Below are 72,089 nucleotides of genomic sequence, written 5' to 3' on the forward strand. Positions count from 1 at the left end.
CGGAGGGATTATAGGAATGGTCTTGCGTCCGTCCTTCCGTCTGTCCTTCCGTCCGTAACACAAGGTCAAGGTCACAACTGAAGGTCAAAGGTTTCAGCTCCATATCTTCTAAACCCCTTGAAGGATTTTCATCAAACTTGGGTCAAATGGTCACCTCATCAAGACAATGTGCCGAACTTATGAGTCAGCCATGCCAGCTCAAGGTCAAGGTCACAACTCAGGGTCAAAGGTTTGAGCCTTCCATTTTGTGTCCGCTCTATATCTCTTAAACCCCTTGAAGGAATTTTATAAAACTTGGGTCAAATGATCACTTCATCAAGACGATGTGCAGAACCCATGAGTCAGTCATGCCGGCTCAAGGTCAAGGTCACAACTTAGGGTCAAAGGTTTGAGCCTTCCATTTTGTGTCCGCTCTATATCTCCTAAACCCCTTGAAAGATTTTCATAAAACTTGGGTCAAACGATCACCTCATCAAGGCGATGTGCAGAACTTATGAGTCAGCCATGTTTGCTCAAGGTCAAGGTCACAACTGAAGGTCAAAGGTTTGAGCCTTCCATTTCGTGTCCGCTCTATATCTCCTAAACCCCTTGAAGGAATTTTATAAAACTTGGGTCAAATGATTACCTCATCAGAACGATGTGCAGAAATTATGAGTCAACCATGCCAGCTCAAGGTCAAGGTCACAACTAAGGGTCGAAGGTTTGAGCCTTCCATTTGGTGTCCACTCTGTATCTCCTAAACCCCTTGAAGGATTTTCATCAAACTTGGGTCAAATGATCACCTCATCAAGAACTCATGAGTCAGCCATGTCAACTCAAGGTCAAGGTCACAACTGAAGGTCAAAGGTTTCAGCTCTGTATCTCCTAAACCCCTTGAAGGATTTTCATGAAACTTGGGTCAAATGATGACCTCATCAAGACGTTGTGCAGAATTCATGAGTCAGCCATGTCAGTTCAAGGTCAAGGTCACAGCTAAAATCAAAGGTTTACCCTTTCACTATCCATAGCAGTGGCGGGGGATTTAGCTGTCGTTCAGACTGCCTTGTTTAGAATGTTTTGGTTTACGTTTTTGATAAATTCAAATATCTGTGTTACTATCAAAGCGTTTGACTTGAATCTTATTTATTTACTATAATCATAGTCTACATCAGGAAAAAGCAATGCCAATAACTCTGAATGAATTTTGACAGATTTGTGCCACTTTTTAATTTAGATTTTTTTTATTAAAGATTTTGATGAAGGCGAAAGCTCTGTTACCATCGAAGCTTTGGATTTGAAACTTAAAGTAATAATTTACTATCAAATTTTACACCAGAAGTAGCAATCTTCGTAACTCTGATTATATATTTGATCGAGTTCAGTCCCTTTTAATGGCAAAGTTCTAATTCAGAGTCAAGCACTGAGAAAGTCGAGCGACAGCTCTTGCCTTTATTGAGCTTTAATGTATTTTTTTTAAATCTTTGGTCGTAACGTTGTAATTACCTGTTCTTGTAGCGATAGACATAGTGTAGTATATAGACTAGCCACTAGACTAATAATAATATATTTCTACATTTTTCCTTTTTTGACGAGTTTAATTTTATAGAGACAAAAGCCAGTCTATTTTAGAGATTTTCACAGGGGAATGATGTTGAAATTATCATATTATGATATTAGACATAGAATATAGACTAGCTCAGTTCACTACATTTAAATCATAAAAATGTAAAAAAAAAGATATTTCATAGTCTAGGAGCTAGTCTATGTAGTATACAGAAGTCTCTTATAATTCTGCTGTATTGTATGGAATACGTGTGTACTGATGATTTAAACATGTTAATAATTTTATGTAGGCCTACCTGTATTGTATGTACACAGATGAGACTATAACAATGACTAAATATACTAGGCGTAAAAAAATTGTTTGATTCCGGTATCCCGACCTACCCTAAATTCTTTAGCCCGACCCTAAATATTTTTATTGCCTTGGAGAATATTATTTTCAACTTTTTTAACAAGAGGTTGCAAAACTGTACTTTTTATGCTTTAAACATAGCCAGTGATGTTAGAAATCAACTTACTGGTATTCTAAAGTCATAACCCCCTTATTTGTATTTATTTTTGACACATTCAAATTATGTTAATATATTTCTGTGTCCATGGTAACGGCTAAAATCGACGATAATGTCACAAATTAGTGACTTATTTACGGAAGCCTATTAGGGACATTTTATCTTAGTTTTTATGCATAACCTCTTACGTATGACATATTATATGTTACGTGCTATCAGTTACCTCTTACATGTTACATATTACCTCTTAAGTGTTATATCTTATGTGTTACTTATCAAAACTTGGATTTGCCTAGTTCTCAATAGGGAAACCGAATTGGCGGACGTTAACGATTACTGCTTGTGGCATTTTACCCTTTTGTGTGACCACTAGAGCTAAAACTAAAAAAAAAACCAGCTTTAAATGATTTCTGCTATGAACAGCATGATGGATCTTGATCAAACCTGGTCTGTACCACCATTATAATGTCATTTCCAAATTTGTTTCAAAACGCGCAAAGGTCTCCTTGTAGGGTCCTCTAGAGCTAAACCCAGAAATACCTTTAAACAAAGTATTTTGCTGAATTTTCATCAAACTTTGTCTGTAGTTTAAACACGTTTTTTTTTATCCTTTTCTGAAGCTCTTAGAGACAGAAATAAAAATACCTTAAGTTTAAACAACTTTTTCTGATGACCAATTAGTTGCGTTTGGCATATAATTCCATATTTTGTCTAAAATGTTTGATACATAACTTCGAAACTTTGAACACTTGCTTACCATCATGGCCACATATTGTCATATAGTGCAAGATATATCCAGATCTACAAATAGAGGTAGATTGTTTTTCTTATCTATTTTTTTTTTTTTTTTGATTTTGTTAGAAAATCTTAATATTTTGAACCCATACTTCCATCAATTCTTCGAATAGTCGAGTGCACTGTCAACAGACAGCTTTTGTTTCTTGTTGTTTTATGAGAGTCCTAAACATGTTCTTGTCCGTACGTCTGTCCGAATATATGTCATGTATATTTCATAAAGTATTAAACTAGAGTCATTAGATTTAGGATTGTTATTAAACATGTTACATTGTACATCTGCATGGTATTGTGGTTTGAGTTTACCAAACCAGACCATGACTTAGTTAAAATATACTTATTGTAAAAGGAAGTCGGGGTTTGGCTGGTGCAAAAGGACATATGCAGCATTATGTATTTCATTACTGTCCACAAACAGACTCGATAAAACCCATTTGTTTTTTCCTAGTGATTTTTTTCAGTTTGCTGTCTTGAAGCATATATATTTCATTAATGCCCATAAATATTTATTTATGTCTAAGGACTTATATACCCTCTATTGTGGCTATCGTACTTTATAATAGATAAAGTATATAGTTTGTATAAATATAGTGTTCAGTTACAGACATAAGTTAGTTCAGAGATTACTAACTGCGCAGTCAACAAAAGACGACGAACAAGATCTGTAATGAAATATATAATACAGCAAGATAATAAACCGAGAAAAAAACAACAGAAAATAAGAAATAGGTTTATTTAGCCTGTTCATGAGCAGTAATGAAAGATATAATCCTGCAAGACAACAAACTAAAATGAATTACTAGGAAATAAGAAATGGGTTTTATCGAGTCTGTATATGGGCAGTAATGAAATACTTAATACCACATATGCCCATTTGCGCCAGTTTAAGCCATTCTTTATTTTTAGGAACAGCCCAACCCCGGCTTCCTTTTACAATTAGTATATTTTAAATAAGTCATTGCCATGTTCTGGCTTTGTAAACTCAAACCACAACTTCAGAGGTACAACGTAACATGTTTAATAACAATCCTAGGTCTGGCGACTCTAGGTGAAATACTTTTTGAGATATTCCTGACATATATTCGGACATACGTACTGGCAGGAACAATTTTAGGTCTCATTTCTATTTGACATTGTCTTCCGTAATTTTGTTAATGGTTTGTCTCTTACTAAATAGTGAAACATTGAATGTCTTATGTTCAAAAGGTTAGTATTAGTATTTTCTTACCAGAAATGAAATAAATATCGAGATGTTTTGTTACATATAAGAAAAAAATAATATGTTTTGAAAAACAATACCCTCTAAAATTTTCCCATGAAAATTTGTTATTTAGCAATTATGCGTTTGCATAAAATTTTCTCAATGAATAAAACTAAAACCTGGAAATTCACAATGGAATGTAACACTGAGTATTCACTTACTGTTTGGTGTAAACCGACCTTAAACTTAAGGCCTCACAGGAGGTGCTCTTGATTATTTATATTTACCCTGAAGTGCTATTCGAAATAGTCGAGCGCGCTGTCTCCTGGCAACTCTTGCTTATTACCTCCCTTTATGATTCTAACAGTTTAAGTTCGTGTACGATATCAAAGTAAAACTGTCTCTACCTTATTGTCATGCATTTTTATACCCCCACCAAACATGTTTGAGGGGGGTATATAGGAGTCAGTTTGGTCGCGTCGCGTCCCGGCGTCGCGTCCCGTCCCGTCCCGTCGCGACCCAAAATCTATTATCTCAGTTAGTAACCAAATGAATTTGATTCAAACTTAAGACACATGTTCCACCTCATCACCCACATCATGTGACACAAGGCGCTTAACTCTGACACCAATTTTTTATGAATTATGCCCCTTTTTACTTAGAATTTAAGGTTGATTTTGATGTATTTTCACTATATCTCAGTTACTACTGAATGGATTTGATTCAAACTGAAAAAAGATGTTCCACCTCATCACCCACACCCACATCATGTGACACAAGGCGCATAACTCTGACACCAAGTTTTCATGAATTATGTCCCCTTTTACTTAGAATTTAAGGTCAAATTTGTTGTATTTTCACTATATCTCAGTTATTACCAAATGAATTTGATTCAAACTTAAGATACATGTTCCACCTCATCACCCACATCATGTGACACAAGGTGCTTAACTCTGACACCAATTTTTTATGAATTATGCCCCTTTTTACTTAGAATTTAAGGTTGATTTTGATGTATTTTCACTATATCTCAGTTACTACTGAATGGATTTGATTCAAACTGAAAAAAGATGTTCCACCTCATCACCCACATGATGTGCCCCACATCATGTGACACAAGGCGCATAACTATGACACCAAGTTTTCATGAATTATGTCCCCTTTTACTTAGAATTTAAGGTCAAATTGTTGTATTTTCACTTTATCTCAGTTATTACTAAATGGATTTGATTCAAACTTAAAATAGTTGTTCCACCTCATCACCCAGATCATTTGACATAAGTTGCTTAACTCTGACATAAATTGTTTATAAATTATGTCTCCTTTTACTTTAAATTTAAGGTTGACTTTTAACTATTTTCACTATATCTCAGTTATTACAAAATGGATTTGATTCAAACTTAATATAGTCGTACACCTCATCACCCACATCATGTGACACAAGGTGCATAACTCTGACACCAATTTTTCATGAATCATGTCCCCTTTTTACTTAGAATTTAAGGTTAATTTTGATGTATTTTCACCATTTGTCAGTTGAGTAATGTAGCTTGCATTTGTTTAGTGTAACAAAAATAAAACAATAGATATGAACAAGATAAAGTAGATAGATTTGTATTTTTAGACTGAAGAAAATTATATCATACGGATTTTAATTTATTAGTTACAAAATGTCCCCAATTGAAGATGGATCGCTTGAGGGCAAAATGAATTAATTCACCCCCTGCTTTCAAGCTATGATTGTCTAGTATTTTTGTTTGATGATAAATAAATGTCTTTCATAAGAGTGTTAATACCAGAATTGTTTGCTCGCGAATAGATTTTTGTTTTATGGAATTATTTCCTCCAAATGCAGCCATTTCACTTTATTTCTTCATTTCAAGAAGAAAGTATTTAGAAAACAGGCTTTTAGATTGTTTTCTTTTTTCAAGATCATAATCTGAAATTATTACATGACTACTTATCTGAATTGCCGGTCCATTGTTTGTGTTATTTAAGTGTTTCTAAGTTTGCTTAGAGAATTGGACCATCCATTTTTTTGTTTCTAATATTTTTTTTACCAGTTTTACTTACCTAAGTTAGGTACGAGTGTAACTCTGTAAAAAAAAAATGAACAGTTCGTTATATCTGGGTCATAGTGTACACTTATTGAATGACATGCCGGTCAATAGTCAAAATTGTTGCCCGAAAAGTTCGATGGAAAGAGGCTCAGTAGTTGTTTTTTTTTTCTATAGACCGGTAAGCCTATCAGAATTTAATATTCACTGCTTTGTTTCCAAAATTATAACTTAATAATCCAGTAAACATGTGTTGAATATAGACCGGTCATGTTGCACAAATTAAGGCCCGGCCATCTGTATGTCATGTAAGAAGTGGGCTTATGACAAACTTTTGATAGATGATAGTGATTTGTATTTTAATGAAGGCATGAACAGACAAATCAAACAGAGCTTTTGCTATCATTTTTGCTTGGTTATGTTCTATGCTTCCAAAGGATCTTCTTAAGATGTTATTGATTCACTTTCATTTTTTCCTAAATAGGCCCTTCAGTGTATTTTACCTATAGACTTACTTTAGCAGAGAGTTAGACATTTGTTTTTGGCGTTTTACATTGTACACGCTTTCGTAGATATTTAGCGCTGCAATTTAGCCTCATAGCTAAAAGCCTCGCAGCAGAAATAGGCACCGTTGTACAAAACCAACGTTTGGGCTTTGCTTTACCAGCAATGATCCAGATCTGTGCACATCCGTACTGCTCGTTTATCCCTACATCCATTTTGTTCGTTTATCCCTTCGTCGGTACTGTTCGTTTATCCCTACATCCGTAGTGGTCGTTTATCCCTACATCCGTACTGTTCGTTTATCCCTACATCCGTACTGTTCGATTATCCCTACATCCGTGCTGCTCGTTTATCCCTACATCCGTGCTGCTCGTTTATCCCCACATTCGTACTGTTCGTTTATCCCCACATCCGTGCTGTTCGTTTATCCCTACATCCGTACTGTTCGTTTATCCCTACACCCGTACTGTTCGTTTATCCCTTCATCCGAACTGTTCGTTTATCCCTACATCCGTACTGCTCGTTTATCCCCACATCCGTACTGTTCGTTTATCCCCACATCCGTACTGTTCGTTTATCCCCACATCCGAACTGTTCGTTTATCCCCACATCCGTGCTACTCGTTTATCCCCACATCCGTGCTGCTCGTTTATCCCCACATCCGTACTGTTAGTTTATCCCACATCCGTGCTGCTCGTTTATCCCCACATCCGTACTGTTCGTTTATCCCCACATCCGTGCTGGTCGTTTATCTCTACATCCGTAGTGGTCGTTTATCACTACATCCGTGCTGGTCGTTTATCCCTACATCCGTGCTGGTCGTTTATCCCTACATCCGTACTGTTCGTTTATCCCTACATCCGTACTGTTCGTTTATCCCTACATACCTACTGTTCGTTTATCCCTACATCCGTACTGTTCGTTTATTCCTACATACATACTCTTCGTTTATCCCTACATACGTGCTGTTCGTTTATCTCTACATACATACTGTTCGTTTATCCCTACATCCGTGCTGTTCGTTTATCCCTACATCCGTACTGTTCGTTTATCCCTACATCCGTACTGTGCGTTTACTTTTATTGATGCGCAGGCTGATCTGGATCCATACTGGTCGCAAAGACATAATGTTGATTTTCTCACAGCGGCGCTCAGATATACAAATGTACTTTATTTAATTCATGTAACCTATGTAGGTTAAAAGCCATATATTTCTTTTTGAAAAGTAAAATAATCCAGTTTTAGGTCAGTTTAATTTTTTTCTCTGAATTACAGCAACTGTGATATTATTAAGTCAGACTCAATATATACTGAACAGCAAAAGAAACTATCCAGATGTATAACTGGTATATTTTGAAATGAAAAATTAATTTTTCAAATTTGAATTGTGTTTTCATACAAAAATTACACTTGAAGATCTTCACGTGGTAATATCTTAAAAATCAATCAACCGTGAAGTCAGTAGTCCCACAAAAGCCGTTTGAAAGGCTATATCTTCTTTGCGTCAGTTGAATCGTAACATCCCAATTGGGCGCTTGCGCTAAATTTGATTCAGTCGTGCGATGCAACCAACAAAATTTTAAAAACTTTATGCTGTTTTTCGAGTTAGCTATTCATCCATATTTCCAATGATAACAAAATTTCACAAAGAAAATTGTTAATTATAGGCCCACGTGAATTTCGTGCAAAACGGCTATTGTGGGACTACTGACTTCACGGTTGATTGATTTTTAAAATATTATCACGTGAAGTTCTACAAGAGTAATGTGATATGAAAAACACAAGTGATTTATAAATTAAAGTTTTTAAATAAAAATTACCCCAGTTATAAAACTGGATAGTTTCTTTTGCTGTTCAGTATAGTTTACATATGGTAATATATATCTGAAACAGATACATCTAGATATACCTGTTTACATACTAAAAGTTTTGACCTATACAGTGATTATTTGCAAAACTTATTTAATAATTCTATAGACCTAAATTAAACCACTTAAATAGATATAGGATATGAAAGTATCTTATCACTGTATTTTATATTGCAGAATTGGGTAATTCAAAATGAAATAAAGACAATCGACAATTTTCGTACGATAACGTATCACGTATCTTCCGTACGCGATTTCGGCATCTTTCGGCTATAATAGAAAATCATTTTTTCATGAAAACCGGAGAATGCCGAAAGCACCACCGTAGAATACGTAAATGAACGGAAGTTGCCGATTGTCTTTACGGATTCATTTTTTTGAAACTTGTAATTCAAAGAATTTTCAAATTGTTTATAGTGAAGGGTGTCGTTATTCCCCTCCGCATCCACTGGAGTACGAGGCCTTGCACAACAAACATCCAGCCATCGAATATACAGTTCTCTTTCCGGACCAGTCCACTCAAGTAAGTCTTCTTTAATATACATAGTTTGGTAGTTGATTTTATAAACTTTCGGACAAGGGCGAAACATTTTTATGAAATGAAGTAGCTGCAGTGGTATTTCCAATGAGTTTCAAAGACTATTTTTTAGGGCTGTCATCGATAGAAACGATATCGATGTATCAACGATATTTTTTGGTCGATCGATTATCGATTCCCATTTTCAAAAATCGATATTTTACAGAGAGAAAAAACAACTGTCTAGATAAACACTCAGACCCTCTAAAACAACTTTTTCTGCCTGCAAAAATGTGCCGAAAGTAACGGAAGTTGTCAAAAAAGGTCATGTCTAAACTTGTACCGTAGCAGTCTTTTCCCACTAGCCGGCACTACCTATATGGGTAGAAGTAAAAAGGGCTCAACTTCAGAATCTATTTGCAAAAAGTTACGTTGTCCTGTCTTGAAAGGTCGCTTCGTTGTTTGTGCATGTAAAAACATAGAGTATATATACTGTTTCTACGTCAATCTCGGCTTTTTACTTGTTCGCGTATAGCTGATCACTCAGTAAAAGGTACAGAATTTAGCTTGTGCCCGTAACAATAACAATCAAAGATGGCCGAAGAGGAAGCCGTCGCCGGCTTAAACAGTCAAAAGACGGAAGGAAAAGCTTTGTTTTGGTTCGTAGAAACACAGGGTGTTGCTTAAACATGCCTTTCAGTACAACAAACAAACAGTCAAACACTACAAATTTGAGGCCCATTGAAAACTTGGGCAGAGGTTAAAAAAGAAAACAAAAAAAAACAACAACAAAAACAAACAACAAAACACGCGGTGCCAGTACCTAATCCGAATGTAAACTTGTGCAAGGTAAAAATTAAGACAGGGTATGAAACAGGCTAAAAATAAATAAAAACATTGTAAATAAATAAATTAATTAATTTAATAAATAAATAAATAGTATCTGTGGAAGAGAAATGCAGAATTTTAGCTGTTTGAAACCCAACTCCAGTGCCTGGTATTATAGTTTACTAGGTTGTAAAGTAGGATAAATGCAAAAGAGGAGTGAAGGCACAATGAAGATCTATAAAAGATTTCATTAATTTTCATTTATTTTATTTATTTCATAGATACAAATACAACATAATCAAACAGTAATATAATAAGTAGGCAAAAAAAAAAGACATAACATTAACAAGAAGGTATATAGCATGCCCATAAACAAAGAGATTGTTAATCTAACTTAATAATCGATATATCGATGTATCGTCGATATTTGTCTTCCGATATATCGGTATCGTCGATATGCAAAAGACCCAATCAATGACAGCCCTACTATTTTTCTCTTATATTATAATATTTCAATTAATTATCTAGTTAAACTAAGGAATTATCTAAAACGAATTCCAATAGAGCTAAATTCATGTAAATATTATAAATGCGAAAAGACATCAAAAAAGAGAGCGACCTCGAATAATTGGCGGTTTCTTGCAGACGATAGAAGTTGACGCTAACACGAGAATGTGTGACATACATCACAACATTGTGAAAAGGCTTCAGTTAAAGCACAGTCAGGAGTATGGTTTATTCTTTGGTTTGAAAGACAAAGGTAAGATATTTCTATTTCCTAAAAAGATAAATTTTTTTTGCGGTAGAAGAGTAAGACATTGCTAACTATTGATATTTTCGTATAAAGTACTTGAAACATATGATCATAATTCTATAGAAGTAGCAAATTATTCATATGCAATTCATGAAGGGCCTCGACGATACCAAACGTCTGCCAAACCATTTTTGTCAGAGTAAATTTCTCTAGACCAGGGTCCGTATTCATCAGTAGTGAACTCGTAGCGACTGTCGGTAATTTCCGCCTGATTACGTATTCTCGTTAAGTCAGTCGGTTATCTTCGGACGGAAATGTTTCCGTAAAAACCGGAAAATGCAGAAATAGTATACAGAGGGTACGTATTTTGCCGATTGTCATTAAGTTGAAAGCTGGAATAAGTCAGAAACACGGATTTTGAAGTGCTAAAATTACTTCCTGTCCTATATTCTTTATTCGTGTACGGATTTTATTAAAACTTGCCGCATGGATAGTATTTACTACAATAAAGAGCTGTGGAAAAGTTCGGCAGTATAGTAAGTTATGGCAAATGTATTTTTAGTGTTTCAAAGTCAGTTCTAAATTAAAAACTAGAAATGGTGATGTGTTTTTATGTTTTAAAGTCAGTTCTAAATTGAAGACTTGGACTGTTGATGAATACGAGCCCTGGTAAACAATGTGTCATTATGTGCACAGAATCGTAAGAAAACTTCCATTTCCTAGAACAACAACATTTCTTGTTCGCATACTGCAGTAGTATGATAATTCTTAATCTAAATGCTTAAAGTTATAATTCCCTGCAAATAATGCATAACTAATTTTTCTTAATAGCTGAATGTTGTAAGCGCATTCTCTTAACATTTTACAGTGTAGAGCGCTCTATAATGTAACAATTATAATAATAATAACAAAATACATCTTTACACCCAACACATTTCATCTTTCCAATATCACATTAGATCTATACTAAGACAATTAAATAAATATTGTAGAAAATAAAGCTATACGTAAGTAATCTAAACTGCATAACTCAGTTTCACATGCAGAACACATGTAAATGATTAGCTTTGTTTAGTGTTGATAGATCTACATGCCTAAATGTGTAATACAAAACAAATATAACCTTTAATGCCTATTGTACACGTTTCTGTATGTGAACCATGCTTTGCTAGGACATTAACATGTTTTTGTTGCTTTCATAGTCATGCTATGCATATATATATATAAACTGTCTTTGCAGGGAATATTCATTTTCAGGTTATTTGTACATCCTTCATCTGGCCGAGACACTCTCTTCTGTTTCCAGCTTTGCATTTCTTTATTACTGACGTCACTTCCTCCGATAATTTCGTATTATTTTTAAATCTATATTTATAGTCCTTCCCATTGGTCTAGGCGTAGTCACATGATTAATGATAAAAAGTCATAGGCGAAGCCAAAAACACTTATTAACCTCAAGCTGTGACGTCATGGCATTTTGACGTCAAAACAGTGTGACGGCGTGCATTTACTGTGAAAACTTACCAACCACCGCAAAATACTGGATTTATTGACCTGGAAAAGTATCCTCGGTTGATATCACTTTTTCCAGGTCGATAAATCGTCATATTGACCGAACCTTAAAGGCAATTAATGTATATGATAAGGCGATATCGAATACCGTCAATCCATGACCGTTCCAGACATATCAAATGGAAAGACAGTTGTCAAATCATATCCTCTGGTATGATACTGTCAAAAAATGAATAAAACGTGGCTTAAGCGTTCTTTTAATTTTTTTTATCTTTTATTATGGGGTCCATTCGATGCCTTGTATATTTAGACTAGTCGTAGAATACCGCTTACGTCGGAGCTAGGGAATGTGTTGCACATTTCATTTTCTATGATAAAGCCATTTCTGCTGTATTAGTTTGCTAGCTTGCGCTGTTTGCTTTGAAACGATCTTTTTATAGACTTTATTAAACAAACTAAGTCATATTTAACCTACTATTATTTTGCTTGACCGCTTTCTGTGCTTAAAATGGGTCTTCTTATGATTTTATTTACTTCGGAGGACATCAGAGGACCTTAAAAATTGCCCCTTACTTTGACTCAGTGGTGTTATTACTTCTGGTAATGACTCCATTCGAATTTACTATATACATTTTTTTTGTATACTAATTGCATATTTTTACTTACGCCGATGTTAGTGGCGTAAGAGATGTTTCACATTTTACAACCTCTGATAGAAAACCAGTCTGTGTCCTGAGCTTCAAAAGGTGCTTTTTCATATTTAAGATGCAAAAGGGGACCTCTGTTGCCTTTTGGTTACGATCACTGACTTCGAACCACTTGCCCCTCTCCGATCTGGGTTCGAAACCTCGCTTCGGGGAGGTGTAGAATTCTTCATGTGAGGAAGCCATTAAGATGGCTTACGGAAGGTCGGTAGTTTTACCAAGGTGCTCGCACGTGTCTGAAACAATGCCGGAGGGTCGGAGGAGTCTTCCCCCACCAAAAGTTGCCATATGACCTAAATTGTGTCGGTGTGACTCTAAACTCAACATAAAAACCATAAAACCCAAATGATTCAGTATATAAAGTCTTAAGTCTTTAAGATCATAATTGATAATATATAGCCATTTCATTTTAGAAAAGATGTCCACTGTTTAAAGGATTTTGTGTGTGTGTGTCCAATGCTATCAAGTTTTGCACTAAATATTCTAGCTTTGTAAAAGTCTACAGAAAGTATACGGGTTTAATACTGTAAGAAAATTGAAATACAAATGTCTAGGCTTGTGATTACATGAATAAAACAGATATCGGCTATTGATGCATTTTTAATTGAAATATTTACGTTTTAGATGTAAGAATAAAAATTTCTCTCTGATAAATATGCACAGTGAAAAATAGGTTTGTTATTGATATGCAACGGAATGCAAGTAAATGGCTTACTAACATATCTACTAATTTAGATGAAATAAGTCGATAAAGCAGGGAACACCAATATAAAACATTTCATATTTGTTTTGAAGAATTTTCGGCTGATACGGGTAAGGCTAAATAATTTACTAATGGAACTTTTGTTTCTATTGTTATGATCTATTGCTATGCTTCGGTTAAAATTATGCTAATTCGTTTATTCGGTTGAATTATAAAACCATTTATCAGGAATTTGTCTTGACTGGATTGTTATACATTAACTTACTAACAAGGGCTTTGGATACTCATATTTAAACATTGGATTTCAAAGCTAACAGAGCAGATTTCAGTGGTGAAAATCCATTGATAGTTGCATGCGAGGTAAAAACTAAAACTGATTTGGGTGTTGTAAGCTAGACTGGGCTCAAAATATAGTGGTTTTTCTCATTAAATTGGGAGGAGAAAAGAAACATCGCTGTCCCTTAAACTTGGCTGTCATAAGTTTGGGTCTTTCTTCCACGGCATTTTTGTACATGTACTTGTGCGTTGGTATGGATAAATGATTAGACCAGCCTTCCTCCCCGGTTGTACTCGTAAACTGCTTCTTGCAAATGTATATTGATAAACGGGGAAGTGTTCTCAAGTAGAAATGTACTATAGCTTTTTACAAAAGCGACCTCTGGCGTAATTTGCAGATTACTAGGAAACAGACGCATATTAAGCATATATGAGCCGTGCCATGGGAAAACCAACATAGTGGCTTTGCGACCAGCATGGATCCAGACCAGCCTGCGCATCCGCGCAGTCTGGTCAGGATCCATGCTGTTCGCTTTCAAAGCCTATAGCATTCAGAGAAACTGTTAGCGAACAGCATGGATCCTGACCAGACTGCGCAGATGCGCAGACTGGTCTGGATCCATGCTGGTCGCAAAACCACTGTGTTGGTTTTCTCATGGCACGGCTCATATAATATCCTGGTTTTCGGTGCATGATAAAGAAATAATATTTTGCATGTGGTAAAAGAGAAGTTGGATTAATACTGATTCTTTTTCTGATCTTGTTTTTAGCTCACCTGAGCACAAAGTGCTCAAGGTGAGCTTTTGTGATCGCCCTGTGTCCGTCGTCCGTCGTCGTCCGTCCGTCCGTCGTCAACAATTTGACTGTTAACACTCTAGATGTCACAATTTTGACCTAATCTTAATGAAACTTGGTCAGAATGTTACCCTCAATAAAATCTTGGACGAGTTTGATATTGGGTCATCTGGAGTCAAAAACTAGGTCACCCGGTCAAATCAAAGGAAAAGCTGGTTAACACTCTAGAGGTCACAATTTTAACTCAGTCTTAATGAAACTTGGTCAGAATGTTACCCTCAGTAAAATCTTGGACGAGTTTGATATTGGGTTATCTGGGTTCAAAAACTAGGTCACCAGGTCAGATCAAAGGGAAAGCTTGTTAACACTCTAGAGGTCACAATTTTGGTGCAATCTTAATGAATCTTGGTCAGAATGTTACCCTCAATAAAATCTTGGATGAGTTTGATATTGGGTCATCTGGGATCAAAAACAAGGTCACCAGATCAAGTCAAAGGAAAAGCTTGTTAACACTGTAGAGGTCACATTTATGACTATATCTTCATGATACTTTGTCAGAATGTTAATTTTGATGATCTCAAGGTCCAGTTTGAATCTGGGTTATGTAGGGTCAAAAACTAGGTCACTAGGTCAAATCAAAGGAAAAGCTAGTTAACACTCTAGAGGCCACATGTATGACCATATCTTAATGAAACTTGGTCGGAATGTTAATCTTGATGATCCATAGGTCAAGTTTAAATCTGGGTCAGGTGAGGTCAAAAACTAGGTCACCAGGTTAAATCAAAGGAAAAGCTTGTTAACACTCTAGAGGTCACAATTTTGGCCCAATCTTAATGGAACTTGGTCAGAATGTTGCCCTCAATAAAGTCTTGGACGAGGTTGATATTGGGTCATCTGAGGCCAAAAAACTAGGCCATCAGGTCAAATCAAAGGAAAAGCATGTTAACACTGTAGAGGTCACATTTATGACTATGTCTTCATGAAACTTGGTCAGAATGTTAATCTTGATGATCTCAAGGTCCAGTTTGAATCTGGGTCATGTAGGGTCAGAAACTAGGTCACTAGGTCAAATCAAAGGAAAAGCTGGTTAACACTGTAGAGGCCACATTTATGACCATATCTTAATGAAACTTGGTCAGAATGTTAATTTTGATGATCCATAGGTCAGATTCAGATCTGGGTCAGGTGGGATCAGAAACTAGGTCACCAGGTTAAATCAAAGGGAAAGCTTGTTAACACTCTAGAGGTCACAATTTTGGCCCAATCTTAATGAAACTTGGTCAGAATGTTACCCTCAATAAAATCTTGGATGAGTCTGATATTGGGTCATCCGGGCTCAAAAACAAGGTCACCAGGTCAAATCAAAAGAAAAGCTTGTTAACACTGTAGTGGCCACATATATGACCATATCTTAATGAAACTTGGTCAGAATGTTGATCTTGGTGATCTTTAGGTCAATAGGTCAGGTGTGCGATACAGGGCCTTCATGGCCCTTTCGTTTTCTAATACGATCCTTTTATGTTCTCTTTTCAAAACTAAGTGCATTGTATGAAGACAATAAGCAAATATTTATACGTAAAATTCTCGATTAACGATTTTGTTTTATTAATCGTATGTATTAATAGCCAGAAAATTTAAGCTAGCACATATAACTTTGCTTCTTTGAATGGTAGTTGACGTTATTCAGATAGTACTAGCATGTGACATATTATAATATGAAATAAAACATATTCTTGCAGTTGCTCAGATCAGATATTGTCTGATTACGGACTGCCCAAATGAGCATTTAAGACACACACTTATTATAATTGTTCCGAACATATTGGTATGCATACACTTTACATTGACTAAAATGGCCAATAAGAGAAAATTTCAAAATGAAAATTAACAGTAGGGGAGATAAAACAACACCTTGTGTCATTCCGAAACTACATTTTATTAAGAGTCATGGACAGCACCATGTAAAATGATCATATTTGTAATAAATTATTTTCAGTGATAAATGTGGCCTACTGGGATTATTTCTTTGACGACTTGTCACATATACAAAAATATTACACAAGACAGCACCGAAAACACGCTACTGACGACAGTAAGTATAGTTGACCCAGGAGGATATATTTCAAACCAAGTATGGTTTTAAAGTGCTATGAAATCATTTTATCTCTTTGAAATAAAATTTCATGGTTTCATTAAAAAATGCAGGCCCTTTGGGACTTGATTTTGCGTTTTTCAAGAGTAAAAATAAAATAAAGGGGGAATTTACATGTTCGTTTTGGCCATCCTTATCACATACTGTTCCAAATTACAGTATGTCCGAAAATATTTGTGTTCGCTTGACTGGCTTGTGTTAATTTAGAAAAGTCAGTATTTCTAAAACTGCATAAATTACAGAATAGTTCCTTTCAAAAAGGCATTTCATTATACTTGATATTTATATCATCTTTCGTTACATAGAGATTTACTTTTAAGCTGATTGATAAACATATTATTTTTCCAGTAAGTCTTTGAACACTGATATTTAACGCCTAATAAGCATGTTGGTGTAAAACGTTACTGCGATAGCTGTAATTATAAACACTTGATGGAGAATCATTTTAATTCTGACAGAAACAGTTTTGTTCCATAAGGTCGGGGGTAACCATTTTACACTGGTGTACATTTTACAAGGGTATTTACGGTATTTACTCGGTCTAAGCTCCCAAGATTAAGTTTCAAACTTCAAAATTTAATGCTCTGTCATTTTATTAGCCCCAGTCCCTCCACCGCAACCACCACCAATGTTGATATTTATGAAGAAAATCTGGATGAATGCAATACCTGGTCAGGACAAACTGGCGGACATAAAATTTCATTTTCCGCAGGTAATTATAGATTAGACTACATTTTTCTAAACGATTGATTTATGTCGACGTTTGTGCTGCATTCGTGCATGTTTCACCGATTGCAATCCAGATTTGAAATGATGTTTGCCAGAACAAATAAAGAACGATTTTCGGAATGATTTCGTTATTCTTAATAACGGTGTAATTTGCCACATAAATTTGATCAAAACAAATCGAACTGTTTTTTAAATTAAATATTGTAATTTGATGTAAAAAAAATATCCTTATGTTTTAAAGCACTTAGGCCAACCATTTATCATTATGCAGGAAATGCCCAATTATTTGCGAGGATATCACAAGTGCTCTGCCGAGGAAGCTGTCAATCTCTCCTCGTTGTTGTTCAAAGCCAAATATGGAGAGGATAAGCAACCACTTGACAACCTGGGGTAAGTTTTATAGTCATTGTGGTAATTATTGCTGGTATTTTGAGATCATTGGATTAATTTAATGTTCTTTTGTACATATCCATGGAGTGTGTGCGAGTTTTATATTTTTATATCATAAAATTATCTGTTATTTTTCTAGATTGCTTTCTTTGCTTCCAAAACATATTCTTCCGTAACTGATAACTTTATATAGACATAAGCATATTATATTATTTCTTTAAAAAATCTTCTCTTTTTGATGCAAATGCGTCATGTCGACATACTTTATTATACTTATATTTTTTTTTTGTAATTTTCTGTCTCTTGCTCAACAAGATAAGTCTTTCTCAGTGTACAACGTTTCCTTTATCAGGGACCTCCTCACTCACTTAATACCAAAGTCAGTTTTCAAAGAAAAGACTCCTGACAAATGGAAAGAGGTAAGAAGAAAATAATCATAATGTGGGATAAATGAAATAAGGAAAATATTATTATTACATACAAAATTGACAGAAAACCAAATTTAAGGTAGGTTATGATCTACATGCCGTTCATCTAAAAAAAGCTACTTCATTTCTACGCGGATTCAAAAGAATACACATCGGCAATGTTTTTTGTACATTTTTTGCGAAAGTATACATCTTTATTGTTTAAGCGTTTTATGAAATGTATACCTATTTTATTGATTCACAAACAGGAGCTGCATGCTAGTATATCCAAGTTAAAGTTCCCTACAAAGGAGGACGGAAAAGTGGCATTTTTGAAATCCCTGCATAAATGGCCAACATACGGGTCGGTGTTTTTCGAAGTAAAGGTATGTATCTCCTCATTATATACCTTACTAAACTGAATTGAACAGAATCCTGTAACCCGGGCTAAATAACCAAGATTTAAGATTCAAGATTAATTTTCAATCAGGGCCAGCTATGGGCATCTGGTCATAACATAACACTAAATGTACTTACAAAACAAGCAACCAGTGTGATATGCATTAGTTACACTGAATGGGACGCAGCTGTGTGATGTGCAAGACACCATAAGTTTAATACATATCAAATAGCTGAGAATAGAAGTACGTGTTAGTATTATGCCGTTCACAATGTATTTTTGTATCTTAAAAGTTTTTTGTTCATTAGATTGACAAATTTATGTATATTAGAGCGTGTGTGATAGTAACGAGGGAGATATTTTGATAAACGGAAATGATTACGTTGACAAAGATAGTGGTACTCATCTCCTAAGAGATTAGAGGTGCACGTAAACCTCCATCTAATGACATAAAGCGAGCTGTTCAATGGTTATACACCTAATTTACATAAAGTGATAGCTAAACTGGAGAGAAACAAACTAAAAGACTATTTAAAACAAAACTGTTTTTATATACATGTACGATAATTCAAATACTTGGACATATTTTGTAGGTTGCTATTTCTTGTAAAAACTGATCCGTCAGTCTTGCTTTAACAATTGCTTTGAAACTATTGGTGGAAACAACATACTGATTCAACCAATAATAAGATAATCAATAACTTTTAACTGATGTTTAACAAATGTAATCCACATGTGTTATTTTCATTATTGTTTTCACTAAGACTATATCGTATAATACCTAACACATTTTCTCATTCTTGACCTACAACACTCTGCGCCAATATGAAATTATACACTTTATCTTCATTCAATTTGATAATGGGGTAACGCCAAGTTCAGCGAAAACCATACAGTTTGGCGTGATTTTCTTAAGTTTAAGAACAACTTTACAAATTTTTAACTGAAACTGATTACAAATAGTACAATCCTTTATATCCCAGACTTCCGACCCAAATAATAGAATACGGGCTATCATAGCACCAACAAGTGTTTTTTGATAACTAAAAATATAGCTTCCACGGCTTGTTCACCAAGTTTCTTCTTTGTTTTAGAAGAAATGCCATTTTAGTTAAACTGTACACCAAAATAAGAAAAGTCTTCAACAACCTCAAGGTTAAGTAAAAATTTGGGATATTTTTCAGGCCTCTTGTGCTGCCACTAAAAACTTGGCAGCTTTTACCTGTAAACACAATAATGATAACACCAAGGTAACACTCCGACGTAAACTATAATAGATCAATCAAAAATAGAAGAAAATAGACTAGGAGATAAATTTTCACCTTGTATTACACCAGAGTGATCATGACTAGAAAAAATAAGACATATTATTATCTGATTTAATACAAGATTTTGCTTTAGAATACATGTCAAGGATAATCTTTAATCATTCCCATCTATATTATGTCTGTGTAATGTACGCCATAAGGCTACTCTACACACAGAATCAAACGCTTTCTTATAATCTACAAAAGAGCAATGCAGTTTCGTTTTCTTACAAATACATATCAGTAAGAAAATTTAGCGAACAATATGGTCTTCTGTACTATAAGAGTTTCGGAATCCTTCTTGCTCTTCACCTAACAAACCATTGAAGAGCTATTGCATACAATGCTATATAATATGGTTAAAGAAGGACGACAACTCAAGTTTGAATGAAGGAAGACAACTCAAGTTTGCATAATTATTATTTTTGTACTAAGATACTTAAATATTTAAGCTGATGATTTTAATTCATGTTTATAGCAAAGAAGTACAAAGTCAATGCCAAAACATCTTCTTGTTGCTGTTAGTCACAATGGAGTGGGGCTGATAGATGCAAATACAAAGGTAAACAATTTTGTTTCTTGTTCATTTTCAATTTAACGTTTCTTCAAACATATTTGCAACCTTTCAAAACTCATAGTTATCAGATAAAGAGTGGTGTTTAGTAACATACGTGATTAGGTCTCTGACCCAAAAGGACGTGCGTTTTTCGTTGGATGCAATCGGCGTGTGAGCAAGATAAACAATTCCAGTTGTAGATTGAAATGAAATGGCAGATTTGATAATAGAAACTTACCTACAACCCAAGTCCGCAGACTACATTTTTTTCGATAACGATTTAACTAAAAGCCATACATATTGTACATGTTGATATATGTACATGTTGATATATTCGACTTGTGTTAGAAAGAGGATAAAAGCTCATTTAAAATACATTTACAATATATGCTATTTATGTTACAGGAAGTGATTGACATGTTTAGTTTCGACAAAGTTCCAAACTGGGCTTTCGACGACTACTCGTTCACTCTAGTTATAGGAGAGGGCTCGAGTTTATCCAAACTGTATATGGAGACTACTGTGGTAAGCTAACATGTTATATAGATGTTTATCATGGAGGTGACCAACCCACGTGACTTCGTAATATCGTACACACGGGAAAGATCGCTCGATGCATATAACATTTTTAAGTAGAAATATGGCAAATTATTGTCAGTCAGAAATAACCCTAATATAACAGGGTGGCTAGCTCACGTGACTTTTTGATATTGTACATACGGAGGAAATCGCTCTATTCAGGTTTTTTTTTTCTTACACATGTATTTCCCTTATTACTTGGTAGACTTGATAGATTTACACAAAATAAAAAGTGTCGAAGACAGAAAAAACGAGCGTTTCAATGGCACAAAACAGCTGTCACTCTTAACCAATATTGTCTTATAACACTGTGTGCCGCGCCATGACAAAACCAACATAGTGGCTTTGCGACCAGCATGACGAATTGTTTGAGAAAAATATCAAGAATTTTTGAAAGACACTTTGCAGTTAGGAAATCACTCATTTTCCTGTTGTTGACGCTTTTCATTTTATCAATTTTTTTTATCAAAATATGCCAAGTCTGCCAAGAAATAAGGGAAATATGAGAAAAATAACTTGAATCGAGAATTTTCCTCGTGTGTACGATGCCAAAAGGTTACGTGGTTTGGTCACCCTATTATAGTAGTGTTATTTTTAATTTGCTATTTCTGCAAGGTTTCTATTTAAACGTGTGTGTCATTTGGGAATTTCTTTTTAATTTCACCAGTCTTACTGTGTATTTTTCACATGTTTTATCTTCGTTTGTATTAAAAGTGTTTGAATTCTAGAAAACGATTTGTTTAACTAACTCTGCAAAACCTTGTAAAGAACAGTGCAGATCACCCCTGACAGATTTCAGTTTTTACTTTATATATCAATATGTTATATTTTAGGGACACAACATGGACGACCTCATCATGACGTATGTGGGATACATAATGAACACACAGATCAAGAAGAAACCTTCGTATGCCGGGATTGTCGTCGGCGAATCATTCGCGTGAAATGTAGACACATCCGGTACATGGAGATGGTCTTTATTTTCAGCGAGAGAGCAGGGATTATCTTACTTGGGTTTTTAAACAGTCCCCGGTGTCTGTTAGCAGAAAGCGTAGTACGAAATCCGAGGACTTATTGTGTATTGTCCGGTTTACGTGAAATTTTACGCTCCTGAAAATTCCTCAGGTTGAGTCGATTAAATCGACCGCTCAGCATTTAAGGGTAAAGTGTAGGACCATGAATTGTAGTCCCAGTATAGTCAAAATATATAAGGAGCAATCTTATAGAAACTTTAGCAATGCTTTGTAGATGAAAATGACATAAACAATATTATGAAGTGTGAATGAGTAAATGTTCCAATGATACAGAACCTGTCATTTCTGATTAGTGTAATGTACACTGGTGTTTTATGTCTTTCTTGTGCTTATCATTGGTCTTATTATAGCTCATTTCAATGTTATCACATAAACGTATATATGGAGTTCACAGTTCATACACAGACTTTACATAATTGTATATGTGTATTCTATCAAACTATAATATTATTTTGCGTTTTTCTTCCGCACACACATATACGGAATTGTTTTTTTTTCTATAGCTGCGTTTCAACGATTTTGTACATATGCAGTATATTGCAAAATTCTACGTCCCCGACCCTCTCCCCAAACTCCCTCATCAGCGGATCCGTATCTCGTGATATTTGAAAATAAGATTTTCTATCCGCTCTTGGAAACTTGAGGCAAACTTGGTCTAATGGTGGCAAAGAAAGAGTTTTGCAAAAATGTACAGTTGAAATTAGATATCTCGAAATTGCTTGCTGTCTCAAAGACATTTTCAAGTCCTGCCCAGAAATAAAGAGCACCAAATATCATTTTCAGTCAAATTTCGGTTATCTCGAAGATACGCTCGATCCCTTCGAGATATAACAAATTTCAACTGTATATATGTACAAAATCATTAAAACGAACCTATATACATTGCTCTTGTTTTAGTTGTGGATAAATTGTACACAGTAATTTGAAACTTATATTGGCTTGCATAATATACAATATTTAATTCAATGTTCTATTTATCCATTTCATAAGGCGGTTTTACATTGATATCTCACTGAATAACAGACACTCAGTACCACCGATATAACACGTCATTATTTAGTGTCTCAGATTGTTAAATCATGGGCTGAACGGAGAGCTGGCGTATCTTCTACTTTATGTTACATGACTTACGTCATTTTATCGTTCAACCCGCAAAACATCTCTATAATGTTTATATTCGTCTTTTTAGTCCCTATTTTTTGGGTAGTATCCTCTCTACATCTCTGGCATTTTTAACTTGACAATATTCACTCAGATCCTGGTAGAGTGTATGAATTATATACAATATGTATGTAAAAATTATATATCTCACATAAACTTTATCAGACAATGTTGTCGTCCACATTTGTAAAACGTTTGTTATGTGTTATTTTCTATTTTTGTGCTATGCATTTTATACGAGACTTGTTGACTGTGCATGTAATTATCTTTCATGTTGAATCTGGAGATAAAATCAAAATACTTACATTGAGCAATATACGTGTGTTGGGTGGTATTGGTGTGTTGACACTGGCACCAGACAAGAAAGAAAATGTGACTCGTGCACGATGGAGGTTAAATTATTTGTTGTTCAATTTGCATAGTACTCATTTGTCGGACTGAAAAATGTGCGACTGAAATGGGCTAAATTGCAAGTAAATTTCTACGTTTGGTACCACGGTTTTTATAGTATAGAAGTATTGTATAACATGTACAATAGCGGTGGTATTGGTGTGTTGACACTGGCACCAGACAAGAAATAAAATGTGACTCGTGCACGATGGAGGTTAAATTATTTGTTGTTCAATTTGCATAGTACTCATTTGTCGGACAGAAAAATGTGCGACTGAAATGGGCTAAATTGCAAGTAAATTTCTACGTTTGGTACCACGGTTTTTATAGTATAGAAGTATTGTATAACATGTACAATAGCGGTGGTATTGGTGTGTTGACACTGGCACCAGACAAGAAATAAAATGTGACTCGTGCACGATGGAGGTTAAATTATTTGTTGTTCAATTTGCATAGTACTCATTTGTCGGACTGAAAAATGTGCGACTGAAATGGGCTAAATTGCAAGTAAATTTCTACGTTTGGTACCACGGTTTTTATAGTATAGAAGTATTGTATAACATGTACAATAGCGGTGGTATTGGTGTGTTGACACTGGCACCAGACAAGAAATAAAATGTGACTCGTGCACGATGGAGGTTAAATTACCTGTTGTTCAACTTGCATAGTACTCATTTGTCGGACAGAAAAATGTGCGACTGAAATGGGCTAAATTGCAAGTAAATTTCTTCGTTGGGTACCACGGTTTTTATAGTACAGAAGTAGTGTATAACATGTACAATAACGTTTTTCTACACTGGTGCCAGTGGTTTAGGTTATGCACGTAGTCTATGACGTTGTTTTAAAGCAGTTACTGTGTTAATGTTTATGGCTGCCAAGTCTGAATGTTTGAATGTGCATAGCAAGTGTGCAGAGCAAGTGGCATAACAAGGATGAAATATTTGCGGACTCCTCCGTTTTACATTAAGAAGCAGTTATTGACGTATAAAGATATCGTTACGTCAACAGATCACTTGCAAATGTTTCCCATTTCGCTCACACCTAGAAAATTCTTACGTTCATAAGTGTTATAATGTACTGATTGTGTTGAAGATATGTTAAATGAAATATTAATATACATACATAAAGATATTATTTATTTACACAATTGTAATAAAGAATACATTTAAGCATTTCGTTTGTAGTCGTTTTATCAGTTCAGTTGACCACACTCAGAGCAAAACTTGCAAATACCTGCTTGTCATCAACTGATTTCTTTTCTAATACCACTTGTTCTGCCTGATCAATGATGGAATACAAAGCGATAATATATAGAATATATGACTGATACCGGTACCACACAATAATGTTTGCGTTAAGGAGAGCGCTTCAGTTTAGTGGCTATGGTCACAGGTGGCAGTAACGTACCTAGGATACAGTATGGGTCCATGAGCTACTACAATTACAATGTTTTCTGAGGAAAAAATGACAAAAAGCCATTTTGAAAAAAATTTTGCTCCTGTGACAATGAGCCATGAGAAAAGTGATCAACAACAGTTTGACATGTGCATTGCTTCCAGGTCCGTATTTTTTTTCAAAACAATATTTCCTTATCAATGATTGACCGCCTTTTCGGCAAAAGATTAATCTTTCAGAAAAACCTTACTTCAAAACCCAGTTCCAAACCGTTTACGAGCGAGCAACGGAGTAAGAAACGATAGTGATTTCTCCACCCGAATAAATCCCACACATTTTTCGCATCGAAGTCTCCCCCCTAAAACACATCAAGCACACAGTGCGAGTTTAAAATAACGTTATAACCTTTCATAATAGACTAAACACAAAGTAACAAGACCGAAAACTAGGTTCAATCCTACTTTGTTACTTACAAATTCGCTATTTAACATTTTCGCTTTCGGAAATTACCTTCGCCTGCCATGATTACCATTGACAAGACGGTGGTTTTAAAGAACGTTTTCATTGGCGGAGACAGTTTACGTATTTCAAACGTAGCGATAAAATCCAAAAGAGTACCCGAATATAAACAAGCAGCGATGGCTCACGAGGATTATTTACCAAATTCAAATAAATAACAACTGGTAAGTTATTAAGTAGATTTGAACCTTATTTTTAGTCTTGTTAGTTTACATTTAGCCTATTCTGACTGCTTGTAGTGCTATTTTTAACTGACATGGTGTACTCGATTTGTTTTAGGGGGGAGACTTCGGTGCGAAAAATGTGTGGGATTTATTCGGGTGGAGAAATCACTATCGTTTCGTACTCCGTTACTCGCCCGTGATGCGTAAGTAGTGAATATTATGATGGTTTTGAGACATCTGACCCCATTTGACCTTTTGACCCTCGGTCCGAACTGACCAATGCCGGACAATTTAAAATCCACAGGGTTTAAACCCAATTAAAAGTTTTAAATACATATGATATAGATGAGTTTACAGAATAAAATATATTGTTTGAAAGAAAGAAAATTTACTGATAATATAAATCCTCATTATGTTACAACAAAAAACGGGAGAAAAATGATAAAAGCTACCTGTTCATCTTGTGGAAAGATGAAATCAAAGTTTGTTAAAAGTACAGGAGGTAATTTAGATATTCACAAAGCAATGTTACCTTTATTACCTAAGAAAGGTTTAACACTTCCAGGATATAATTATTGTGGGCCAGGAAATCCCCTAGATAATGGACCCCCTGTCAATGAACTGGATGCAGTATGTATGGACCATGATTTTTGCTATGACAGCGATGTAAAAAAGGGTACATGTGATAAGCAAATGCTTTCCAATTTAAATAAAACTAAATCAAAAACATTTGGAGAAAAGATTGCAAAACATTTAGTTGTGAAACCTATAATTAAAACGAAATACACACTTGGGTTGGGACAAAAACAAAAGTCAAAAAACGGGAAAAGGGGGTAGAGTATACCCCCGGAATCACATGGAGCGATGAATTAGCAAAAGAATTACACAAACCAATTAAAAGAAAATTTAGGAAACGAAGAGTGATTGTTAATGATACTGATGATACTTGGTCAGCTGATTTAGTTGACATGCAAGCTTTTTCAAAATATAATAAAGGAGTAAAGTACTTATTAACCGTTATTGATATATTTAGTAAATATGCTTGGGTTATTCCATTAAAGAATAAAACTGGAGAATCTGTTACTGAAGCATTTGAAAAAATAATTCCTGAAGGACGATTACCAGTAAATTTATGGGTAGATGAAGGAAAAGAATTTTATAATAAAAAGTTTGAATCATTTTTGAATAAAAATAAGATTAATATGTACCATACATTTAATGAAGGAAAGGCTGTAGTAATAGAAAGATTTAATAGAAGTTTAAAAAGAATAATGTGGAAATATTTTACAGCAAATAATACTTATACTTATTTAGATAATTTGCAGGACATGGTTGATAAATATAACAAAACAAAACATTCTAGTATAAAAATGACACCAACCGAAGCTAGTAAAAACTTAAATAAAGGTACTGTTTACTTTAATTTATATGGTGATTTAAAGATACCAAAGAGTAAAGCAAAATTTAAAATTGGTGATCGAGTTCGCTTAAGTAAACTTAAAAGACATTTTGAAAAAGGATATACACCAAACTGGACAAGGAAATATTTATAATTTATAAAATTAATAATACAAATCCCAGAACATACACTATAAAGATTTAAATAATGAAATAGTTCAAGGTTCATTTTATGAACAAGAACTTTTACCTACTACACAAGAAGTTTTAGAATAGAAAAAGTTATTAGACGAGACTATAAGAAAAAACAAGCTTTAGTAAAATGGAAAGGTTACAATGAAAAATTTAATAGTTGGGTTCCGTTTAGCGATCTTGAACAAATTTAATTTAGAAATAAAAAGTTTAATTATATAAATGAGCAATAAAAATCTAATTTCTAATAATAATGGAATAGAAACAATAGATCAATTAATTATTCACTTAACTAAACTAGCTGCTGCTTACAGAAAAAGTTATAAATTTTGTGGAAGAGTAAGTACTGGGTTATATATTACAGCAGGTGTTTTTGGTTGTTCAGCTGCATTAGCACTTGTTCCAGCTATTCCTATATTTGTAGCAGTTGCTGGTGCTGTTCCATCAGTAATTACCATATTTACTAACAGACTAAAACTTGACGACAAGAAATTTATTTTAAAATCACATCATCACAAAATAAAACAACTTATAACAAAAGCACGGATTGGAAAAGTAAATAAAGAAGATCCAAATAAAGTTATTCAGGATATTTTTACAATACTATTAGAAATGCAGAAAGAAAAAAAATATTCAACACCTCTTGAAATGCACATGAAGGAATTTAAACTTAACGGATATAAAAGTAAAAAAGAAGAAGAGCTGTATTAAATTTTACATGCGTTTTTAGAGATTTTTTTCTATAAGTATATTATATATAGATGGTTAATAGAAAGGTAGATAGAATGATTATACCAAAATTATCTAGCACTTTAGGAGAAATAATGAATCCAGACAAAAATTCATATAAGAAAGTTCTTAAAAGAAGAAATGTTATTAAATCAAAACTTAATCAAATAGTTAGCGATGAATATAAAAATCATGTCATTGATAAATTACAAAATGTTATAGATCCTTATCTTTTAAAAAATAATTTATTTGAATGGAACTGCGGTTGTCTATTAACTGAAGAAGAAAATGCTGAAAGATTATGTGATTGTCCCAGACCAAATAATATTCGAAACAATCCTAAAAAAGTTATTGCAACCGATTGTGACACTAATGAAGAAAAAACATATAAAAGCACTTATGCAGCATCCAAAGACCTTAATATTAATTCAGGGTTAATAACAATGTGCTGCAAAGGAAAAAACCAAGTTAAAAGTGGAATATCAAAAACCAGCGGAAAAAGATATAAATTTAAATATTTTAATTCATCTTAAAGATAATTTAAAACTTTATTTATTTTATTATTTTTTTAATTATTTTTTTAATTATTTTTTTAATCCTTTTTTCCTTAGTGATTTTTTTTTTCTAAATATAATATATAGATGGAAATCGAGAGATCTACAAAACAATATTATAAGAAATTTGAAATTAAAATTACATATAGACAAGATCCAAAGAATCAATTATATTTAACTATAAACGACTCTTATGAAATACTTAAATCTGAACTTAAAACTTTAAAAGGTATAAAAATAAACGTTGTTTTAAAAATAACTTTTGCAAAAATGGATAAAACTGATACAATATATAAATCAGCTTATTTTCAATCAAAGGCTTTAGAAATTATTAACACAAACGAAATAAAAAAAAACTTTACATCAAGCTTTTGATGAAATAATAAATAGAATTGGTAATTGGATTTCTGAAGGAAGTGGTTGGAGAATAGAGTCAGTTGATGCTCATTATATAAATAGATATAAGTATAGTCCATTGGCTGCTTCAAGTTATTTAGAATTACCAAAACCATTACAACATCCAATGAAAGGATTAATAAATATAAAGAATGATGATAACGAATGTTTTAGATGGTGTCATTTAGCTTACAAATTTCCTGTAACAAAACATTCTGAAAGAGTTTCAAATTATAAAAAACATATAAACGATCTTGATTATACTGGAATTAAATTTCCTGTTACATTAAATCAAATACCTAAAATAGAAGTTTTAAATGAAATATCATTTAATATATTTGGATATGAAGAAAATAGTATTTATCCATTGTACATATCAAAATATCAATACGAAGAACACTGTGACATGTTATTAATTACTAATGATAAAATAAATGATAAAATAAATGATAAAATAACTGATAAAATAACTGACGATGACTGTAAACCCCAAGAACTGTAGTCCAACATTATGTTTGGATAAAAGACTTTAATAGATTAATGTTTAACAAAACAAAACATGCAAATAAAAAACATTTTTGTAAAAGCTGTCTGCAACATTTTTCACAAGAAAGAATATTAAATGAACACATACCAAATTGTTTAGCTATTAATGGTATCCAAGGCGTAAAAATGCCAAAAGAGGGAAGTAAAGTACAATTTAAAAATTATCATAAAGGTTTAGCAGTACCTTTTGTAATTTATGCTGATTTTGAATCAATAACTAAAAAAGTTTTAACTGCTTTACCATCAACTGAATCTTCATTTACTGAACCATATCAAAATCATATAGATTGTGGTTACGGCTATAAAGTTGTTTGTTGTTATGACGATAAATATACTAAACCAACCCAGATTTATAGAGGTCCTAATGCAGTTTATAAGTTTATTGAAAAAATGCTTGAGGAAGAGGAATATTGTAAAGAAATATTTAAAGAACATTTTAACAAAGAACTAAGAATGTCTAAAAATGATTCAACCGAATTTAAAAAACAAAAGTTTTGTCATATCTGTGAAAAAGAATATATAGAAGATTCAATCAAAGTAAGAGATCATTGTCATATAACAGGAAAATTCAGAGGAAGTGCTCACTCAGAATGTAATATTAATTTTAAACTAACACATAAAATTCCTGTTATTTTTCATAATTTAAGAGGTTATGACGGTCATTTTATTATGCAACAAATAGGAAAATTCAAAAAAGAAATTAATGTTATTCCTAACAATATGGAAAGATATATGGCATTTATGATTTCTGACTTGATCTTTATTGATTCATTCCAATTTATGTCTCAATCATTGGATAACCTAGTAAAAAATATTCCAGAATTTAAATATTTATCTCAAGAATTTGATTGTGAAAATGTTGAATTATTAAAAACAAAAGGTGTTTATCCGTATGATTACATGGATTCATTTAAAAAATTCAAAGAAACAGAATTACCTTCAAAAGAAGAGTTTTATTCAATTTTAAATGAAACTAATATTTCTGACAACGAATATGAACATGCTAAAAATGTTTGGCATAAATTTAAAATAAAAACAATGGGAGAATATCATGATCTATATTTAAAAACTGACGTATTACTTTTAGCTGATGTATTTGAAAATTTTAGAAAACTATGTTTAGAGTACTACAAATTAGATCCTTGTCATTATTTTAGTAGTCATGGTTTAGCTTGGGATGCAATGTTAAAAATGACTGGAATTAAGTTAGATTTAATAACTGATATTGATATGTATCTTTTTATTGAAAAGGGACTGAGAGGAGGAATAAGTTATATTTCAAACAGATACAGTAAAGCAAACAATAAATATATGAAAGATTATAATTCAAAAGAAGTAAGCAAATACATTATGTACCTCGACGCCAATAACCTTTACGGTTGGGCTATGTGTCAACCTTTACCCTCTGGAAACTTTAAATTTATATCCGAAAAACAATTTAAGAAATTAATTGCAAAAGGTAAAACTAACTTTATAGTTGAATGTGATCTTGAATATCCAAAAGAATTACATAAAACCCACAATGATTATCCTTTAGCTCCTGAAAAAATTATTATACCAGATCAATGGCTTTCTGATTATAGTAAAAATATTAAAACAGAATTTGAAATAGGAAAAAGTAATGTAAAGAAGTTAGTTCCAACTTTAATGAAAAAACAAAATTATGTAGTTCATTATAAAAATCTTGAAGTATATACACAATTAGGGTTAAAAGTAACAAAAATACATAAAATATTAACTTTTGACGAAAGTCCTTGGTTAAAAAAGTATATTGATTTTAATACTCAAAAAAGATCTAAAGCAAAAAATTCATTTGAAAAGGACTTTTTTAAGTTAATGAACAACTCTGTATTCGGTAAGACGATGGAGAATTTACGCAAGAGGGTTAATATTAAATTAACTCATGATGAAAATATTTTATTAAAATACATAGCCAAACCTTCATTTGTTAGTTCAACGATGTTTAACTCTAACCTTTTTGGTATTCATAGAATAAAAGAAAGTTTGTTATTAAACAGACCTTGTTATGTTGGAATGTGCATTCTAGATTTATCAAAATATTTAATGTATGGTTTTCATTATAATTACATTAAGGAAAAGTACGAGAGTAATTGTAAATTATTGTTTACTGACACTGATTCATTATGTTATGAAATTAAAACCAAAGATGCGTATAAAGACTTTTATAAGGACAAAGATTTATTTGATAATAGTGATTACGATAACAACTCAAAATTTTATTTCGATAATAATAAAAAAGTAATTGGAAAATTTAAAGATGAAGCTGCCGGTGTAGTAATTGTTGAATTTGTCGGATTAAGAAGTAAAATGTATTCATATTTATTAGAAAACGAAGTTAATGTTAAAAAATGTAAAGGAATTAAAAAACTTGTTAAGAAAACAATAGTTCATAAAAATTATAAAGATACTTTGTTTAATTCAACCCAAAGTAATCACACCTTTAAAGTTATTCGTTCTAATAAACACAATCTTTCCAGTTATGTTATAAATAAAACATCTTTATCATGTTATGATGATAAAAGATATATTCTTGATAATGGTATTGATACATTAGCTTATTCTTAAATTAAAACTTAAATTATAGAACCATAAATTGTTAACTGAATATTCATAACGTTTAAAGAATTAATATAAAAAGCATCATCCATTTTAAATTCATTTGCATAATTAATAGAAATAGATTCATTTTTTCTATTATTTTTTACATGATAACTTTGAAGAATTACACTTTCTTTATTTTTTATTTGTAATTTAGCTTCTCCTTTATCTAATTTAATTGCATCAACAAGAATAATTAAGATGCAATTTTGTTTAATTGCCACAATATTACCACCCTGAACTAAACCAGGACTAGCATTTACAGTTTTCCATTGAAATAATCCACCATCGGTATCTTGGGTATAACTTGTTAAAAACAATGGAGGTTTTTTTATTAATTGCCTTTCTATTTGTTTTTCTATTTTATTTACTTTTTCATTTATATTATTGAATATTCCCATTATATTAATTATTCCAGTTAAATGAATGCCCTTTTTTATTAAAATAATTTATAATAGTTTGTTCATTTACTCTTTGATTATGAATTTTTAGTGTTTTATACAATAAATCATACAACGGTACTTTATCTTGTAACATTTTAATGAAAAATAAACAATAATATCCACAAAGCATACTTGTTTTGTCTTGATATTGAACATTGTTGTATTTTACATTTGGTATATACTTAATTACTTCTTTTGGTGGAGGAAGTCCAAATGGGTCGAAATACATGTTATTTACATAACAAACCCAATGTGTTCCAGGACCAACAGAGTCGTCCAAATTTATAATTCCACACTCGTCCTTTTCTTTTAATTTTAATAAATTATTTCTACTAAACACACCCCTAAAGTTTTTAATTTTTAATTGTTTTACCCATTGTTCAATTTCAAAGTTAGAAATAGGTTTGTTTATAAATTTTATTTTTTTTTTACTATAGGAATTCGTCTGTAAGGTCTCCGTTGTGAATCAATCTGTAATCCTTTCCCACTTAACAAAGATGTAATCAAAGGTATTCCTAGACTAGCAGCCAACATACCTAAAAACCCACCGTCTTGTTTTTGTTTTTGTGTTAATTTAATCACTCCAGATCCTACTAGTTGCTTTCTTTGATTAGGTGTAAGATATGGTGATATCATATTTCTCTTATCATTAGCTACTGAAATCATACCATTTCCAAGTATTTTACTAACACCGGTACTGGCTAGCCCAGACAAAGCGCCAATGCCTAGAGGGGCTAATATTTTTGGAGCTATTTTTGCTGCCATTGGAAGAATTGTTTTTCCTAACAAACCAGCCAAAGCTCCTAAAAATCCACCATTTTGACCTTGACTGGACATTTGTTTCTTTGAAATTGTAATTTCTAATCCCTTCTTATTTGCAACAGCTTTTTTAATTTGATTAATTTGTGTTTTTGTTAATAGTAAAGGGAAGTTTCCATGTAATTGTTCATGTTTTAATCTAAAAGTATGCGGAATTCTATTATTATAAGCTTGTGCTAAATTTTTCTTTTGTCCATCTGTAAGGTTAATTTTATATTCAATATAATTTGATGACATTATATACTTTATATTTATTTTAATTTATATTTATTTTATTTAAACAATAACAAGTTCATTTCCAATAGTATTTATTTCAACTGTTTCCTCATATAATACAATTGCGTAAACACGAATATTAGCTGCTGGTGGAATATTTAATTTAGCTGTTAATGTAATATGCTTAGGGTCATCTGTAGTTACTTCCTTTTTATATTCCAAGTTAAAATGAATAAATCCAAAATATTCATAAAAATTTGATCTATTTAAAAGACTTCCAGTAGTCTTATTATTTTGTTTATAATAATAATTAATTACATCATCATATATTCTTGATATACTTGTATATTCTGTTTCTGGATAAAAAACACCATTACCGATTTCAAGACGACAGGAGCTCAAAATGCAATTTTCATTTGCTGCATTAATTTTAAATGTATCTAATAAATGTGGATTATGTTCTTGTGAATTACTTTTATCAGGTCGTTGTAAATAAACAAATACATGTTGTGGTTTTATTACACCAGCCGTTATTCTAAAGGTTATATTAGTTTGTTGTGTATCAGTTGATTGTGTCACCATTTCCCTAAGGTATGACCATCTTGCTTTTTTAAATCTTTCAGTAGTAATTAGATCAAACCCAAATTCATTGAAAATTAAACGTGGAACCCATAGAATTAATTTTGTTACAATTACTCTACCAGCATCAACAGCATTAGCTCTAAAAATTAATTCATCATCATCTGTCAGCTGTAGTGTTATTTGAATTTGACTTGGAGGTAAAATATTAGTTTCTAAACCCTGAAAAAATGAATAATTATTTAATGGAATTTTAGTGTTTACCTCAGCACCACCTTGGATTAATTTCTTTCTAATAGCGAAACCACTATTATATCCAGCTTGGTCATTCCTACTTTCAGCAACAGCAGTAGTATCTAAATAAATATATTCATTTGTTCCAGTTGATTTTGCATAATCTTCAGATAGTTCAACCAAACTCTTTACATTTATTACTTTGTATAAATTATTACAATCATAAACAATTTTTCCATTTTGTTTAACCACTAACTGATCAATTAATGAAGCTGCATTATTAATTAAAGCAATTTGATTATCATCTCCATCAGCACCATAATTATTACCATTAGCAAGTTTATTTACTTTAAAACTTACTTCAAAATAAGCATTAAACCAATCAAAATATGAACTTCTATCATTAATTGTAAAGTGATATCCGTTTTTTTGTTGTTTAACATTATTTCCCAGGACAGATATTAAAGCTGTATCTAATTGAATAGGAGTTAATTCATATCTTTCACAATATTCTTTTGTTCTAAACATGTATATATTATATATTATTTTATTTTTTATTAAAGTTAAAACTTTATTTTTTATAAATTAATCTGTTAATACGTTTTTGTTGAGCTGAAGTTCCAGCACGAGCTAAAGTCCCAGATCCTGACAATATTCTATTTATTCTCATATGAATATCCTCCTCATTATCATTATTTTTATTATTATTTTTATTATTATTTTTATTATTCTTTTCTTGTAATTCCTTGGCAATTAAATTACCAACTGCTGGAGCAGGTTTCTTTTTAAGTTTTTCAACAATTTTAGCTGCAGCTAAATTTCCAACTTCTGTGCCAACCTTTTTTGTTCCACTTTCAAGTGCTGCTTTTCCTGCTGTTTCCAAAGCTTTTTTTCCAGCTGTGCTAATTGAAGATGCGGCTGAACTTGAAAGCAATTTCGTTAAAGTGTCAAAGATACCTGTTCCGTGTATGATTTCTTCTCCTGTGTGAGCATCAACATAAATAAATATTCCTTTATTTTTGTCATAAACTTTTTTGTACATTATATAAAACTAAAATTTATAATTTCATAATAAAAGTTTTAAAACTTTAGTTTTAATTAATTTCTTTTAATATTAATGTAAAACTTGTTTCAACCTCATTAAAATTAATTATTCTACCAAATACATCTGTAATATATATTCTTATTGAATTTATAATATATTTATTAATTTCAGAATATCCAACTCTTTGTGGTTCTTTTGTAAATGGATAAGCTCTTGTTAAATCTGCAGTACTTAAAGCATAGATAATATCACTGAAATTGCCATCAACAAGTGAATTATCAATAAGATCACAATGAATGTAAATTGTATCCACAGAGTTAGTTATATTTGGTGTTTTAGTTCCCCATTCAGTTTTGTCTAATTTTTTTTTCTCAAATCCAAGCAATGTATGAAAATTTGATATTTCCAAATCCAACTTAAAATTATCTGTAATTGAAATCAAAATCTTAAAACTACTTAAATCAAATTCCAAACTTATTGGAGCAATTTCTGATTTATCAAATTCATAATCATCATTACTTATTAATGTTTCCCTTATGTAATTATTAATATCAGTGTAACTGTAAGAACCATTTGTAAATATAATATCTTTCCAATCCTTACCATTATTATAACGAATTCTTTTATTGCCATATTCATCACTAATATTATGTCAAGAATAGGTCATAGTGTTAATACTATCCAAACCAACAACATAAGTTTTATTTTTATCTAAAATTAAAGAACGACTAAATCTGATTGTAAAATCACTCGGAGTATTTTTGTTATTATCTTTAACTGTTTCAGAACTTAATACTATTTTTTGTTCCATTTATATATAATTAAAAACTAAAGTTTTAAAACTTTAACTAAAGTTTAAATTCAAGAAAAATAATTTTTATATAACATTTCATGTTGTTCTGGTAACAATGTTTTCATTTTTAATAGTTCATCAATTATTCTAATACCTTCATTTTTTAGTTCTTCATTATTATTTCCAGCATCAATTGAACCACAAATTAACTCCAAGTCATTAACCAATTCTTCTGGATTACATGGACAAACGTCATAACCTTCACCTCTAATTACTTTTTTAAATTTCATAGATCTTTTATTGATAGGTAATCCTGACTTTTCTGTTAATTCTTTAAATATTTTTCTAGAATAAATTGAATGCTTTTTATTATTGTTATATCTTTTATTAATTAAATCAATTAAATCATCATCTACTTTAGTGTTAATTACTTCTTTTCCAGTTATTCTATCCTTAGCAATTAACTTATTTTGACCATAAAGTTTATTTAAGTTAATAATTAAATTACCGTATTGTCCATTTGGTAAAACTTTATATGGGTTATGATGTTTTATTCCTTTTCCATCTTGTTTATATGTAGAAGCCATATCATGAATATGCTTTAACCGGTCTTTGTACTTTAATAATTCGTCTTGGGCATGTTTTAATTTTTTTGCTTCTTCTTGCTTATTTGGATCTTTTGCATTTGATTTGCCAGTTATTAAACCATTTAATTTTTTAATATCTCCAGTAACCTTATCTATTGTAGCTTTAAGATCGTCTTTACTTATTTTATCTGGATCAGATTCATCTGCAGTAAAAAAGCCAAACATTTCAGACAGTTTGTAATATCCATATTCTTCTAAAACATTATTATCCAGAACAGCATCTAAATCTACTGTAGGTATTTTTTTTTCTTTCGGTCTTGCTTCCAGTTCTTCTGATTCTTCAATTGTATCTTTAGTTGTATCATCAGTTGTTTCAGTTATTCCCATCTGTTTTCTTCCATAATCTTCTAATCTTTTAAGTTCATCTTGAGAAACCCGTCCAACAGATTCATCTCCCCAATCTATTGGTGAAGCCGATTTTAAAGCTTGTTCTCTTTCATAATCTTTCAGTACTTTTTTAATTTCTTTTTCAGTAGGTTCTTTGTTTATTTCCCTGTATTTTTTATATTCCCTCGCCACATCTTCAGGAGACCATGTAATTGACGGTTCTTGGAATAGCTGTGGTACACCCTGGTATGTTTGTATGTCTTTCATTTCATCACCTAATAACGCTAATTGTTGTTTTATTCCAGGTAATGCTTTTAACTGACTTGATAATTGTTCTTTTTGACTTTCTATTTTTTCAGTAATTGGTTTATAAATTTCAGTATACATTTCCCGATTTGTAGCTTTTCTTATTTTTTCTCTCATTATTTCTTCTCTAAGATCTCTCATCTTTTGCCCAACTAATTTTTTTCTTATTATCATTTCATTAAGTTTTGATTGCATTTATATAATAATGTAAGATAATGTAAAATAATGTAAAATAATGTAAGATAATGTAAGATATTGTAAAATAATGTAAAATAATGTAATATTATATAAATGGAAATTCCAAATTATGATACAAAAAATGATAAATCCAATAACTTTAAACAATTTTATCCTTTTATGCCAGATTCATGTTTTAGAATGTTAATATGTGGATCGTCAGGATCTGGAAAAACAAATACACTAATGCATATACTTCGAAAACCTCTTATATATTATGATAAATTATACTTGTATGCTAAAAACTTAGAACAATCTAAATATCAAGATTTAATAAATCACTTAAATGAAATTGCAAAAAAAATTAAAGTAGATCCAAATGAAATACTTGAATATTCAGCTGATCCCGACCAAATTGAACCTTGTGAGAATCTTGAATCAGAAAAACAAAAAGTAGTAATATTTGATGATTTTGTATGTGAAGATAAAAAAGTTCAAAATGAAATAACAAAATACTTTATTCAAGGACGCCACAAAAACTGTTGTGTTATTTATTTAAGTCAGTCTTACTATAAAACACCAAAAGATATTCGAATTAACTGTTCACATTATATTTTATTTGAAAGTCCAGGTAAAATGGAAAATAATAGGATTTGTGATGAACAAAATATAGATCGTGATACTTTTGCTACTGCAACAAATCAAAAATATGATTTCTTATATATTGACAAACCAAGGAAGTTTTTAAGAAAAAACTTTACTGGTAATATATAATAATTATATAATGGGAGTTTTTAATGATGTAAAACAAATTAATCAACCTGACAGTATAAGTAAAGTTAAATTTGATATTGATTTAAGTGATTATGCTACTAAAAAACAATTCAAAAAGCTTAAAAAGGAAACGGAATCGTATCTTCACAGAAATAAGGAACTTGATAACACAATGAACAGAGCATTAGATATGGGAGGTAATGAAATAATCAACCTAGGAAATCCAGATAAACCCAACGATGCAGTTCCAAGACGGTTTGTGTATAAAAAAATTCAAAGTGTAATAGATGACTATAAACTTGAAGACATCAAAAGTATAAAACAAACACTAGAAGCAGAAGTAAAGAATATTGAAGAATTAACAAAAGATTTTAAAAAGAATTCATTATTAATTAATCAATTACAAGGTAAAATTGAAGAAGAAATGAAAGCTATGGTTGATTCTATTAAAGAACTTGAAGAGAAATCTGATTTGACAGATGACAACATAAAAGAAGTATTTCGAGTTAATTTAAACATTTTATTCACTCAAGTTCAAGAATTAAAAGATAGTATGATTAAACATGAAGAACTAAAAGACAAGATTATTGAAGCTGAGAAAAAGTTACAAAATATGTATCAGTTAGAAATCAGAACAGAAATAAATAAACTAAATACTGAAATGGCAAAAGGGAATCAAGATTTACTCGATACATTTTCAAATAAATTTGCAGAACATAAATCTGAATTGGAAAAGGCAGCTTCACAAAGAGGTGATGATCATGATACAGCATTAGATAACCTTAAAAAAGAAATTAATTCTAAAATAGATGACTTTAAAAAACAAATTCGAAATTGGATTAGTATTGTTGACAACCGTCACAATTTAAAGTATGCAGAATTAAGTAATATTACAAAAAAATCAAATTAAAAAAATAATAAATGATTTGGACTCTGTAGTTGAAATATCAGCTAAACAAGAAGAAGCAATTAAGATAATTAATGATCAAATTAAAAAAATAATAAATGATTTGGACTCTGTAGTTGAAATATCAGCTAAACAAGAAGAAGCAATTAAGATAATTAATGATCAAATTAAAAAAATAATAAATGATTTGGACTCTGTAGTTAAAATATCAGATAAACAAGGAGAATCAATCACTGCTAATACCCAAGTAATTACTGCTAATACTAAAGCAATAACCGCTAATGTTGAAGAAATTACCACTAATGCTGAAGAAATTACAAAGGTAAAAAATGTTTTCTTAAAACAAGAAACACAATTAGCTAGAACAAAAGGTGTTGTTGACAATTTATCTGCTTCTGAAGTTGCTACAACAAAACGAGTTGATGATTTAGCTGAAATAATTCTTAAACTTAAAAAGAAAGACAGAAAAATAGAAAAAAGGGTAGAGGAAGTGAGACATGAAGCGTTTCTCTTTGAATACTATTATAATCATACTTTTGATTACATACAAATGAAAAAGTATTTCGACCGTCGTGGTGCCTGGATACATTCAACATATAAAAATATGGCCGATCTGAACTATTTAAATATATTTGAAATAAGACCTGGAATTATCTTAGATTATAAAGATTTTATAAGCATAAACCAACAATATAAAATAGATGTACTAGATATGCTTTTGAGTGGTGTGTTTATAGTCAGAAAAACCGGAACTTATATAATAGATATTAAGATTTTATTAAAGGGTGCGAGCTCTCCGGGTGAACCGTATAAACCGACTAAAAGCCCAATATCACATTTTATATTTAGGTGGCGGAATGATAGGCCTCAGGATGATGTTTTATTTGATATATTTGATAATGTAAATATAACAGCTGAGGCAGCTGAGGACTTTGACACTGATCGGTTAATATCTACGTATAAGAAAAAATTAAAATTTATCTAAAACAAGGAACAATGTTTGATATTCACCCGTATGAGGATTCAGCATCTACAGAATTAACATTTATGCTTTTGATAGGTAGTTACATTAGATTCTACATATCGGATGAACCTATATCCTCTGGTAGAAGCAGACTTTTGAATTAAAGGGTTAATTAAAAGCTTAATTAAAAGTTTAATTAAAGTTTTAATTACTATGTGTACCCTAATAATATACTTACTAATTGAAAATAAGATCAAATAAGTTACATTTTATTAATAAATATAATATAATATAATCTGCCAAAGTTTTGCCAAAGTTTTGCCAAAAGTTTGCCAAGTTGGCAGACATTGTCACATTGCTGCCACTTGGCAGAAAAATGGCAGGCTTTTGATTGGTTGAATTTGTGGTTTCCCACATTATCATTTTTAAAAAATGCACTTGATTTACCTATGACATTTATATTAAATCACCTGTAAAACGTAAATCGATCACAAGGAAGTTTAAACGAATTGTACTACAAATGTAAACATATCGGTTAACTTTATGAATGAAAGTAAATATCAATAGAACGACATCGGTGTCGCTTTACATTGAGCTCACAAACGATATTGATTGATAAACTTGTTAAAGAAAATGACACCGGTGTCGTTAGATTTTGAGGGTACAAGTGTACTGAGTGCAACCGAAGACTGTAGGTCTGACTGGGTCAAAGACCTCGAAGGTTTCAGCTTCGCGAGTTAGTATTATAAGTTTAGGGTTGGGTTAATTGTTGGGTTTAAACCTGTGGATTTCAAATTGTCCGGCATTGGTTAGTTTGGACCGAGGGTCAAAAGGTCAAATGGGGTCAGATGTCTCAAAACCATCATAATATTCACTACTTGCGTAAACGGTTTGGAACTGGGTTTTGAAGTAAGGTTTTTCTGAAAGATTAATCTTTTGCCGAAAAGGCGGTCAATCATTGATAAGGAAATATTGTTTTGAAAAAAAAATACGGACCTGGAAGCAATGCACATGTCAAACTGTTGTTGATCACCTTTCTCACGGCTCATTGTCACAGGAGCAAATTTTTTTTTCAAAATGGCTTTTTGTCATTTTTTCCTCAGAAAACATTATAATTGTAGTAGCTCAGGGACCCATACTGTATCCTAGGTACGTTACTGCCACCTGTGGCTATGGTGTCGGCCACTCAGTCCAAAGGTCGTAGGTGCGTGTGAAAGAAGTTTGGACCACAGGATCAGCATCATTTATGCCGATGTCGCTTTCGTAGCTTAACTCTGTGGGACGATGTTTTGGATACATTGTTGTGTTATAAAGATTTAATTAAGTATCGTTTAAAGTGGACCAGCAATTATCAGTAACAATATTTTCAACTTCACTCAGGCTTAATAATAAATTTGTATCATTTATATAATATTTTTTAGTGTAGATGTAAAACATTAACATAAATTTAGATTACTTAGTATCAACTCGTTCTTTCGCGAAATAATATTGCGCCCCTAAAGTCGCGCGATATTTCCGCTGCAGAACTCGTGCATATTTCTCGATACAAATCTAATAACAGGCAATAATTGCAGGCGCGTAACTAGGGCATTTTATAGTACGCAGAGGTAATGGGGATGGGGCGGAGTCGGAGTATCTTCCCATTGATTAATTATCAATGTGAGAACGGCAAATGGTGCATTTAAGGGTGTACATGTATTTGAAGCAAAACATTGCACGAAAACATTATTCTTTCTTATTTATTTACATAAGATGTTTTATTTTATTAGGTATGTGCGTAAAGTTGCACGTACAATCTGTGGTTTAGCGATCCATGTTATATATACAATATGTATGTAACAATTTTATATGCAAGTATTATTTCAGAACAAAACCTCAGTAGTGACACAGTTTCAAAATATCATTATGATTCGATTATATATACGATAGTTGATACAAGGATTTTGCCATAACTCCAAACTGAATACTAAACTAATCAACAAAGTGATGCTAAGTTTGATAATACTGACACAAATGTACCAAATCTGAAACTGATACCATACATAAGGAAAGAATTCCGACAAAGGTCAGCGACGTCGACATAACGTCAGCTTCGTTATAGGTATTTCCCTTATCTTTTTTTCCAAAACAGTATTTTACAAAATGTTTCTACCTTTATAATCATTTCGTCGTTTTGCCATCGTGATCTCGCGCTTGCCCTTCATGCATCACTTCTCTCGCGATATGCGAAGCGCGAGATAGCGATGGCGAAGAGCGAGATCGCGAAAATTAGCAACTTTGCGCTTCGCCATCGTGTGTTCGCTCTGAGATCTCATGATGGAAAAGCGTAAGATGCGAAATCATGATGGCGAAGCGCGAGATCACAATAGCGAAGTGCTTAAGTACGAAAACTTCAGGCTTTAACATTAGCGTAGGGTAGACATTGTACTCAACGATACTAAATCATAAAAAATATTAAAAACGTAGCGTGATTGTTGATATGTTTCAACGGCATCTAAAAACAAGTATGACACTGAACTTTTGATTTGATATTTTATTTAGAATGTTGTTTAAGATGTTCTGAAATACAATACATATAATTTAGATACCTATCAGGCCATCGAAAATTTTGTAATCACAAATTATAAAGAAAGAACATATCTATCTCACTGTGAATTGGTTGTCAGATACTGCAAACTCGTATGATTTGTACCGGTGTCAGATCTGCTCAATACGTAATAGTGTTTAACTGGGTTTAATTATTTGAGTTTCTATTACATTTTAATTTCTACAATGTTGTGACCATGGAATAATTGTTAATTTCATACATTTATGTACAATTACAAGATATATTTATGTTATCTGAAAATAACGTAATAATTATTATGTGTGACAAATTACGTCTGCAGTGTTATACAAAAGTCCTATTCAAAAGCTTTTAGGCTTGCCTTTTTCCCAACCAACATTTGATCAATTTTTGACATTTCACTATTATTTTATTATAGAAATTTGCCTCGTTAAACCGTAGTCATAGACGGCGCATGATTGTAATATTCATGGTCATGATTATTACAAAGTAAGCAATCACATAGTAGGGTAATGAACTCAATTGCAAAACTGTACCTAAAGTGTTATAATTGGTGAATTTCAATGCACGTTAAATCAACTAATTATATAAATCAGTTTGCTATACACATAATGCCTAGATAAGGAACTTGTTCGCTACATGTTCATATCAAACTCGGGCTATAATATAGACTTCTTGTCGCAACCAAATAAATTAGCTAGTTAAATTGTGTCTGCTTGCCAGATTTTTACAACGCAGCTGCGTATCTGCGTACAGGCAGCTACGCACCTGAATTGTAGAAGATATTTCGGCTGTTGAAAACATTTTGACAAGGCTGGAGGGAGAAACTTTATGCAAAAACTGGTAACTAACATGGATAGTAATACTGTCTACGTATTTAATTAACTTGGCTGGAACTTTAATTGACGGTTTCCAAAAATATGATTTACTGGTGCTGAATATGTTTGGCGTTCAAGATCATAACAACCAAAACAAAAATATTTAACATGTCCAAGTCTAATGGAATAACATGAAGGGAAAACCTAATTTATTAGTATAACATACGATATGTTAATGCAACAGATACTGTCCTCCTTATATTCTTTCACAAATTGTTCATTTGTACGAAACTAGAACACTGTATACAATGTTTTATAAATGTATTAACTGAAAATTATTTGAATTTCCACAATGCTTTTAATATTATTTCAAAAATATATACGGAGCAGCTTTATAAAGGGAGAATATGCATAATCACATAGTTTGATATCTCATATAAACTTGAACAGTCGGCATCATAATGGGGAATAATCGGAAATAATAGATGCAGTAATAGACGGACAAACCTTTGATATATATGTAAAAATAGTAATGAAAAGTAAGATTTAACAAGAAGGTAGTATAGTTTATGTTAAAAAAATTATGTCTTCAGGCATTATGACCCTTTTAATCCAAATATTATAAGACTATGTTCGTTTATTTGTATGAACTTTTATAAGTCTTAATGTAGGTTACAAAGCTTTTCTTCATACCATTTTGGCAGTTCTAATGTGAAATAATTGTTGCCATAGTGAAACAGTTCATATAAATATTAATTTCTGAAGTCAGACAGTTAATCTTACCCCTCTATTATATTTTTGTTAAGAAAGGCAGTTGTACTTTTATCTGTTTTATGATGATTTTTCACATGCTGTACATGTGACGAGACGTTAATGAAATGTTTAACTTTACTTTATTCACTGTGCACTGGTATTTTATCATCGTTTTTTTTCCTGCAAACTATCAAAGCAAACTGAAGTGGTCAAGACATCATTCACATTGCTGGTAGTTAGGTGAAATTATCATAACACTGCTAATTATACGAAACTAAATATAACTACTTGTACGACTTGAACATTTAATGAAAAAGGTGTGACGGACTTTCTAGTATGCTAGTAAACATTTACTGTAGTATGTAATTTAAACAAACAATTTTAAATGTTTATAGTTATCTTACGCTCATATTTACTGCAATATGGTACAGACAGGATATTAGACACACTGACGCAAGACCAGAAAGAAAATGCCTCTGTACATGTTATACCCTACCCCTAGGTATTCTATAAGAACCATGGTCATGAAGGGGAAAATATACTAACCCGTTTCAATCGCGCATTTCATACCTAAATCACGCAGTTCGGTAGATGTGTATTATTGATATCAAACAAGTGGTAATTTATCTTCCATTGTACCGGTCACATTTCTTCAATACATTTTATCTTAGAAAAACAATGCGTAGTTTATAGTTATTTCAACGTTACACAAAAAACTTGCTTGAACTTCCCTGGTGAAGTTCCGTTCTAGATTTCAAAACCATTCTGATTGGCTAATGTGAAAATGTATGTCAATCGTCATTTTACTACACGTGTTCGCTAAAATGTGAAAATGCAGCATAATTGTGCAAAATGAATAAAATAAACAGAACAGATGCAGACCAATGTACGATTTCAAATTGAAGATCATGTACAAGATGAATTTCATTCATCATTTCGGGTTTATTATTGTAAAAATGTGATTTTTTTAAATTCTGTTTTTGTTTGTTTACATTTCGCCAAACATGTGCACACTCCCGTGACCTCTAGACCGGATGTTCATTAGGGAAGGTCAAGCAAGTTTTTTTCTGTAGCGTTGACGAAAGCATAAAATATGTTGATAATCTCAGCAATATGGAATATTGAGACAATGTGACTGGTGCAAGATGGAAGATAAATTATCGCTTGTTCAATATACTAGGTACCCATTCACCGAACTGCGCGTTTAAGTTGAGAAATTTACAATTGAAACGGGTTAGTATATTTTCCCGTTCATGACCATGGTTCTTATAGAATACCTAGGGGTAGGGTATAACATGTACAGATGCATTTTCTTTCTGGTCTGGCGCCAGTGATAAGACACAGCTGTTTTATTACCCATTTACTTCCCTAAAAAAACAGACGCCATTCAAAAAAACAAAACAAAAACACACACACAAAAAAACGATGACAAAGGTAATTGTTAACATTTGTATTCATAATTTTGGCGTAGGATTTACTTTCTCGCCCTCGAACAAAACCGTCAATACTTTTACAACTTAGGGGTTGTGGAGGTTATGAGTATCGTAGAACTCTGGGAAAACTTGACTCACAAATGAGGCTCTACCCTTGATTCAGCTTAATGGAAAATTAAACAAGAGAATCTATAACACTCATGATACCAATGAATGTGAAATACTGCAGAAAATATAGACTAAGTTGAAATCAACACAATACACAAACGTACCTCACTGTATTCAAAAGTTTCTATGTTCATGATTATTACTCAACCTTCAAGATAATAAATGCATTCATCTACATAATATCACAAAGTCAAAGGTTAAACTATAGACTTATAATTACTAAGTAAGTTTAGTGACCCCTATAGTACAAATTGATAAAAAAGACGAATCCGCATTTCCAAAGTTTTCAGACATCGAACGACAAAGTAATATGGGCTTGAATATACTCCAAACAGCTATTGATATAATAAAGGGCAAAATATGTTAGATATAAAACATAGATCTATCTATGACTGATCCTGTATTCCATAACTTGATATATTAAACATCTTTGTAGTACAACCATATAAATTTTACTTAACCCCAGAAGTAAACAATTTAACAATGCAGTGCCAACAAAGCATATCCTTTTTGAAAAAGGAAAGTTCTCAGAAAAATAATGATAAAATGTGCAGAAACACAGACAAAATAAAATGATGACACTTATCTTAAACCGACATTTCAATGTTTCGGAACAAATGTGTAGCAGCTATAGAGATTCACACATTTAGAAAATGATGAAATGTCCCGAAATGGAGACACTAGATGTCAGTAGGAAAGTAAACAAGTTTGGATAAGATTTAAACGTGCATGGTGATGCAAGATATGTGGTCGGTCGGTCATATTTTCTTGATCAACAAGTATGTCTGCAATTCTATGTTTATTTTCTTGTAACATACGTTACATCACAGCTAGAATAATTGACCTGAAAAATACCCCTGTATGTCTGTATAAATCTCAGATCGTTGTAATATGTAGCCAAAATAAAACTACCGCCAAACTTACTTCGTTTACAGTTACTGGCACTTTCCTCCTAATCCACATTGTGATATTGTTCATACAACCATACAACCGTGAAGTAATGTGATCATATATCCTTTGTAACTTATTCCTTGCAAATTTCTTTGTGTATACTTTTATACAATCAGCAAGAAATTGAACAACAATATATGGAAGTTGCTCACGGTGCTCACGTGACCCAGTCGTGTGGCATAGCCTAAACGAATAGATGAGAAGCATGAAGGCTGGGCTTTTTAAAATACGGCTAAATCTTAAAACAGAATTATTCAATTTAAACGAGTTTCATTTGTCTTCCTCTGGTACTGTTCTGAAAAGTTTACCCTTTCACTTTCTCTCAAATTTTGACAAAATTTCAGAAGTTCATTGGTCAATATAGTGCTTTCAGTTTTCATCAAAGACGCAAAAAATGGACCATAATAACATTCTGATAAATATTCATTTAACTGCTTTAAAATAGTTTGTTTTTCATTTTCTGTAAGTTTATCCGCAATTAAGTTTCTTTCTGGAATCATGTAGCTTGGAAGTGTGTCGTTCTTTACACACCATACTAAGGTCGCCATTGTGGCATATTCAAGAGCGAAATAATTCTTTTCTTGAAAGAAATGTTGTGGCAATGCTTCTGCTAGCCATAGAATCAAGTTTTTTATTATATAAGATGACACACATTTGACGTTATTTTTGCACTGAACTTTGATACTCTGATACAACATCAGCTGCACTTCATTCGGAGAACGCATTAATTGTCTCTCCGCAAATGTGTAGCAAATTCTCCATTCGTATTCCTCAAGCTGACTGCCCTTCCGTCCGACAGGCACCAAATGACCAGGCATTTTTGAAATTTTTGAAATCAGTTCTTGCGAGGGCCATCCGTTAGGCCTTTTTCGTTCCACCCAAGACTTTAGAAGAGTTCTGTCTTCGTATGGTATTGCAAAAACTACATCAATTGACATAAACCGAGAAAGTTCCCGCAAGGGATCTTCAATGTTAATTGCTGGTCCAGATTTTAGCAATTGTTGTACCGGCTTTTCCAAAAACGTATCTCTAAAGAGTTTACGAAGAAATTTCTTCATATATCTTTTCAACATTTTTCTGAATAATTTATTTGAAACTGGTTTTTGGAATTCACCACATGTTTGCAAATTCACATTTCTGATCTTATTGTCAGTAACATTGGGAAACGACGAGTTATACCCTAACAAAAGCGAATATCCAGGAGAAGCATTTACTCTGTCTGCAGTAAATATACCTTTCCTTTGCCGTTTGTATGTATCAATGCAGCTAAGCTCAAAACAGTGTAAACATTTCCAAACAAGCATAACGTCAACATCACTTTTGCTATTAAAAGTACCTTCAGCCGCGCTACCTGCCGCAACTAGTTCGAGTATTTCGTCCAGTGCACCCTCCATTCGTAAAGCAGTCGCAACATTTTTCTTAAATGCTTGCATGAAATATTCAATTATAGAATATCTTTTTGAACAAGCCTCTTATCATAAATCCCGCGAAATTTCAGATATAGAAAATAAAGCAAAGAAAACATTTCTTAACGTGTCATCACAATCATGTCTCTACCAGTATGGTCAGTATTTTCAACTCTCCTATAAATTATATTCATTATAACAAAATGTTTTCTTTGATATACATTTTTGTTGTTGTGATTTTCTTTTATATTATTTTTCAAGTCATTTGTTGCCCTGTATAACTTCAATGATTTCTTCACAGAGATTGTAATTTCACTTCTATTTAGTACATGTACCAGTATCACGTCTCCAAGATTTCTGTCCGTTGATAATTGAGTCTTTTCAGTAAGTGGTTCGATTTTAGCGTATCTAGCAAACGAAATTAATATTTCAATGAAATAAATATATACTTAAACGCGTAAGTTGTTGATATTGAGATATCTAACTTAAATACTCTTTTATTCCATAAAGTCAGTGAACATTGGTTATATGATTATAAAACTATTTTTATAGAATTTGTTGTATGATTTCTATTATACTGGATAAAACAGTACAGTTAAGTTTTTCATTACGTAAGTTAAATTGCATAAACTTTTTTTTACTAACCAAAACAATAATTACGTAATTTAGAATTTATTCAAAGATAGAATATAATCAAAGATAAAAAAACTCACCAGAAATCAGTTTAGGTACATATTTATGGTTCAATTTTTTCCGTAACGAGCATGAGTACAAGAGCTTTCATGATGATTATTTAAAATTCACTCAGCATGTCGTTTCCTTTGATACGCATATTACAAATGTAATGTAAATTATTCTAAACCTGACTTAATGTTTCTTTCATATATGATTTGCAGTGCTTCTTCTAAAGTAGGATATAATGTTCCTTTGTATCAATTCCAAATGAATTGCGAATTATTGAGATAGTACACTGGAGGAACAATGGACAAAATTGTATCGTTATTTTAAATAGATAAAATGCATTGTCTTCCAATCAAGTTTTATCATATTTTATCATATTCATAATAATTTATTCAAACACTAACATAAAATACTCAACAAATTAAGTTTATGTTTTCAATAACTATTTGCTATTTGGCACTAACAATGATAATTCTATTCAGAGAGATTGTAAAATTAGTTCTGTTCAAAGAGATTATAAATCTATAACGGTTGAAATACAACATACAAAAAATAGATACCATGTAATACCAAATGAAAGAGTTTATCAAAATATTGAAACGTGCATTTGATCGATATTGGGATATTTAAACAGACGAAGACAAATGTTATAAATCAACATTTCTAGTTTTCGTACCATGCTACTTAATTATTAGTTCAACAATGATTTTCAAATTATTTAGATAGTAAGCTAAATATTTTCAAGGATCAGGCAAATTACTCAATATCGTAAACTTTTTGTTGAAGTTCCAGTCAGATGGTATCTTTGTATCAATAAATTGCGAGTACTATCGTAGGGGTGTTCTGCCTAACTCTTCTTAATAAAAGCTGCAACTAAATTAAATATATTTGCCCTACTGATTATTTGATGTCCAGCTCATAAATGTAATAGCGTATCGCATTCAACAACCATGAAGGTATGCCCGCGATGCCTTGGCTGTACTTCAGCAAAAAATGGCAGCTCGATCTATCGTTCAATAGGTATTACCAGTATGTCTCGTCTATACTACATCTAGGTCTCAACTTAATGATGGGTCTATCCATCAAAATTCTAAGGTAGCTCTGTTACACCTGAAAATGGCAGCAACGCATTTTGGTAGTGACTTCCAAATTTGGCCGAGTTTTGGTAGTCACTACCAAAATGCGTTACACTCAACGCAATTTGGTATTTTATAAAAATGTAGTACCAAAATGCGTTGAATATATACACATCTAACGCAAAACGGTATCATACAAAAAACTGTTCAAGTAAGAGAGCGGAAACTGTCAATATTCGCAATTTTGAGTTATTCGAGGGGCATAACTCCAGTGCTACTGAGAAGATCTGACTAGTTATCGATATTGGCCGAGATATAATGCAAATCAGCATACTGACCAAGTTTGGTGGATATTGGATAAGAACTGCTTAAGTTCAAGAGCGGACGCTATGACACATGCAATTTTGAGCAATTAAAGAGGCGTAACCCCAGAACTGATGAGACTATCGAATTTGCCCGAGATGTTAACATTCTGACCAAGTTTGGTGAACATTGGATAAGAACTGCTCAAGTTAGATAACGAACAACTTTTGGAGCCCATCCTCCGCAGGTATTCTCATGAAACGTTGTATGCAAATGAAGAAAAAAGCCAAAATTTGCGATAGATATTTAGAGAAAATCATTCGTATTTATATATGTATATGTCTCGGTGGACTATCCCTCCGACAACACTAGCACATTAAAACAACGAAACAATACAATGTTACTGCACAGAAAGCGTTCTCTGAGGCCCTTTTCACACGCCAAGAAATCTACATTTTGGTTGTTGTCATACGAAAACTATATCTCGGAAGGGGAACTCCCCCACCATTTTTATAGGAGACATTCTCTCTTTTTATCTCTCTCTTTTGTGCGTAATGTAAAAATGAGCATAGCCCCTGATGTAGAGAAAACTACCAAAATACGTTGCATTCCATGATCCTTAACACATATGTACCCTTGCAAGGCATTTTGTCGCTGCCAAAACTCGGCCGAATTTTGGTAGTGACTACCAAAATGCATTGCTACCATTTTGTGTAACATGTACATTAATACAATAATAAGCTAAGGATCCTGATGTGTCGTGACCTGAAAAAGCAATGTTTAAACATTCAGAATATTTCCAGGTATCAAGTTTCTATTGTCGTGACCCTTAAACTTAATGCAACGCTTAATCCCAAAGTACCAACTATGATAGAAGATCAAGACCCTAGAAATATATTTCATTTAAATACCTGAGCTTCTTTCCCTTCCAAAGCTGACAAGTGTTAAATAACCAAATAGATTTACCTACCTCCGATGTAACCTCGTCAATCTCTGGATACTGACTAGTAGAAGAGTGTTCTGATTGGTGCTATTTATAGAAGTATTTTCTGATTGGTCGAAATCCGTAAATAGCATTTTACAATATGTTTTCCTGCTAGAATTCGCTGGTTCCCTTAAACAATTGTATGTAACATAATGCGAAACATTGGGATCCAGCTGTGACTGTAACTAACCCAATCCGATAAAAATGTACCCAAATCCTTTTATTTACAGTAATGCAACTATAAATATATCAATAATGAAATGTCAACGGAATCGCACATTTAGCTGTGCTAAAACATCACGCCATTAACACATCGAAAATACAAATCATTCTGGCACCGACCCTTCTCTCAGGAGCAACAATGTCCCAACTCTCGCTCGCTGATCCTGCAACTTTGTATTTCACTCTTCTGGCAAAAAGCTTTAGGTGGATATTTAAAGGTTTGTTTCATAACTATGATGCAGGGAATATATGATAAGAACAACCTATCTTTACTTGAAATATTAAACCAGGGCCAACAAAACATTACCACATTTTCAATATAAAACGTGTTATGACAGGCTTAACTATACTGTATAACTTTGTTGGAAGTGACAATCCAGTATCGCCGAAAATTAAATAATCCCTCTACTATCGGCGACTTCAGTAGCATAAAAGTATTGTTGCAAAAGCAGATCTGGATTTCCAACAATTTTCCATCGACTTTTCAGTGTAGTATATGTATTATTTAAAATGTTTTTGTTTGAAATTGACTTCATTACCAAAAAACTATTTTTTTCTACAAAACATCATTTCAACTCAATTTCGTAGTCCTGAGTGTAAACATGGTAAAATAGCAACAAAATAGTTAGAGTAATGACCTTCAGAAATCAAACGACTAAATTTTATTTTGGAGATGCCTCCAATTACTAGGATTAACTTTCTTAGTTTTTGCCAAATACTTTGTTGTTCTCACGCTGCACCGTATCACGTGCGAAAGAGAAAATTCTGAATAAAATTTCGTTATTTCACAGTTTCTACAAGGTTTTGAAGATAGTTACTCGGCATAAAGAAACATTATACGTCATATTTTTGAAAACGTGTGGAAAGGTTAGCCGAGAGAGTTCCAGAGTCAGTGTATTTGTGTCATTTTCTTGTGGGGACAACGGAGTGGGATTTTTCTACCTGTTCACCGGTTTTCAAACCCGGAAGCAAGTTCAGTAAAGACTATTTGACAGAGGGTTATTGAGTTTGGAATGACAAAGGCAGGTTGTACTTATAGAAAACTGCCAGTGTAAGATTGTTTTGGACATTTTTCACAAGAAAAGAGAACTTTTTGATGATTTTTCAGACTTTGTATTGTCAAAGTGAGTGAAACTGTGTTTGAACAATGGGCTCAAAAGGTAAATCAATATCGGATGTTATTGATGTTAGTGAAGATGCCCAAGAATATGTAAACTCAATAATGAGCAGTCAGATTATTACCCGTGTAGACAATCCTACAAACACTTCTCGCAAACGGCATCATTCTGAAGCTGGTATCCTGTCTACTTCAAAGAAGGCGCGTAATTTGACGGTGGATGAAGTTGATCAATCTGATCGTATATCTAAAAGACAATTGGCTAAAGCTAAAAGAAATCTGTATAATAAGGACACTGATACTCCTGTAAAACTTTAATTGTTTGACAGAAAGGATGGATAAACTCGAATCAGGACTTGAAGCCAAAATTTCCAACAAAGTTTCGCAAATATTGGACAAGAGAATTAATAATGAAGTTTAAAAGATTCACAAGGAAGTTGATGATTTTAAATGTTCATTGAAAGAAGACATTGCGGAGGAATTTGAGGAAATCAACGCTAGACTGGACAGTCTCTCAAATTCAAATGTCGGCATGAGCGGGGAGAATAGTATTGGTTTAAACGTTGTGATACGGGACCTACCGGAACATTCATCGGAGGATGTGAAATCTAAAGTTGATTCTCTCATTAAAGATGGTATTAAAGTAAATGTTACTTGTGAAAATGCTGAAAGAAAAGAGTCTAAAAAAGAAGGCAAACCAGGTGTTGTGATTGCAAAATTCAAAAGTTACAGTGATAAGATGAAAGTTATGTCTAAAAAGAGGGATCTAGTGAAAAATAAGAAATACGAAAATATTTATATTAATCATGATCAGACAAAAGCTGAGAGGCAAATGGCACAAAATTTTAGAACTATTCTAGGCGTAATGAAAAATAGTGGTGTTAAAATGATCGGTTCTCGTGTAGTGCGGTCCTCATCAGATCATGATAGATCTAGGTCTAGCTCCTATGACAGGTCTAATTCTCAGGAGGATGCGGGAAACCGGGGAAGAGATTTCTACCATCGCAGGAACCGTGATAGTGACAGAGGCTTCAGTAGTGGAAGCCGTGATAATGATTTCCATAGCCGTGGAGATCAAAGAAATAGAACTGACTCTGTTAATTTTTCAGGTAGTCGTGGTGATCAGACAAATAGAACTGACTCCTTTAATTTTTCAGGTAGAGGTAGTAGACATGGCAACAGTCAACAGAATGGTAGCTACAGAAAACGTTATGAAAAGCAATGGAACAATTCACAACGCCGTTAGATTTCAATCGGGTTTTGGAACGTTAGGGGATGGGCAATGAATAAAGACAGTGACGTTTACCGTTTTCAGAAAGAAGGCCTGATCTATATCTGTGGAGATTTCAATAGCAGAGTAGGTGATTTGGAAGATTTTATACCAGGTGTTGATTTTATCACTGAGCGTCAAGTTATTGATTTTAAACGAAATTCATACGGTGATATTTTTATAGAGTTTCTAATTAACACAAATTTATGTATTTTAAATGGGAGGAACAATATCAGAAATGATTATACTTCAGTATCGACAAATGGCTCAGCAGTTGTTGATTACATTTTAGTAAGTCAAGATAATCTACACCAATTTCAAGACTTTGAAGTTTGTAGAACAACAGAAATAATAAATGATTTAGGTATAAATGTTGTAGCTGCGGCTAGTATACCAGACCATTCTATGTTACTTTGTAATCTGAATATATTATCTGATAACAATTCTGAAGTGTATTTGTATTCTGATGATGCTGATTCATACAAACAATGTTCCTTTGATAAATTTGATGTTAGCAATGTACCATCAGGTTTTTTGAATGATTCAGTTATGTTAAATAATGTCACTGATTTGATAAATACATTGGAATCTAATGTTTCTAATCAAGAAAATGTTGACAGAGTGTATCAGAATTGGTGTGAACTGATTAGAATGGATATGTATGATAAGATTCCTTTTAAAACCGTTGCTTTCGGTGTCAAAAATAAGAAACGTAGACCCGGTAAGCCCTGGTGGTCTCAAAAATTGACTGATTTATGGTCGGATGTTTGTGTAAAAGAAAAAATATGGCTAAGCTGTAAAAGTATTGCTAGTAAAAAGAAATACAAATCTGATTATGTACAAGCTCGCAAAATTTTTGATAGAGAAGTGCAGAAATCTAAGCGTTTTTACTGGTATAATATGCAAAACGAACTTCTGTTAGAATGTAATGTTGATAGTAACAAATTTTGGAAGTCCATTGGTAAGATTGGTGTTTGTTTTACTAAGTCTAAAAAGATTCCATTGGAAGTTGTTCTCGAAGATGGTTCTATTTCTACTAATGTACAAGATGTTTTATGTAAGTGGGAAAATGATTTTAAATTATTGTATAACAATCCTGATACTGATGATGCTGTCCAATTTGACAACGAGTACAGCCATAATAATGCATATGTTAATGCTTTCAATGATAATATTTCTATCCTTGAAGTTAAAAAGGCGGTAGATGAAGCAAAACGTGGTAAAGCAGTTGGTATAGATGGTATCCCAAGTGAAGTTTTGAAAAATGATACTGCTATTTTATTTCTACATGCACTTTTTAATACTTGTTTTAGTAATGGCACTGTACCAACGGTTTGGGGTAAAAGTATTGTAAACCCAATTCCAAAATCTTCAGCTTCTGATCCTAGGGATCCTATGTCTTATAGAGGAATAGCACTTGCGTCAGTAATGTATAAGTTATATTGTTATGTTTTAAATGAAAGGTTGAATAAGTGGGTAGAACGCAATGGAATTTTGGTGGATGAACAGAATGGATTTAGGAAAAAGCGTAGTACAATAGACCAAGCTTCATCTTTATATAATGTAATAGATACCAGGAAAAAATTAAAACAATCAACTTTTGCAGCTTTTATAGATTTCCGAAAGGCCTACGACTTTATAAATAGAAGTAAATTATGGAATAGATTATGTAATACTGGTATAAATGGAAAAATGTTAAGTGCTATAAAATCTCTATACTCTACAGTTTCTGCTTCAATCAGGGTAAATTGTTTTTCTACCGAATGGTTTGATGTTAAATCAGGCTTAAGACAAGGGTGTATTTTATCGCCTTTACTATTTAATTTGTACATTAATGATCTTGCTGTTTTTCTTAAATCTTTAGACATAGGTGTAAAGATTGGTGATGAACTTTTATGCATTTTACTATATGCAGATGACATTGTATTACTAGCAGAAAATGCTGCTGATCTGCAAAAGCTGTTGAATGCGTTACGTGACTGGTGCAATTTAAATGATATGAACATTAATGTCTCTAAAAGTAAGATCATACATTTTAGACCACCTAGTTGTTCAAGAACTAATCAGGTTTTTACATGTGGTAATGATACACTTGAAATAGTTGATAGATATACGTACCTTGGATTATTAATGCATGAACATCTGGACTTAAATGTTATGGTTAAAGCTGTAGCACAAAGTGCAAGCCGTGCTCTTGGACTTGTCATAGCCAAATGTAAAGTGATGGGTGGGGTTCCATATGACGTATTCACAAAGCTCTACGATACTGTAGTGTGGCCAGTTATTAGTTATGGTTCGGCCATTTGTGGGTACAGGTCATTTTCTTGTATTGATGCTGTTCACAATAGAGCCATGCGGTTCTATTTGGGAGTAGGGAGGTATACTCCTAATTTGGCTCTTGCGGGGGAGATGGCCTGGACTCCTACAATGGTCCGTCAATGGAAAACTGTCGCGGGCTTTGTGTGTCGTCTGTGTAACACCGCAATGACAAGAGTTAATAAACGGATTGCAGTCTGGGCTAGTTCTAAAGTTCGGTGCAAAAATTGGTTTTACTATGTGAAACAGAAATTCCAAGAGTGTAATATTACTTTCAATATAATGAGTTATGTGTGTAAGTCAAATGTTGTTGGTAACATTGAGAAATGTATTATGGAAAAATATGTTCAAGATTGGTTTAATGGTATTAACAGAATAACTAGTAATAGTGGTAAAGGCAACAATAAATTAAGGACATACTGTACATTTAAATCTGAATTTATTGTTGAAGATTATTGTAAAATTATTCTGCCAAGAAAACATATGTCTGCCTTATGTAAATTTCGATGTGGTGTAGCACCAATACGTATAGAGAGTGGTAGATATGAAAATTTACAAGTTGAAAATAGAATTTGCCCGTTCTGTCCTAATATTGTGGAAGATGAAAAACATGTTATTTTGAAATGTTCCTTGTATAATGATTTAAGGGAGTCTCTTTTCAGTTATGTTGTTAAAAACAATGAAAATTTCAAGAATTTGCCAGAACAAGAACAACTGAAATATCTGTTTACAAACCCATTGTTAGTAAGATCTGTCGCCAAAACCTGTTGTAAAATTCTAGACCGTCGTAAATTGTACTTATGTAAATAATTTTACATAGAATTTCAGTCTTTTTTCCACTAAATTTGATTAGTTTTAATCTCTTTCTGAATGAGGGTAAATTGTTATTTAGGAAGTTGGTATTAACCATGTTGCTCTAGATCTGATCTGAAGTATTATCCACTATCTTAAATACTTTGTTTAGTATTCTTTTTACTTTAACTTTTTTAGTACATCCTTTTAAACATGAACCAGTGAACCAGGCAGGATTAGTGCCAACTTCACAAATCTATCTTTTGTCTATTAGTATGGTTTTTAGTACCAACTATGTCTATTAGTATGGTTTTTAGTACCAACTATGTCTATTAGTATGGTTTTTAGTACCAACTGCTATAATAAATATGTATCATTGGTAGAGTACGGTTTATATAAATGGTGTTTTAATATTTTATGGAATGTGACTGTCACGTTTTCATTAAATATGGATTTGACTTCCACACTTAGTGTAGTAGTACACTCTGAGGTAACTTTATCTCATCAGATTCACACACACACACACACACACACACACACACACATACACACTTGTCTGTATACTTTTTAAGTAATGGATATACACTCACTAACACACGCAAGCACGCATAAACAATCACACACACACACACACAAAAAAGACACACACACACACACACACACACTTGTCTGTATACTTTTTAAGTAATGGATATACACTCACCAACACACGCAAGCACGCACAAACAATCACACAAAAAAAAGCACACACAAGCACACATGCATTTACACACACGAGCACACTCATGCTTATACATATAAATACATTGTGTGTACTGTTTTAAGTCATCTGGTGGATTTTAATGTTTGTAGTATTGTTTTTTACCGTTTTATATGTCTCTTATAATTCTAAAATTGAATGGCCATTTACATATGTTTTAATGTTGTGTTGTATATTTGTATATACTTATTGTTTGTAAATGGAAGAGACTGAAATAAATAAATAAATAAATACTTTGGTGGCTTATTTTTGCAGTTTTGTTTTCTGGACTGCTGGTGCGCGTTTGAAGAGCCAACACACAAGAATCAGGACCCTAGATAATGTTGGAATAACTTCTGGCCCAACCCGTTTGTATGTACATCTATTTTATCTAATGCTTGATCAAATGTGATGTTTTAAATAACAGTGTGTGAATACATGTAAAATATAATAAAACACGATAAAATACAAAACAAAAATTCACGTCAGTACGAAAAATACTCTTTGTTTCTTTATTGTTCTGTGGGCGCATTTAATGGGCTCAAAAATGCTAGATAAGCGCTCTGATATGACGAACGAAGTACGACATTGCACCAATCGGCCACAATACACAATGGCTATTGTAATGGATTTAAATTCATGAATTTCAAAATTTACTTAGAAAATAAATATTTGCATTTTACTTGTTTGTTAGGATTACATTTTGTGGATTGACACGACCACAAATGAACCCTTACGGAAATATTATAGTTTGCCGCGAACACTTGCTGCGATCATGCCGCGAATATCCGGCGAACATGCCGCGAACACTTTTAATAAATTTGTATAATTGTTCGCGGGATGTTCGTTTGGTGTTCACTTTTCACATGCAAATTAGTTTTGCCGCGAACAAGTTGCCGCGAACTTCCCGCGAACAAGTAGCTGTGAACTTCCCGCGAATAAGTTGCTGTGATCATCCCGCGAACTAGTTGCTGCGAACATCCTGCGAACTAGTCAATGTCTGAACTTTTTCATATCATGTTTGGGGCATTTTAAACAAAGTTTTAATGATAAAATATGTTTGAATTTTAACTGTTACTTGTCATTTCAATAACAGTGTCTGAGTGCATGTATTAATTTCATCCCAATGTTTTTTTCTTCATACTGCTTATAAGTTATATGTATCACTACAAATCTGTCATAGTTTTACATGTTAATTATTAGACTTATGAAGCTTAGAAATTGTCAAAATAAGCTAGTTTTGTATTTCTTTTTAGATAATCTGATACAGCTCTGCAAAAGGTTAAGCATATCTATTTCATTTTCAACATTCCTTATGTTTATTGAGATTAATGAGTATAGATATTAAACAATATCTGTAAGGTCACAGTATGAGTCTGATAAGTTAATTACAACCAGATATTCTGGACATGGTTAGAAGGAAATCTGTGTGCATTACAGACAGTTTTCATAAGTGATTCTTAGAGGCTGATAGGAATACATACTTTTTTTGTGGTAAGTCAGAAAAATTATGTTTAATATCTATACTCATAAATCTCAATAAACATAAGGAATGTTGAAAATGAAATAGATATGCTTAACCTTTTGCAGAGCTGTATCAGATTATCTAAAAAGAAATACAAAACTAGCTTATTTTGACAATTTCTAAGCTTCATAAGTCTAATAATTAACATGTAAAACTATGACAGATTTGTAGTGATACATATAACTTATAAGCAGTATGAAGAAAAAAACATTGGGATGAAATTAATACATGCACTCAGACACTGTTATTGAAATGACAAGTAACAGTTAAAATTCAAACATATTTTATCATTAAAACTTTGTTTAAAATGCCCCAAATATGATATGAAAAAGTTCAGACATTGACAATTTGAATTTGTTACAACCTCAGTGTTCAAGTTTATTCAATAAATTTAGATCCCTGATTCCTATCAATTTATTTGTTTTTGCACTTTTTCTGTACATGCTTTTTTGTACACAATTTCTGTTGTGATGGTTTTCAGCTAGTTCGCGGCATGTTCGCAGCAACTAGTTCGCAGGATGTTCGCAGCAACTAGTTCGCGGGATGATCACAGCAACTTATTCGCGGGAAGTTCACAGCTACTTGTTCGCGGGAAGTTCGCGGCAAAACTAATTTGCATGTGAAAAGTGAACACCAAACGAACATCCCGCGAACAAATATACAAATTTATTAAAAGTTAAAAACATTGGTTTTCCTGCGAATATCCCGCGAACTAGTATCAAACAAATCGCGGCATGATCGCGGTAGCAGCGAATATCCCGCGAATACTTCCTGCGAATAGGTATGTTCGCGGCATATTCGCAGCATGTTCGCGGCATGTTCGCAGCTTCTTGACCATTTCGTAAGGGAATCCACAAAAATGTGCGACCCACCTGTACACTGTTTATACACTCCTCAATCAATTTTGACATGCATTGATGGTTCCGTGCTTGCTTATGTGCGAATAATTTTATTACTGTGAAGTAGGCATTCATTTATCTTTGCTAAGTTTAACAGTTTAATTCTAGTTTCGTCTTGTTTTTTCCCTTTTGATGATACATGGTTAAAATACCCAATAAGCAAGATAGTTTTCAGAGAAATGTGCAGACTGCTTTGCATTATGTCAACATTTTTATTATAAAACTTGAATTCGTGGTTAGAAAATTTCCCTTTTAAATTTTTTGTTCAAAAAATTAAAACTTCTATCCCGTAGAGCTTTTCGCTGACGAATTACCATTTTTCGATAGTATTAGACTTTGTACTTGTGTAACTTGAAATAGTGTAATCACTTCCCATCTAATAACAGGCATAAATGTTGATTGGAAAATAAAACCGAGCTACTGGCCGCATGCGAAATAGGTACTGTTTTAACTGTTCTGACAGTTTGTAGTATTTCAATTAATTAAACGCAAAATGCATTTTTATCTAATTTGATTCTTTTTTGGCTCTACAAACCGGTCAAACTATTTATGTAAAATATCATAAATGACGCTTCAAGAGTGAGCCTTAGTAGTTGGGATGGTCAAAGTGAGATGTCGGAATGACACTTCACTATAAAAGATCTTGATATTAACCATTCTCTACATGATCAAGACATGCTTACTTTAACCTTTTTATCTTATTTTTTTGACAATATCATTTCAAACATGTTGTAAAGTTGGTTGTACGAATGTCTGACCCGTTTCACTCTAATCACGGCAGAACATGACCGTATAAAGGCGATTAACATCGAAACAAAATCGCTGGACCAACTCTTCAGAGTTAGACATGTTACCAACTTATGTGCTTAATAAATCATATCCTGTTATGTTTCTCTTTGTAAGCATGTATATTTCCATCAAATTGGAAACAGGCGAATAAAGTTATTAGACCTCTTTCAAAGAAAGTTGGACTTGAACCGGAATTTGAAAATTATAGACCAGTAAGTGCAATTTTACCATTTCTTTTTAAGTTCATCCAGAAAGCTGTTCTCTTTAGACTTTTATATTCATATAAATAAATTGATCTCATTCCAATGGACCAACTCGCCTATGCCATCGGCATTATCTATTATTTATTTTTCTTGTTTTACTCCAAAGTGGGTATAAATTATGTGACGAGGCTTTAATTTGGGTTGGTTCCTGTCATAGAACATGCAGCTGCCGAGTGAGAGTATTTAGCCTTATGATGTTAACGTTTGTTTAAATGTTGTTGTTCCTCAAGATGCTTGGGTCACTCGTTTAAGAGACATACTATTTGAGTTGTTTAAGATCATGACATCTCATATTAAGAGACTATTTGTGTTTTAAGAATCTCTTAGTGCACACTGCACTGTATAAACCTTATATTGTATCCATATGTGAAGTATTTGTGTCATATTGTCACATCAGTGCAAAATTGACACAAAGCAACTTTTAACTACCTCTTGACACCTGTCCGCTAAGCTCAATATATAGAATGCAGATCTACGGATCGCGGGGTCGCGAGTTCGATCCAAGGGCGAGGCATTTTCTCCGTGACGATTTGATAGAAGACATTGTGTCAGAAAATCATTTGTCTTCTACCTCTGATTCATGTGAGGAAATTGGCAGTTACTTGTGAAGAACCTATTTGTACTGGTACATTATCCAGGAACACTGGTTACGTTAACTGCCCACCGTTACATAGTTAAAAATACTGTTGAAAAACGGCGTTACAAACGGAAACAAAACAAACACATTTACCCTTTCCACTGAGGGTACAATATCATATATATGTGAATTTCTAGCCGACTGTATGGTACATCTGATATATTTGTAAAGTTATTAGATCCCTAAAATTTTCATTATATCAAAATTAAATAAATTGAAAAGAGGACAAACAAACATATGTATGCAACCTGTTTAATATGTTGAACATAGCAGTATAAATATTCAATCAGAGGTTAGAACCTAGGACGTTTTTGCCCTAGGAAATGAAAGCATGTCCTCTGACCATAAAAAGCGACTTACTGAAGTATATCATTGCAATGATATAAATGTGTTCTTTTTGTTAATAATTCTTTTCATTGTAAATACGTGTTTTGTTTTTCCAAGAGTTCTCTTATCATTGTTCACAACCTTTAACCATTTTAAAGAATTAACATCCTGATTACTGATCTGTTTATACAAAATACAAATACTAATTCTGATGAAATTTATATGAAGTTTTATCCTATAACAGCAACATTTGTTATATAATGCATCAGCTCCTGGTTTCTCTTTTCTTTACGTGAACAAAACATACATGCTACAAATCTATAGAATGATAATGATAAATGAGCCGCGCCATGAGAAAACCAACTTAGTGGGTTTGAGACCAGCATGGATCCAGACCAGCCTGCGCATCCGCGCAGTCTGGTCAGGCTCCATGCTGTTCGCTTTTAATGCCTATTGGTATTGGAGAAACTGTTAGCGAACAGCATGGATCCTGACCAGACTGCGCGGATGCGCAGGCTGGTCTGGATCCATGCTGGTCGCACACCCACTATGTTGGTTTTGTCATGGCACAGCTCAAATAATGAACATTGTTAAGTTCATCCAACTTCCTCTTCATCCTGGAAAAACACAAAAACACAATAAAATGTATTAAAATAATAATATAAAGTAACATATTTAGTACAAAAGTTTGCTTGGAATCTTTGCTTTCTAATAAGCTGCTGGTCAGTTATGAATTACAAAATTACTCAAGACAAAAATGTCCTTGCTGTTTTTTTTTTGTGTTGGTATTTACAGTGGATTTCACTCATTGCTTGTCTGAACTAACTGTTTTTAATATTACGATATGAACAATGCGGCATCAAGGGGGTTTAAACAGATTTTAAAGAACATTTCTATCTGTTGTAATTCTACAGTGGTATTTTACATGATATCAATGATCATAGGGTATTGATGTCTGGGGGCCAGCCTAAAAACTATGAACAATCTTGAAATCAACCATTAGTAATTATTTTACATCCTGATATCTCTACACTAAAATATCACTAGTAAGTCCGGTATCTATATAGCTAACAGAGGTTTTATATTTTGAAGAAGCAACTTGCAGAAGGTATTTCTGTATAATGCATAATCTTTCAGTTTTGCGCCACTGTATCACCAATTGGTAATAAAAGTGACCAAGACCAATATTGCAAACATTACTGACCTACTATGATAGGTTGTCCATGCCCTGATCCCATTGTGCAATTCAAATTACAATAGTCCATACTGCAACAGGCTTGGCAAGTGGGAGTTGAACGTGGCAACACATGCACAGAACGTTGTATTGGACTGCACTAAACGGAGTAGGAAATTTGTAAAACAAATGTTAGAACATTATGCATACATATACGCATGAACAAATGAAAAGAAATGTACGTAAAACAGAAATGTCACATGACCTAAAATACAGTTTACGTCATAGGTAATTAAAATAATTTGAGCCGTGCCATGAGAAAACCAACATAGTGGGTTTGCGACCAGCATGGATCCAGACCAGCCTGCGCATCCGCGCAGTCTGGTCAGGATCCATGCTGTTCGCTAAAGGTTTCTCTAATTGCAGTAGGCTATAAAAGCGAACAGCATGGATCCTGACCAGACTGCGCGGATGCGCAGGCTGGTCTGGATCCATGCTGGTCGCAAACCCACTATGTTGGTTTTCTCATGGCACGGCTCATTTATTTCTGTTCTTAGTGATAGACTTTAAGTCTTGTAGCAAGTCATGGACAATTACATAACTCCATAATAAGATAAGTTAAAACAGTTATTAAAAGAATACCATTTACAAAATTACCGATGCATGGGCGCAACCCATTCTGAAATTAGAATGCGTTCCCCATCTAGTTTCTTCTATGCTGCAAACCTGAAAGTATTAAGACAGATTTATTATACTGAATTTTTATTCTAATAATTGTCGATATTTACTGTAATATGACATACAAAGAAAATCAATCGATTACCTTACCTAGAATGTTTATGTTCTGGTTTAAATATGCGTATTCTCTAAACTGGCGTAAATTGGTAAGGTATAGGCATAGCGTCGGGGGTGTGCCTTACACTCTCCCGCAGGTGGGGGATTGAGATGGGGAAATAGAGTATGACATGAAAGAACAGATTCTTGCACGTTGTTTTTTTATATTAAAGAGAAAAATACCTTTTCACTTTTTATGTTGTAGGAAATTACATATAAAATAGCCAGGAAACGTACGTAATAGAACGTAGGTATGAAAACTTTTCTGGGGAGCCATGCAACTAATCTTCGCCAACCGGCATATCGCCCATTTTCGACAATTGAAAAAAATCAAAAAAAAAGAAAAAAAAAAAATCAAAAAAAAAAAATCAATGAATAGAACTTGAAGGCAAGGCAGGTGAAGTGTAACATGAAATGAAGATTCAGAGAGTTGTTCTGCACACATTTGATAGCAATATAGTCTACTTGAACTGCGATAGAGGTAAACAGTAAATCCTATCTTAGCGGCCACCTGTATTAAGCAGCCACTTGCCTTAAGTGACCTATTAACAAACTTCCTAAAATGACTTTTTTTTTCTAATTTCATCATGACTAAAGCAACCACCTGTCTTAAGCAGCCACTTTGTGTCGCTCCCTTGGCTGGCTGCTTAAGGCATGTTGGCTGCAATCTCATTCAACTTAGTTTGCTAAAGAGTGAGAACGAAGAAACTCTATTGTTCCGAATGAAAAGTTCTAAGCTATTCCTTTTGATATTTGGGCAACACATTGCATAACTGGCTCTGATATTACAAGAAGATTACTTTCAAAAAGGAAGTTCAAAGTCAAAGTATTTTGACGGGAAACTTATGATGGTAATTTCCGTGGTATAAAAGTAGCCAAATGATATTGCAACTTATGCCTATATTATGTATACGAATTAATAACACCCCAGCAATTAAAAAAGTAAGAAGACTTACTTTTCAGCAATATACATTTTCAATATACATTTTATATATATTTATACGCAATATACATTTTCAAAGTTGTTTCAATGGATCATTTTCTATAGTATTTTAGACATTTTTTTGCATTTGGCAGTATTTCGATTACGATGTAAGTGTGTGTGATTACATGACCTGACATCTTAATACAATAAAAAAAAATTGACAGCTAAACTTAAGTTAGTATTATACTGTATCTGCTAAATATTTTGAAGATTACAGATTACTCAAAATATTTAAAGACGTGTCTGAATCATAAAATGATATCAAAATATCTTAATCTGGCAACCATATATTGTAACAGTGGTAAAATATTTGTTGATGATTACGATGATATAAACCAGTTCAGTAATATTTACATTTGATCAGGTTGTCTGGTGACACAAAAATGCGCGTCATCTGCAGTAGTTTTTACTATATGAATGACAATTTTGAAATATTTACTAGACTGTAGGAGACCGGATTATGTTACCAAAGATCTTAAATCCATATTCATGAACATAATATCATATATTTTGACAGTATCCCAGAGTTTTAAATATGCATATGCAACAAAATGTTTTATCACTCCCTGTTCAAATAAACTTCATAAAAAGTGGAACATCTTAACTTAACGATTGAAGCCTTGAGATTTGATATTTCTTCAAGGATGTTTTCGTAACAAGGAGACCGAAAATAAATGCAATCTAAGGTATTTGCACAATGATTATGGGGGTAGTAGGGGTTAGGCGGTAGCCTCCAGTGTTATAAACAAATTTTCAATTTTAATAATCTAATTCTAGTTTATGTATGTGGTATTAAAGTCTAAACAGGTCTGTTTAGTGTGTATGGAGTCCTCTAAACATTGTTACACAAACAAGGCCATACCATAGTAATGTAACAACATGAAGTATTTTATGAAAATATTTCATGATACCGCAATCATAATATCAACTATATCAAGCGTGATTATTATCAAGATGTCTAACGGCATTACATATCAATATTGTTTACAGAATATGCGGAAACAGTGATTCTACCCTCGTATCTTTTTTGTGATCTGTTTTACTGCTTGTTTCAAATTTTTTGCCTTTTTAATTTTTGGCTTTAACTTCAAATGTTACTCAGCTGTTTATTAGCAGAGTAACTGAGTTAAGTCAGGCTACGCGTCTTGGAGTGACCTTTAGATTACTGGCGGATATTTTTTGGATGCAGCTGGAAAAATATTGAAAACATAAAATCTTACCGATCTGATAAGCGCGTACAAACCGCAGTACGATATTAAAAGGAACGCATACTTCACACAGTTTTGACCTCGTAGATCTACGTTACAGTGTATTCCATAATTTATATAACATACAGATTCAAAAATAAAGAAATACTAACCAAATCGAGATAAAATTCCACCGGAAAGGCTGGCAATTTCATGATTCAGTTGACGCAAAAGAATAGACTGAGACCAAATATAAGGCTGAGGCAGAAAAAAAATCAACCGAGGCAACTGAGGAGGAAAAATCGACCGACGCAAGTGCCTTTCTTGCCTCAGTGGTCGCTACGGTCATGGTATTCCAAAACCATATTTTCATAGACTGTTGTATATTCTTTTTTATTATATGTTTGAATGGCTGCTTACATATCTATAGCGTTTGGCTTCTCATTTTGATGAGTATATCAGTAACAATATAAAGATCATTGAAATATCGAAACATTCGTCGTGCTTTGTAAACAATTCAGCATGTTATCAATACCTGTCCCTGATCGCACAGCATCAGTGTGTCACATTCATCAGGAGAAAACGCATACTCGCAGTCATAGCATAATGGACCGCGCTGATCTCTTGCGGGTAAACCTGCAAATAGTTGATACGCCATCAGGCTTGTAAATTCTATTTCCTTCCTGATGTGCTTTAATAATGTAACGATTACTGAATGCATAAAGGGAAGTAATTCCATTAATATGCAAATTTGTGAACCTGTCAATTGTCACTGGAGTAAAATGACAGTATATAGGCGCGATAAATCACCTTTGGTGATGAGCTAGCTTTTCACCGACGGGATTTGTGTGTGTCTGTCCGTGTGGATGCCAGTACATGGCACTAAAACATTACAAATGGTGAAAGCGGTGGGATATAGTCAACTGCCGGACTGGAGTTGCCTTATGCATGCATTTCCTAGGCCAAATCTCGGGACGAGATTTCTCGGAGGGGAAAGTAATGTAACGATTACTGAATGCATAAAGGGAAGTAATTCCATTAATATGCAAATTTGTGAACCTGTCAATTGTCACTGGAGTAAAATGACAGTATATAGGCGAGATAAATCACCTTTGCTGATGAGCTAGCTTTTCACCGACGGGATTTGTGTGTGTCTGTCTGTGTGGATGCCAGTACATGGCACTAAACGTTACAATAATGATATCAGGTAATGATATTAAAAAAGTAAAATGATGCTTCATATTGAGCGTATTATAGGTAAATCTCTTGTACGTTTAACTTCGACAAGTGGATGGTATTTACTGGTAGTTGCTAGAACTGGTTACCAAACCCTTTCGTATATTGTTTATTTTGAATATTGCAGAGGTGTACTTGTAATAAAATATGTTTAAACTAAGAGTGTTATTAAGGTCTTAAATAATCTTAAGCTTTAATTATCTGGGCAATGTGTGTGTGTGTTTTTTCAACCGCGTATGACGCTGATTGCCTGCCAAATGCTCTTAATTAATGCATACATTGACAAGATTTGATTTTTTCTTAACAATGCCAGCAGTGGTTGCATCTTAATTTACCGGTCTCTCCACAACCCTTGTGATTACAGTAACTTCCTGAACAACAGTCTACACATCTGTCTGGGTCGTTACCAGCAGTTTCTGATTCTTTCAAACATACCTGTAACATGTAAAAAGTGTTTTTCTTACAAACCAAAATCATTAATACACTGTATTCCGGAATTATCAATTAACATATCGCATTTAATTCGGTCTCATGTATTCAATCGACAAAAAGTGAGAGTATTTTTAAAGCTGGGGACACAATTTGCTTCATACATCAGGAAAATTACGACAGAGAATCATGTATCATTATCGTTATATATTTTTGTTATAAAACATTTAATAACATAAAATCAATGTTGTAAACATAAAATCAACTTATAAACATAAATTATACTTAACTCCTGTGATATGCAGCCGGATCTAAACGTTTGTCTGCCATGCTTTGAAAACCGTTCTAAATAGCATATCTATAGAAGTGAGCAACATTATGAGTTCATCACAACTTACAAGTATTATATTTTTGTTAGAAAAACAAGGACAAAAGTCCAAACAGCAAAGGCCACATTCAAAGAACGCAGCCACCCATACAGATGTATCTTATGATATTTGAAAGAATAAGCCGGAGAATGCTTGTATCATAAAAATAGAAAGTGACACCGTTTTTTTTTTTTGCTTTTTTATCTTAAATGTTTTTTTTTTATTTCTGTAAAGTATCGCGTGTAAGTTTGTACAAATTGTATTCATCGAACCATTTTTCTCTCCCAAAAGCTGCAATAATGACAGAAAAATAAGTGATAGATCCATTCAAGTACACTGCCATGTACTGTAATTTATTATAGACTTCGTGTGGTATAATGGTTTAAAAGAATCCATTATGATCAAATTAGCCAAAGTTTTCCTTTTTCATTTAGGTTTTCGGTCAAGAATAAGTCATGTACAAAACCGACAGATCACATTCTTTCACCTAGCATATTTAATGGCCAGCCATGTATTATTCACAATGACTACAATTATGCTTCTTGTGTTGCGACTAATTGAATTAATGACATCAAACAGGTTACGTAAAACCCCTATTACACCTTTTGATAATAGGATTCAGTTATACCTCATTTTCCGAGCACCGCTTGACAACGTCACACAGTTCAACGTGGAATATCTCGTTGCAATAGTAACATATATTGCCCCCATCAGTTAACTTTTCTGGAATACGAAAACAAATTAAATGGAAAGAAAAATGCATTTCTAATTCTGCTGAAAAATGAAGAGCTATATAATTAATATTCTACAGATCTGGTAGCACAACTTTACAGCTCAAATAAATACATTGTCTTAATTCATTCTGATGTTCTGGTCTGTTGGGCAGTATTTCGCTACTCAGAAAAAGGTATCTAATGCTAATACAGGAATATTTGATTTTTCAAAAATAATCTATTCATTTTGTTTTCTTTAAAACAAATGAAAAAAAAACGTTTTTACATTATAAATGATGAAAAATACTTATGTCAGAAATTTAATGTATTATACAGCGGGTGGGGTAAGTCAAACCCAACGTTCTACATCTCATTCATATGCAATGAAGACAGCTTTTTTGTAAACTCCAAGCGATAATATTATATCAATTATTGCATGCAATAAATATAAGATTTAAAAAAATATGTCTCAAAATTGTCTTTTGTTGCAGATATGAAAACAATATAATGCCAATTTCACGCTGAAATTCATTTACTAGACTTCAAACGTCTTCAAAAAGTTAAACATTTTACTAACATGTTTTTCATTTTTGTGTTACGATTGTCATTTTTTTCTAGCCTTAGCCAATAGACCATTTCACTTATTTAATAATATATTGCTTAGAAAAAATTTGTTTCTTTTTACCTGTTACTTTCTGTATTCCAAGTGGAAGTCCATACCCTGCATAGTATCCGTTTCCGTAGAGAAATGCTCCGAACTTCACTTTTGCATTTTGGTGACTTAGTTTGTGGTATCCAGTTGAGATGTTTAAAATAAGGACACTGTAACTATCAAATGGTTGTGGCACGTTGAAGTCATGTGTTTTATTGAATTTATTGAAGCTCCATCAAGAATTAGTCCACTTGATTGAGCAGATTGTATAACAACTGCTAAAGAATTATTAAATGAGGAATATGTGGATGGTACGACGAAATGATATTCGTTCATGAAGTTCTTAATACCTGGAACAACTGTCATAAATGGACCTCCTTGTACGCCATATGACATGACACTAATAGTGGTGTTGGACCTTACAACAACCGGTTCAGACCCTGTGGAAAATTCTAATGGCTGAGGATTAAGAACTTGTTTACAAGTAGATCCACGTTGTGTGTAAAAACAAACATCTTGATTTTTGTGTGCAAGCACACGTATCAAAACCCCTGTCCTTGGGGGCATATTAGGTACGATATATTCCTTTTCCCATGCATTAGTAGGTATGAGTTGTTCAACAATAAACCCACAGTCATAAGTGTAATTATGTGGTACATGAGCACAAGTAGTACCTGCTATTACGGAAACGTTTGCATTTGCAGATATGTCAGTCCCGGAAATATCATTTGTTTCAGCAATTTGTTTTGCATCTAGCCAGTTCAAAGATTCCGACGAAGTCATCTGTCTCTTTGTTGTTATATTTACAATCGTATTGGTAAAACTGCTGACAACGAGAGCTTCGGAATACGCACCATTATATGGTTCAAAGGCAGCCAACATATAACTTTTTCCAGCAAATGATACAGGCAATGCCAGGTAAGATTCCGTTAAACCACTTAAATACAAGGTTACAAAAACTGCAACGGGCACATCAGTTTGAATACGGATTCCTCTTTTTTCTGTAAAATTTCCTCTGCTGATTAATTGGTTTGATACTGTTAAAGTAGTGTGTCCATTATTCAGAGTTTTGGTACGATTGATGTTAAGGAATGGAATGTACAATCGCAATTGTCCGCTGGAGTTTGATGCAATATCAAAAGTCATATCTGGATTGTAGTGACTGTACATAGGTACCATTCCCAGATCGAAGGTAGTTCCATAATGACCTGAATTGTTTAAATGCAACTTAATTTATCCTTATTTTTTCCCAATGTCAAGATGAATTGAACTGTTGTAAGAGATGACTAACAGGAGTTTTAAATAGTTGAAATAACAATCTAAATGATACTTTCTTGAAATTTTCATATTGTGAATTTAAAGATTAAAAGTAAAGCAGTCTGAATAAGTTTAATAAGCGACAGTTTGCCTTGTCAAAAAGACAAATAAGTTCGAAACATAGAATAGTAGAAACTTTAAGACTGTCCCAAAAGTATGGTTGCTGCTTTCTGCAATTTCGTGTGTTCGTGTCGGCGAGGCGAAATGTCGAAGTAACGAAAACACGAAAGGTCGAAATAATGCATATTTGTTCGTGTCGGCGGGTCGAAATGTCGGAGACACAAAAAACACGAAAGGTCGAAAACTGCTTATTTGTCGTGTGTTCGCCTTTCGACATTCGAGGCGAATACAAGAAGTTACGAAACATTAAAGGAGAAATAACGGAATTTCAGAGGCGAAAACACGAACTTTTATATTAATCATTTTTCGTGTAGGCGGGTATCAAAACTTCGTGTTGTCGTCCAGCTTTTGTCGTGTCTCCGTATAATGAATATGCTATCTAAATAATGTGTTTTACCATTTGTAAAGTAATATTTGTCCTAAAACGAGAGATAATGATTTATATTCCATAAATAAAGATGTCATGTAGATATTTTATCACTAGTGTTAAATTTGTACATACATTAAGCTTCTGTCAGTCTTACGGGGCATATCATTATGCCGACCTGAACTTTGAATGCTATCTAGATAATGTGTTTTACCATTTATACAAAAAATCTTTTCAATTTATGATAGAAAATTATTA

The 72,089-nt window shown here is 32.9% G+C and overlaps 3 protein-coding genes across 5 annotated transcripts in view; 1 reads left to right on the forward strand and 2 right to left on the reverse strand.

Annotated features, from left to right (window-relative positions):
• The first annotated feature begins 8,370 nt into the window (after positions 1-8,370).
• LOC128558424 (myosin-VIIa-like) lies at positions 8,371-24,845 on the forward strand. Of its 3 annotated transcripts, none has more exons than XM_053547534.1 (11): positions 8,371-8,999; positions 10,467-10,581; positions 13,587-13,604; positions 16,562-16,657; positions 17,317-17,429; positions 17,718-17,836; positions 18,189-18,255; positions 18,513-18,629; positions 20,429-20,512; positions 20,912-21,031; positions 21,919-24,845. In XM_053547534.1, the coding sequence occupies exons 1-11, from the start codon at positions 8,814-8,816 to the stop codon at positions 22,027-22,029; spliced, it is 1,146 nt and encodes a 381-aa protein (XP_053403509.1). In that variant the 5' UTR covers positions 8,371-8,813; the 3' UTR covers positions 22,030-24,845. The 3 variants fall into 3 exon arrangements, with proteins under 3 accessions (XP_053403509.1, XP_053403511.1, XP_053403510.1); XM_053547535.1 differs by lacking the exon at positions 13,587-13,604 and adding an exon at positions 11,568-11,582 and having other exon boundaries at positions 8,662-8,999; XM_053547536.1 differs by lacking the exon at positions 13,587-13,604 and having other exon boundaries at positions 8,661-8,999.
• Positions 24,846-42,173: 17,328 nt separating this feature from the next.
• LOC128546204 (uncharacterized) lies at positions 42,174-49,416 on the reverse strand. Its single transcript, XM_053547551.1, has 2 exons — positions 49,222-49,416; positions 42,174-48,916 (listed from the first exon to the last, which is right to left on the reverse strand). Exon 2 carries the CDS (start codon positions 48,533-48,535, stop codon positions 47,357-47,359), a length of 1,179 nt encoding a protein of 392 aa, XP_053403526.1. The 5' UTR covers positions 48,536-48,916; positions 49,222-49,416; the 3' UTR covers positions 42,174-47,356.
• A 13,016-nt stretch (positions 49,417-62,432) lies between these two features.
• LOC128558428 (IgGFc-binding protein-like) overlaps positions 62,433-72,089 on the reverse strand; it is a 10,343-nt gene continuing 686 nt past the window's right edge. Inside the window, exons 2-8 of the mRNA XM_053547552.1 lie at positions 70,061-71,235; positions 69,291-69,385; positions 68,201-68,652; positions 67,165-67,265; positions 64,281-64,349; positions 63,654-63,783; positions 62,433-63,066 (exon numbers count right to left, since the gene is read on the reverse strand). Coding sequence (XP_053403527.1) covers positions 70,184-71,206 — 1,023 coding nt within the window. The 5' untranslated portion in view covers positions 71,207-71,235 and the 3' untranslated portion in view covers positions 62,433-63,066; positions 63,654-63,783; positions 64,281-64,349; ... (2 more) ...; positions 69,291-69,385; positions 70,061-70,183. The remainder of the gene's footprint in view (positions 63,067-63,653; positions 63,784-64,280; positions 64,350-67,164; positions 67,266-68,200; positions 68,653-69,290; positions 69,386-70,060; positions 71,236-72,089) is intronic.

This window comes from Mercenaria mercenaria, chromosome 7, assembly GCF_021730395.1.
Source record: "Mercenaria mercenaria strain notata chromosome 7, MADL_Memer_1, whole genome shotgun sequence".
Lineage (NCBI taxonomy): Eukaryota > Metazoa > Mollusca > Bivalvia > Venerida > Veneridae > Mercenaria > Mercenaria mercenaria.

Coding starts and splice junctions, on each gene's coding strand:
- LOC128558424 (XM_053547534.1), top strand. CDS start 8,814: ATGAACGGAAGTTGCCGATTGTCTTTACGGATTCATTTTTTTGAAACT. Junction 20,513..20,911: donor TGATAGATGCAAATACAAAG/GTAAACAATTTT, acceptor TTTATGTTACAG/GAAGTGATTGACATGTTTAG. Junction 21,032..21,918: donor TGTATATGGAGACTACTGTG/GTAAGCTAACAT, acceptor GTTATATTTTAG/GGACACAACATGGACGACCT.
- LOC128546204 (XM_053547551.1), bottom strand. CDS start 48,535: ATGCAAGCATTTAAGAAAAATGTTGCGACTGCTTTACGAATGGAGGGT.